Source organism: Elephas maximus, chromosome 7, assembly GCF_024166365.1.
Source record: "Elephas maximus indicus isolate mEleMax1 chromosome 7, mEleMax1 primary haplotype, whole genome shotgun sequence".
Classification (NCBI taxonomy): Eukaryota; Metazoa; Chordata; class Mammalia; order Proboscidea; family Elephantidae; genus Elephas; species Elephas maximus.
Window position 1 is genome coordinate 62,676,371 of NC_064825.1, and position 68,362 is coordinate 62,744,732.

Here is a 68,362-nt window from a genome sequence, read left to right on the forward strand (position 1 = left end):
TTGTGGATTATGTGACTAGGGAGATGATGGTAGAAGCTAGTATCTTCCACCCAAAGACTCAAGTAATTCTCTTGCTAATCCTCAATTTATGAAGTCCTCCGGGTGCTCCCCTTGGTGGAAGTGGGAAAATGGCTGTTAAGAAAAATACTGGTCCAGCACACCATCCTACACAAATACCAGTAAGCAATTGGACAGCAACTAACAACAGCAACGACTAATGATGTCGAGCATCTCTTCATGTGTTTTTAAGCCATCTGAATGTCCTCTTCAGTGATCCTTTTGCTGTCATAGCTGATAATCCATCATTAAGAAGTACATCTCATAACTATGCCCCTGTATTTTCTTGTAAGAATTTTATGGTTTCATATTATGGTTCTTTATCTATTTTATTTTATTTTTTGTATAGTTTCAGTCATGGACTCTGATTCATTTGTCTGCACATGAAAATCCAATTTTCCCAGCACAATTTATCGAACAGAGTTCTTTCCCTGCTAAATAGATGAGCACCCTTGTCAAAAATCTGTTGATCACAGATGTATGATTTTATTTCTGGAACCTCAATGCTATCCCACTGGTCTATATGTCCATTCTTATAGCAGTCTCAGATTGTTTTAATTACTGTGGCTTTATAGTATGTTTTGAAATCAGGAAGCCTGAGTCCTCCAACTTTGTTCTTCTTCAAGATTGCTTTTGCTATTTGGGGTTCCTTATCCTTCCATATAAATTTGAGAATTGATTTTCCATTTCTGCAAAAAAAGATTGTTGGAATTTTGATGGGGATTGCATTGAATTTGTAGATTGCTTTGGGTAGTATTGACATCTTAGCTATATTAAGCCTTCCAGTCGATGAACACAGGATGCCCTTTCATTTATTCAGGTCTTCTTTAATTTCTGTCAGTAACATCGTACAGTATTTTATGTACATGTCTTTCACCTTCTGAAACGCAGCAGCAATGGTGTCAGACCTTGTCCAACTTCAGGGAGAATGAGAATCAGCATCAGCACAAAGCCGACTTATATGAGGTTGAGGTCAGACACACTTCCACTCTTCAAAGTTTTTTCTAATTCTGGCACCAGCTGTCCTCCCCACTGCACTCTATTTCTCTGCTGCCTTTGATAATTTGTTGCAATAGCCACACAACTCACAGGCCATACTCACAGTGACATGGTTTCTTAAGAAATTAACATGGGATCAGGATTAACTTGGAAGTGTCACGGTAAAACACCAGATTTACACTCTGCTAGTTGGAATTGACTCGACAGCAATGCTTTTGGGTTTATTTGTGTTTTTTTTAAGGAATGAAAACAGAGTTTTCCTGAAGGATAAAACATTTCACGAAATGGGCAAACACACCAGCACCCAGGCAAGATTCTGTGGTGAGTTCCAAAGTGCAGGGAGAACGATGAGGTTTTATCAAGTGGAGGGAACAAATGACTGCAGATGGGGGTAGGGAGGTATTACCTGGGAAAAAATTACAAGGATTTTCTTAAACGTCAAGCTTTCCTAACATTAGTTTCTAACCTCTCTAACATGTTTGACCAAGACATTCTCCTTAACAACAGTAAGTCTATTTGTTACATTTTGAGATGTTACATCCTGATGTATGTTTAGCAAGGCATTCTGTGGGACTAATTTTAATTACAGCTGTATGCCTGCCTTTTCCCTCATTTTAAGGTAACTGGCTCATGACTTTACCTAGTTACAGGTTTACAAAGCATTAGCAGAAATGGAGCAGAAGATTCCAGTGAGTGAAAATGCAGAGTTGATTAAGACTTGGTTAATTGATGTTTACCTCATCCTGGTTACAGAGTTATAAGACAGTTACAGGCTTCATCTTAATATCATCCATTCTAATCCTATTTCCTAACCTCCGTGGACATGCTTCAGATAGGCATTCTTTTAAAAGACCAAGGTGAATAACATTCTTAATAAATACCTTCAACAAATAATTTCTCATCTGAGCCAGAAATCCTGCTATGCTCCCTTTGTGTTCCAAGCAGTTAAATTTTTTTAAGAAAGGCTGAATTTTCTCTTTAGAATGATAGAAATAAAGATTTTACTTTAACTCAGAATGGAGTTAAACTTTAGGCCTGAAGTCATCCATTTCAGTTATGCCAGTGCCTCAGTTTTAAGGTTTAAAGTCCACATACAGAGAAGTAACAGGAGTAACTCAGGATATAGTTCTTGAATCCGGGCAGCTTCTGCTTGGCTGCTGCTGTCAGGCCCTCACTCTCATGGATTGGGCCTGGCCTCTACCTCAGCACCTGCTGGCCTGGCCTCTGTTCCCGCTCTGGGCCTGACCTCTGACCCTGCTGAAGCCTGTCCCAGAGCTTATTAACTCCACCAACAAGTGCCTGGAGGCACCCCCCCTGCCCCGCCAGCTGCAAGCCTCCTAGCTGAAGGCCCTCATTTCTCTGGTTCCATGGGTCGGTGTGTGCACTGTAGCCGTCTCACTCCATGGTCAGGAGGCTCACCATGCCCTGTCATGCTGATCTTCAGTGTTACAGCTCTCTCTGTCTCCTGGGCCTAGAAAGTTCTCAGCACAGGGACCCTGGGTCCAAAAGACATACCCCACTTCAGGCTCTTCTTGATGGTAGTGAGGTATCCCCTCAACCTCTGTGGGATGGTTGCTCATATAGGCAAGTGGCTCAATCTTATTGGGCAGATTTTACACACCCTCTTTGCATAATAACTGACCAATCCCCTCACTGAACTGAACTGACCAATCCATTCTCAAATGGCTCTATCTATTTGCATAACTGATATTTTCTACTGGCAGGGACTGGTTTCTTCCCTGGGTAACTGTAACAAGGGAAACTATAACAACTCCTTAGTGCCCAGGAAAAAAATCTCCCAAGCTGATTTCTTCCTCTCTCGTACAGAAGTAAGGCGTAACAGTATACAATGAAACTCATTTCCCTTCTATTCCTATCTTGTTTGTATTTATCATGAAAACGTGTTATATTTTGTCAAATGCCTTTTCTATACTGATCAAGATGAACAAGTGGTCCTTTCCTTTGTTCTATTAGTTTGCTGTATTACATTGGTTGATTTTCTAGTGTTGAACCACCCTTGAATTCCTGGGATAAATCTCACTTGATCATGGTGTATAATCTTTTAATATGTTTTTTGATTTGGTTTGCTAGTATTTTGTTGAGTAGATTGTTTAATTTTTAAGTTTCTTTTAATTCTTTAAGCTTAGAAAAAGCAGTATTATATTCTCTGTCTGTTAATTCCCTTATCTTAGTCTTGGTGATTCTCTTTGTGTGGTCTGTTGTTCCTACTGGTTCCCCTGTTCAGTCTCTTGTTTCCTTTTGCATTGGACATTATTTTTCACTCTATGATGTTTGTAATTATTGGCATGAAAAATAAAGGCCTGAAATGAAGACTTTTCTCCAGATAGGATGTTCATGTATTTATTCAAGTCGCCTTGTCTTAGACCACCTTAACCCAAGTTGTAGGCTTGACTTTCCCTAGATTTCTAGATCTGCAAATCTGTAGAAAGGCTTGTTTCCTTCATGTTTCTCCCTGTGTATATGAGGTGTATGAATTAGACTTCTCACCTGGACATGCCCTAGGCTTTGACTTCTGCCTCTCTCAACTGCAAAAGAACACTAAATCCACAGCCCCAGTTCTTAGCTTTTCCTTCTACTTGTCAAATCTCCTCATTATAAAAGCATTTGTGAGTGCTGAGCTCACTTCTCTGGGTAATCACAGTTTATTTGGGTTCTCATTTTTTATCCTGTAAGCTCTAATGTGATTTTATGATGTCTTTAATATTTCATCAAGCTTATTTAGTTGTGTTCACCCTGAGCAAATGAGAGTTGATTAAAATTTCCAAGCCTCCCATTGCTGGAACAGAAGCCTCAGTGATCAATTTATGTGAGTACACAGGCAACACCACAGCTGGTACGAAGCGTCTTTACCTACTTCAGTCATTTGCTCAGATGTTACCTTCTTAGTGAGGTCTACACTGACATGTCAGTCTCCCTTACTCTGCTTTGCTTTTTCTTTCTCCGTAGCTCTCACCACCTTCTAACGGTCTATATCACGTACTTGTTACTCTTTTCATCTGTGTCCTCTGTGAGAATATTAATTCCAGGAGGGCAGACACCTTTATTTGTCACTTGTATTTCCAATAGCCCACACAGTACCAGATATATTAGAAGTACTCAGTATAATTTTGAATGAATGAAATGATTAATGCCCTGTGATGATTAATTTCATGTCAACATGAATAGCCCATGGTGCCCAGTTGTTTGGACAAACAGTAGTCTAGAGGTTGCTATAAAGGTATTTACATGTGATTAACATTTCATCGGATTACCTTAAACTAAGCAGATTACCCTCTACAATGTGAATGTACTTCACCCAGTCATTTGAAGGACTTAAGACCAAACTATAGTTTCCTGAAGAAGGATTCAGCTTCCACACTGTAAATAGACAACATTGCTGACAACATTGCTAGAATTTCTAGCCTTTTACCTCACATCCAGATTTTGAACTTCCTGTCCTGCCTAATTCTGTGAGCCAGGTTCTCAAAATCAATCTCTCTCTCTGTCTGTCTGGTGGCACAGCAGTTAAGCACTCAGCGACTAAAATGTTGGCAGTTCAAACCCACTAGCTGCTCTGTGGAAGAAAGGTGTGACAGTCTGCTTCCATAGTGATTACAGCATTGGAAACTCTGTGGGGCAGTTCTGTCAGAATCAACTCGTTGACAATGAAGTTATTTATATGTACTACAGAATATATATATGGCCCTGGGTGGTGCAAACACTTTGCTTTCAGCTAGTAACCTAAAGGTTGATGGTTCCAACCCACCCAACAGTGTTGTGGAGGAAAGACCTGGCAGTCTCCTTGCGTAAAGATTACAGCTAAGAAAACCATATAGAGCAGTTCTCGTCTATAACACATGGCATCACCATGATTCTCAATCCATCAAAAGCAACGAGTTTACCTCCTATAATCATGTGAACCAATTCAGCTAGATAAATCTCTCTCTCTTTAGCTCTGTTCACCATGAGAGTTGCTTAAAATTACCAATCCTGCAGCTGCTGGATTCAAAGTGCTCTTCTCTTTTTCTTTCTCTACTGGTTCTGTTTTTCTAGAGAACCCTGATGAAGGAATTCCCTGTGTTTCTATTTGCAAAAAGATGCAATATTTGTCTGAATCCTTAAGTGGGCACAGGAAACAAAAATAAATGTAGCAGTCATCAGCATATTGGGGCTAATTTAGCCTGTTCTGAGAGGCAGTCACTATTTTCGCTGGAAAAGAGTTCAATCCCCTGGAGTTTTAAGAGCAGGATGTGAGCCTGATCATAAACAAATTCCTCCATTAGTTTCTTCCTCACAGACTCAGTTTTATCCAGCTTGCCGGATTCTCCTAGAAATCCTTTTTTGCTTTTGCCCTGCTGAGTCCCTGATGAGTTTGGGAACCTGGTCATTCTCTCAGAGTAAGTCACGTCTTCTGATCTGATTGAACAACTCACACATTAGTCAGGGTGCTCTCTTTCTCTTAGACTCTACCACCACTCATTGCTGTCGAGTCAATTCTAACTTATATTGACCCTGTAGGACAGAGTTGGAAACCCTGGTGGTGTAGTGGCTAAGTGCTACAGCTGCTAACCAAAAGGTCGGCATTTCGAATCCCCCAGGCGCTCCTTGGAAACTCTATGGGGCAGTTCTACTCTGTCCTATAGGGTCGCTATGAGTTGGAATACACTCGATGGCAGTGGGTTGGTTTTAGTGGGTTAGGACAGAGTAGAACTGCCCCATGGGTTTTCCAAGGTGTGGCTGGTGGATTTGAACTCCCGACCTTTGGGTTAGCAGCTGAACTCTTAACCACGGTGCCACCAGGGCTCCAAACGCATTGCTGTGGAGTCGATTTTGACTCATAATGACCCAATTTATAGTGATCCTACAGGACAAAGTAGAACTGCCCCATAGGATTTCCAAGGAGCAACTGGTGGATTCGAACTGCTGACCTTTTGGTATGAAGCTGAGCTCTTAACCACTGCAACACCAGGGCTCCTCTTAAACTCTGGAGACCCCTTAAATCCAAGGCTAGAGTTAGAACTCAGAAAAACAGCTGGAATTTTATGAGTCTGCAAAGACCATCCCCAGCAGATAACCTTTCTATAAGCACAATGTCTTTAGCAATTTTACTGTGTGGTTCCACTTTGTTATTTCCCCTCAGAAGGTGCTCAGTCAAGGCAAAACTACGGTTATCAGGCTCATCTCAGCATAACCTGATGCTGAACATGAACACAGCTTTAAAGGTTTGGAAGTACAATAACCTTAACTTATGACATAGAATTGCTTTTGAAAAATCATGTATGAATAAATATTAAAAAAGATTGTCAGCAGATTAAGGTTTTTTTCATGTGAACCAATTCGTGTTTCTTAATTATAAATTTAATTTGATTTCATTAAAGTTAACTCATTATTTTCTCTGCTTTACTGTCTGAAGATCCACCCCCAGGTATACTATGAAGCCCCATAGTGGCTGATTATTTGCAGACATATTTTGCCCACAGGAAGCAAGTTTCTTTTAATATTACATTAATAGTATATTATTGCATCAAACCCTATAAAATAAGAGGTTTCGTTAAGGAAATATTTTTCTACCAAGCTGTCTCTTGAGAACACCCTTAATCTCATTATTCCTGAGACTGTAGATAAGGGGGTTCAACATGGGGATCACCACCATGTAGAACACAGATACCACCTTGTTCTGGTCAGTAGAGTAGCTGGACTTGGGCATCACATAAATGAATGTGGTGGTCCCATAGAACAGAGTGACTGCAGTGAGGTGGGAGGTGCAGGTAGAGAAGGCCTTGTGGCGGCCCTCAGTGGAGTGCATCTTCAGGATGGTGATGAGGATGTAGGTGTAGGAGATGGCTATGACAAACACTGTGACCACAATAATGGAGCCAGCAGAAAATGAGGGGACCACTGCAGGGATACTGACATCAGAACAGGAAAGTTCAACTAAAGGAGCAAAATCACAGAAAAAATGATTGACCTGATTTGGTCCACAGAAGTATAACGAATCAAAGCAAATAGTACAACAACAAGTATTGAGGAAAGCACATCCATAAGCCATAGAGAATAGCTGGACACAGACTTGCGTGGACATTTTAGTTAAATAAAGCAGTGGGTTGCAGATTGCTACAAAGCGATCATAGGCCATGGCAGCCAGAAGACAGCACTCAGCTGAACCAAAGAAAACAACTGAACCAAGCTGGGTGGCACATCCAAGATAGGAGATTGTATGTCTCTCCACCAGGAAGTTTATAAGCATATTGGGTGTGACAGAAGATGAATAGCCTATGTCAGAAAAAGCCAAGTGGCTCAGGAAAAAATACATAGGATGATGGAGCTGAGAAGAGATTCTGATAAGGATGATTGTGCTGAGATTGCCAGATATGGTCACCAGATAGATGCACAGGATGACCATAAACAGGGCGACCCGAAGGGTAGGATCTTCTGTTAAGCCCAATAAAATGAACTCTGTCACTGCAGTGTGGTTCCCATCCACCAGGGAATCCATGAGACAATGTAGCTGGTTCAAAAAGGGCCTGTGATGAAAATATTGCATTAAAGAAGCTATGAATTTCATGGTTTCATTTTCGTAAATACATACATGGAAGTCTTTATAAACAAATTTTTCAAGTTTTGTTTTAAAAAATTTAATGTTTACTTAAAGCCCCAGAAAAATGTATATATTTATATGCAGCGATGAGTCCCTCTCTAGGTTTAAATCACTTTTATTAAAAGCATCAGATAACTTGGTGGAAATAATGTAGTTTTTTCTGGCTAATATTATTGTTTACAATAGTGCATTCCAAGCGCCTCTAAATGTAAAAATTAGAAAACATAAGACTTATGCAAATAACGAAAGGATTGGTAAGTATAAAAAAAATGTATAAGTACAGGATTACATACTGAAAACTAGCATAATCGCTAATACTTATTTAATGCTTACTAAACAACAGACACAGGACTAAGCATTTTATATACATACTTCTGTTTTAATTTCCATGAAATAATATTAAGTATTTTGTTATTCTCATTTCACAGCTAAGGAAACTGATAGCAGAAAAATTAAGTAACTTACCTGAAGTTGTATACGAAGTGGTGAATCAGGATATGAGCCCCAACGTTTGAATCCAGTCCATTTCGTTAGTAACTACAACATAAATGACGTTGAATAATTATATCGATGAAGTTGAGTATACTTGGAAATTAGTTAATAAGAGATTAACCTTTTTGCTTTCTGATAGCTAACACATAAAAGAGATGTCTAGTTAGTTACATAGTTCAGAAAGTCTATCAGTAAGACGAGAACATTTTTTTAAAGGAGAAATACAGTTATTCTTGATATTAATACAACACATGAATTTCAAATTAGGGAATAGTCACCTTTTGAAAATTTATTAAATATTTGTAGGTAAAATATTATTGTTTTATGAGGGAGTGTGAAATATCAATCTAATCACCATACGAAACACTCCATGACTGATACTCAGGATGTAATTAAAATGCAATTATTCAAACAAATCAAATCATTTTCTACTGTAACAATGTTTTCTAATTGGAGTATTGTAGAATGAAATAATAAGGTATAGCCTCACAAGTTAAGAAGTTTAGCCAGGCTCACCCAGCTAGTGGCCAGGTTGACCCTCAACTGTAAATTTTCTGGCTTTTTATCCTGGGCTTTGTCCGTTGTGTCTTGTTGACTGTGATCCTAGAGCACTCAGACCCATAAATAAAGTAAAACTTTCTGCAAAGATGCTTAAAATAATAAATCTCCAAAGAATCTAGGAGGTCATGAATTCATTAGCATTGTGGCTGAGTGTGAAATGTAGGTAGAGTTTCTGGACTTATGGGTGGATAAATAAGGAGTCCTAGTAATTTGAATTAAGCTCATATTTTTACACTAACCTGACTGGAAACTTAAGTGAATTCAGAGTTACTTGCTAGCTGACTGCTTGATTACATCAGCCTGGTTACCACAACTATGCCTTGTGAGTACAGACACGATCTGAGAGAGCAAAGCGTTCTCAGTGGTGAATTATAATGAATACATCAGGTACTCACAGATGCTGAAATCCTACCTCTTGAAATAATCCGTTCATCTTTCAGTGATAAATCCAATGTCTTTGTATTTATACAGCAACCATGCTATCTTTCTGTTATGGTTTGCCTTTGGGGACAAACCTCTGAAGATTCAAATGTGAATTCAAAGCACCAAAGATCATCATCACATTCTCCAGTGGAAACTGAACAGTTCAAATCCCACGTAGACAACTAGTCTGAAGGGTTCTGTCAAGTCTCAAGTGGCCTATTTATTCATTTATTTTTGTTTCTGTGTAGGTGTTGGTGCACTTTCAGTTGACGATTATCGGGGTATAAGAAAATAAATTTCTTATAACTAAATATTAGTTTTTAATTTACTTTGATATTAAATCTTAAGGGATACTGAAGTTCATGTATAAAAGGTAATTTTATCTTCATACATTCAGCTTGTTCATTTTATAAGTATTTGGTAGTTAGTGTAAGAAATTCCATTTGACACTTTGGGGAATATGAGGTGGGATACCATACAAAGTTGAATTTTTAATAACAAAATTATTTAAGACATGTACATATTTTTCTAGCAAAAGTTATAAAATATCTTAAAAGTGGTATAGATTGAGAACTATCAAGTAAACAAATGATTTCCAAATAAGATAGCCTTTCATACTACATGCCTCAAAGGGATGACTACTGGTTTGTGGCTTATGTGACTCGGGGGATAGCAGTAGAAGCAAGTATCTTCAACCCAAAGTCTCAGTGAAATTCTCCTGCTAATCCTCAGTTTATAAAGTCCTCCTGATGCTCCCTGTGGTGGAAGTGGTGAAGTGGCTCATACGAAAAATGATGGCCCATCATCCCATCCTATACAAATACTAATAAGCCACTAGACAGCAACTAACAACAACGACTAATGATGTTGAACATCTTTTCATGTGTTTTTAAGCCATTTGAATGTCCTCTTCAGTGATCCTTTTGTTGTCATAGCTGATAATCCATGTTTAAGAAATACATCCCACAGCTGTGCCCCTACATTTTCTTGTGAGAATTTTATAGTTTCATATTTTGGTTCTACATCTATTTAAAATTTTTTGTTTGTTAAGATGAATAATGGATTCTGATTCATGTTTCCGCACATAGAAATCGAACTTTTCTAGCACAATTTTTTAAAGAGACTTCCTTTCCCCCAAATAAACTTAGCACCCTTGTCAAAAATTGGCTGATCATAGATGTATGATTTTATTTCTGGAATCTCGTTGCTATTCCATTGGTCTATATCTCTATTATTACACCGTCCCAGGTTGTTTTAATTCCTGTGGCTTTATAGTATGTTTTGAAATCAGGAAGCCTGAGCCTTCCAACTTCCTTCTTCTTCAAGATTGCTTTAGCTATTTGGGGTTCCTTCTCCTTCCATATAAATTTGAGAATTGGTTTTCCATTTCTGCAAAAAAAGGCTGTTGGAATTTTGATGCGGATTGCACTGAGTTTGTAGATTGCTTTGGGTAGTATTGACATCTTAGCTATATGAAGCCTTCCAATCCATTAACACAGACTGTTCTTTCATTTATTCAGGTCTTCTTTAATTTATTTCAGTACTGTCTTAAAGTATTCTATGTACAAGTCTTTCAGCTTCTACAATGAGGTAGCAACAGTGTCGGACCTTGTCTAACTTCAGGGAGAATGAGAATCAGCATCAGCACAAAGCTGATTCATATGAGGTTGAGGTCAGACACACTTCCACTCTTCAAAGGTTTTACTAATTCTAACACCAGCTGTCTTCCCCACTGCACTCTATTTCTCTGCTGGGTTTGATAATTTGTTGCAAGAGTCACACAACTCACAGGCCATACTCACAGCAACATGGTTTCTTAAGGAAGTGACATGGGATCAGGATTAACTTGGAAGTGTCATGGTAAAACACCAGATTTACACTCTGCTAGTTGGAATTGACTCAATAGCAATGGGTTTGATTTTCTGTTTTTTTGTTTTGAGAAACAAAAACCAAGAGCTTTACTGAAGGATAAAACATTTCATGAAATGGGCAAACACACAAGCATCTGGGCAAGATACTGCAGTGTGTTCCAAATTGCCTGGAGAACAGTGAGGTTTTATCAGGTGGAACAAACAAAGGAGTGCAGAGGGGGGGAAGGGGGAGTTCTAGGGCAAAAAATTACGAAGAGTTTCTTTTTTTTTTTCTTTATTTTAATTTTTATTGTGTTTTAAGTGAAAGTTTACAAATCAAGTCAGTCTCTCATACAAAAATTTATATAAAAAACCCAATGCAGTCAAGTCGATTGCGACTCATGACGGCCCTATAGGCCAGGGTAGAACTATCCCATGGTTCTACTCTGGAGTAGAACTGCCCCCTGGTGGATTTGAACTGCCAACCCTTTGGTTAGCAGCTATACCACTTAACCACTATGCCACCAGGGTTTTATATATATTATTTATATACACCCTGCTATATACTCCTAGTTGCTCTCCCTCTAATGAGACAGCACACTCCTTTCCTTCACTCTCTATTTCTGTGTCCATTCAGCCAACTTCTTTGCCCCTTGACTTGTCATCTCCCTTCCAGGCAGGAGCTGCCCACATAGTCTCATGTGTCTACTTGATCCAGAAAGCTCACTCCTCACCCGTATCATCTTCTATCTTATAATCCAGTGAAATCCCCATCTGAAGAGTTGCCTTTGGGAATGGTTCCAGTCTTGGGCTAACAGAAGCTCTGGGGACCATGACCTCCATGGTCCTTCTAGGCTCAGTCAGACCATTAAGTCTGGTCCTTTCATGAGGATTTGAGGCCTGCATCCCACTGGTCTCCTGCCCCATCAGGGTGAATGAACATTCTTTATTTATTATTGAACTTTAGACAAAGGTTTACAAAGAAACTAGTTTCTCATCAAACAGTTAGTACACACATTGTTGTATGACATTGGCTAACAACCCCACAACATGTCAACACTCTCCCTTCTCAACCCTGGGTCCCCTATTACCAGCATTCTCTTCCCTCCTACCTTCCAGTCCCTGTCCTAGGGCTGGTGTGCCACTTTAGTCTTGTTTTGTTCTATGGGACTGTTCAATCTTTGGCTGAAGGGTGAACCTCAGGAGTGGCCTTATTACTGCACTGAAACGGTGTCTGGGGGCCGTGCTCTCATGGTTTCTCCAACCTCTGTCAGGTCAGCAAGTTTGGTCTTTCTTTTTGAGTTAAAATTTGTTGTACAGTTTTCTCCAGCTCTGTCCAGGACTCTCTGTTGTGATCCCTGTCAAAGTAGTCAGTGGTGGTAGCCAGGCACCACCTAGTTGTATCGGACTCAGTCTGGTAGAGGCCGTGGTAGATGTGGTCCCTTAGTCCTTTGGACTAATCTTTCTCTTATGTCTTTTATTTTCTTCATTCTTCCTTGCTCCTGAAGGCATGAGACCAGTGGAGTATCATAGACGGTCTCTCACAGGCTTTTAAGACCCCAGACGCTACTCACCAAAGTAGAATGTAGAACATATTCTTTATAAACTCTGTTATGCTAAGTGAGCTAGATGTTCCCTGAGGCCATGGTTCCCACAGCCCTCAGCCCAGCAATTCAGACCCTCAGGGAGATTGGATGTGTCTATGGAGCTACTATGGCTTTGCCTTGTACAGGTTGTGCTGGCTTCCCCAGTATTGTGTACTGTCTTACCCTTTACCAGAGATACTGCTTATCTATTGTCTATTAGGTGTTTTTCCATCCCCACCCCTCCCCTCCCTTGTAACCATCAAATATTGTTTCTTTTGTATGTAAACGTTTTCATGAGTTTTTACAGTAGTCGTCTCATACAATATTTGTCCTTATGTGACTGACTTTTTTCAGTCAGCATAATGTCCTCCAGATGCATCCAAGTTATGAGATACTTCACAGATTCATCGTTGTTCTTTAGCATTGCATAATACTCCATTGTACCACAGTCTGTTCATCCATTCTTCTGTTGATGGGCATCTAGGTTCTTCCCATCTTTTTGATATTGTGAAGAATGTTGCAATGAACATGGGTTAACATATATCTATTCGTGTGACTGGCTTCTTCCCTGGGTAACTATAAGAAGGGAAACTTTAAGAACTCCTTAGGACCCAGGAAAAAAATCTCCCAAGCTGCTTTCTTCCTCTCTCTCTTTCTTTTATGCAGAAGCAAGGCATAAGGCTACACAAAGAAACTCATTTCCCTTATAATTCTATCTTGTTTGGAGTTTTTATTATGAAACAGTGTTGAATTTTGTCAAATGCCTTTTCTGTATTGATTGAGACAAACAAGTGGTCCTTTCCTTTGTTCTATTAGTTTGCTGTATTACATTGGTTGATTTTCTAGCATTGAACCATCCTTGCATTCCTGGGATAAATCTCACTTGATTATGATGTATAATCCTTCTATATGTTTTTTGATCTAGTTTGCTAGTATTTTGTTGAAATGATTTTGTTTATCTTTAAGGTTATTTCTCTTAGCAGTATTATAAAAAAAATATTAATAGTGTCTGCTAATTTCCTATCTTAATCTTATTGATACCGTTTCTGTAGTCTGCTGTTCCTACTGGTTCCCATGTTTAGTATCTTGTTTCCTTTTCTGTTGGACATTATTTTTCACTCTTTGATGGTTGTAATTATTGCCAGGAAAAAAAAAAATGCTTGGAATGAAGACCTTTCTCCAGATAGGATGTTCATGTATTTATTCAAGTCACCTTGTCTTAGACCACCTTAACCCAAGTTCCAGGCTTGACTTTCCCTAGATTTCCAGGGATGCAAATCTGTACAAAGGCTTGTTTACTTCATGTTTCTCCCGATCATCATGGTCTATATGAGGTGTATGAATTAGACTTCTTACCTGGACATGCCCTAGGCTTTGACTTCTGCCCCTCTCATTCTAAAAGAACACTAAATCCACAGCCCCAGTTCTTGGCTTTTTCTTCTATTTGTCAAATCCCATTATAAAAGCATTTGTGAGTTCTGAGCTCACTTCTCTGGGTAATCAGTGTATTTGGGTTCTCACTTGTTATCTTGTAAGCTCTAGTGTGATTTTATGAAGTATTTAATATTTCATCAAACGTATTGAGTTTTGTTCATCATGAGAGTTGATTAAAATTACCAAGCCTCCCACTGCTGGAACAGAAGCCTCAAAGGTCAATTGTATGTGTGTACTTTTTTTTTTTTTTACACAGGCAGCAGCTAGCATGAAGTATCTTCACCTACTTCGATCCTTTGTTCAGATGTTACCTTCTCAGCAAGGTCTACACTGATATGTCAGTCTCCTTCACTCTGCTCTGCTTTTTCTTTCTCTTTTGAACTCACTAACTTCTAATAGTCTATATCACATACATGTTAGTTTTGTTGTCTGTCTCCTCTGCTAGAATATTAATATCAGGAAGGCAGACACCTTTGTTTATCACTTATATTTCCAATAGCCTACACTGTACCAGAGATATTAGGAGCACTGAGTATAATTTTTGACTGAATGAAATGAATAATGCTCTGTGATGATTAATTTTATGTCAACATGAATAGGCTATGGTGCCCAATTGTTTGGACAAACACTAGTCTAGATGTTGCTATAAAGATATTTACATGTGATTAACATTTAATCGATTGACCTTAAACTAAGCAGATTACTCTCCATAATGTGGATGTGCTTCATCCAATCTGTTGAAGGCCTTATGAGCAGACTGTGGTTTCCTGAAGAAAGATTCAGTTTCAACACTATAAGTAGACGTTGCTGGAATTACCAGCCTTTTAACTGACGTATGGATTGTGGACTTCCTAGCCTGCCTAATCCTACAAGCCAGTTTCTCAAAATCTCTCTCTCTCTCTCTCTCTGGTGGCACAATGGTTAAGCACTCAGGTACTTAACAAATGGTTGGCAGTTTGAACTCACTGGCAACTCAGCAGGAAAAAGATGTGGCAGTCCATTACATAAAAATGACAGCATTGGAAACTCTATGGGGCAGTCTAGTCGAAATTAACTCGACCACAACGAGGTTCTTTACATATATTCCAGAATATATATATGGTCTGGGTGGTGCAAACAGTTTGCTTTTGGCTACTAACCTAAACGTTGACAATTCTAAACCACCCAACAGTGCTCTGGAAGAACGACCTAGCAATTGGCTTCCACAATGTTTACACCTAAGAAAACCATAAGGAACAGTTCTAGTGTATAACACACGGTGTCACCATGAGTGTCAATGGATTGACAGCAAAAGGGTTAGCTCCCATAATCATGTGAGCCAATTCCTCTAGATAAATCCCTATCTCCTTTTAGCTGCGCTCACCATGAGAGTTGCTTAAAATGACCAAACCTGCAGTTGCTGGAACAGAAGGCTCAAAAGTCTGTTCTCTCTTTTTCTCTTTCTGCCAGTTCAGTTTCACTAGAGAAACCTGAATAAAGATATGCCATGTGTTTCTGTTTGTAGAAAGATGCAATTTCTGCCTGAATCCTTACGTGGGGACAGGAAACAGAAGTAAACGTAGCAGTCATCAGCATATAGAGGTGAATTTAGCCTGTCCAGAGGGGCAGTCACTATTTCTGCTGAGGAACAGTCTAGTCACCTGGAGCTTTATGAGCAGGATGTGGACCTGATCATAAATTCCTCCAAGACGTTCTTCCTCACAGACTCAATGTCATCCAGCTTGCTGGATTCTCCTGGAAATCCTTTTTTGCTTTTACTCTGCTCTGTCCCTGATGAGTCTGGGAAATTTATTAATTCCCTCAGAGGAAGTCACCTCTTCTGATCTGATTGAGCAATTCACGGGTTAGTCAGGGTGGTCTCATTCTCTTAGACTAAGGGGACCTCTTATATCTAAGGCCAGAGTCCGAATCGAGAAACAGAGCCTGGAATTTTAAAGAGTCCACAAAGACCAACCCCAGCAGATAAAAGTTCTCCAAACACCATGTCTTTAGCAATTGTACTGACTAATTCCACTTTGTTATTTCCCCTCAGAAGGTATTCAGTCAAGGCAAAACTAGGATTATCAGACTCATATCAGCGTAATCTGCTGTTGAAAATGAAGATAGCCTTAAAGGTTTGGAATTACAATAACCCTAACTTACAACATAGAATTTCTTTGAAAAATAATATATGAATAAAACATAGAAAGGATTTTCAGCAAATTAAGATTTTTTTCATGTGATCCAATTTGTGTTTCTTAATTCTAAATTTAATTTAATTTATTGAAGTTAACTCACTAGTGTCTCTGATTTACTATCTGAAGATCCACGCCCACATATACTGTAAGCCCCACACTGGCTAATTATATGCAGATATATCTTGCCCACAGGAACCAAATTTCTTTTAACATTACATTCATGACATACTATTGCATCAAACCCTACAAACTCAGAGGTTTTGTTAAGAAAATATTTTTCTACCAAGCTGCCTCTTGAGAGCAGCCTTAATCTCATTATTCCTGAGACTATAGATGAGGGGGTTCAACATGGGGATCACCAACCATATAGAACACAGACACCACCTTGTTCTGGTCAGTAGAGTAGCTGGACTTGGGCATCACATAAATGAATGTAATGGTCCCGTAGAACAGAGTGACTGCAGTGAGGTGGGAGGTGCAGGTGGAGAAGGCCTTGTGGCAGCCCTCAGTGGAGCGCATCTTCAGGATGGTGAAGAGGATGTAGACATAGGAGATAGCTATGACAGTCACTGTGACCACAATGAGGGAGCCAGCAGAAAATGAGGGGACCACTGCAGGGATACTGACATCAGAACAGGAAAGTTCAACTAAAGGAGCAAAGTCACAGAAAAAATGATTGACCTGATTTGGTCCACAGAAGAATAAAGAAAAGAAAGAAATCATAAAGGAGGAAGCATTGACAAAACTACCTACATAAGCCACAGAGAATAACTGATCACACACTCGCATGGACATTTTAGTTGAATAAAGCCGTGGGCTGCAGATTGCTACAAAGCGATCATAGGCCATGGCAGCCAGAAGAAAACACTCAAGTGGTCCAAAGAAAGCAGCTGATCCAAGTTGGATTGCACACCCAAGATAGGAGATTGTATTTTTCTCCACCAGGAAGTTTACAAGCGTATTGGGTGTGACAGAGGATGAAAAGCCTATGTCAGTCAAAGCCAAGTGGCTCAGGAAAAAATACATAGGATGATGGAGCTGAGGAGAGATTCTGGTAAGAATGATTGTGCTAAGATTGCCAGATATGGTCACCAAATAGATGCACAGAATGACCATGAAGAGGGTGACCCGAAGCGTAGGATCTTCTGTTAAGCCCAATAAAATGAACTCTGTCACTGCAGTGTGGTTCCCATCCACCAGGGAATCCATGAGACAATGTAGCTGGTGTCAAAAAAAATGTGTGATGAAAAAATTGCATTAAATAAGTTATAAATTTCATGACTCCATTTACATTAGTACACATATGTAAAGTCATAAACAAAAATATCATTCACGTGTCATTGCACATTAATTAATATGTAATGATAAATATATATTTGTTTTTTTTTTTGCATGTTATTATTCAATTATATATATATATACATTTATTGTTATTGGCAAAAACACCAGAAAATTTAAAATATGATGATTTTCCTTTTTATATTATATTTTTCCAAAAATGCTTTTAAGGTGGTTTTCAAGCTAAAGAATAAAAAACAGAAACTGATTAGAATTCTAAAAAGGAATGATGAATACAATACCAAGAAAAATACAGGTTTTGTAATGAAAACGTGAGGAAAAGCTCTTGGGTGAAAGCTGTTAGTGAACGAAATAGGGGGGGAGCCAGACAAAGATGTGAGGTCATCTGAAGTGTAACTTCATCCTGTGTTTGCATGGAGCCTTGAATCTTAAATGGCACCTCAGAGTTGTTGTATCTTGAGGGAAGGAGGTGGGTTTGTTTGTTTATTTGCTTGTTTTGTTTTGTGTCACTCAGTTATTGGGCATGGGCCACCCTAGTGTAAGGGCATGCACTTCCAAATAGTTCCAGGCAATTATATTGCTTTCAGCTGAAAGCATTTCTAAAAAGGGTACAGCTATAAGCTGGTAGCAGTAAGCTCTCAAAGAAACTGAGGAATGTGTCCACCAGCCTGGTAAAGAAGATCTAGAGAGGGTACAAAAATAATCCACCTACCTTCAAAAGCCCCAAATTATTGCTATATATAAGTTTTTAGCAGCACAAGTACGGTTAATCCCGTGACAGCCAGAACTCCATGGGTCTGCCTTGTTTTTTTGGATCTCACAAGTTTTCCTCCTCTGACAGGGTGCAGTCTTGCCACTTTTCTGTCACTCTCCGTTAGTGAAAAACATTTGAGTTTTCCTTCTCTCACGGGTTTCCACCTTACACAGGTTCTGACTTTTGCAGGTTTTACTCTACCTAGACTGCTCCAGTATATCTATTAGCATTGAGGTCTTGGTAGCCAGTGGAGACCATGCCAAGTAATTGCCTCTCTGTATGGAATTCCTTCTTCAAGGCTATAATTTCTGTCTGGGTTTGTTGTATATTATGCAAGCCAAGGGCATCTTGGATGAGGTGGTATTTGTGAATAGGCAACATTTTGGAGGGGGAGATCAGGGAAAGTGCATTTCAGATAGAAGGAACAGGCTACAGACCAAGGAAAGTACAAAACTTAATCAACAGACAGTGAGTTAACTGGTTTGCCTGAAGAACTGATGTTATAAGAGCAGATTTTGGAGATCAGACTTGATAATACATTAAGTTTAGGTTTAGTTGGTAGAAGAATTTGGCTGCCAAGCTGAGGAGAGAGGCAGTTAGGAGCCATTTGTGGATGTCACCAATGGCAGTGCGGTAACTGGGGATTTCAGTGAAAGTGGTTTTTCTTTCTCAGCGAGGTCTTCTACAGGAGAGTTGCCTGCTTGGGGAGCAATGATAGTGATCAAACTATGGGTTCATTTTCTTCCCACCCACTTGCTTCTGACTGATTCCCCAGGTGATGTCTTCTCATGACATGCCATCTTCTTGCCCTGTGAATAGGGCAGAACAGACCTGAGGGACGTGGCAAATTTTCAGAATTATAAAATTAGAAACAATGTACAGGAAGTAAAATATGCCAGGGAGAATCATCTACATTCCAAGATATGTTTCTAACAAGTTGAATTTCAATTATTTTCATTGTTATTGAGAAAAATAAGAACAAATATCACTGAAGAGTCTCTATACTATGTCAGGATTTAGAAAGGAATTTTTTTTTTTTTTTTTGGCATCACATTGTGTGGCAGATCCACAGAGCACAAGACTCATGGCATTTAAAAGAATGATCTCAAGATAATGGTCTCCAGTGGTCTTAGGACTCTCATTAAAGTCTTCCTGGAACTGAGCTCCATCCCTAAGGAATGGAGAGAACACCGCCTTTTCTATAATAGAAGACTGTAATTTCAGATACAGAAAGTGAACTTAGCACAGAATTTTAAGAGGCAAATTGGTCTCAAACTTATTGTTGAATTATAGACATATGAAATCACAGGAAGAACTCCAGAAAGCCATACATGAGTTGTAGGACTGCTAAGTTATCTCTATAGCCTAATTACCTACCTCATGATTTTAAGAGAATGGAAAATGATTCTCATTCTGAAGAAGGTGGGAATTTTAGCTTCCTATTTTTTTTTTATTGCTCTTTACACCAAACAACAACAACAACATTCCTCTTTATAAAAAACATTGTTGTATGTCTTTAATAACCACCCTGGTGGCATAATGGTTAACAGCTGCGACTGCTAAAAGGTTAGCAGTTTGAATCCACCAGGTGCTCCTTGGAAACTCTATGGGAGTTCTGCTCTGTCCTTTAGGGTCTTTATGAGTTGGAATCTACTTGATGGCAACAGGTTTGATTTTGGTATAGATGTTAAGAGCTTGTTAGAGTGTGCTGAAGAAATGATGAGTTAAATTAAGAATGTTGTCTATTCTCTATTCGTGGAAGAGCCAGAACACAGAAAACTACTTGAGGGTAGGTTTGAAGAGCTGAAAGGAGAACAGTGTGGCAAACTCAAGGAAAAATTCAGGTGTGGAAAGAGGTTAGATTGTCCAAAACAGAAAGACTTACACAGGGTTATAGGCATCTTGCTCTCTAGTGACTTCAAGGGTCATTGGGAAGAATATAAATCAAATCATATTGGCATACCCTCTATCGTTCCTGCACTGAGTAGTATAAGGAAAGCACTAAGAATGATTTTGCAAAGTACAAAAAAAAAAAAAGACTAACCCACTGCTGTTGACTTAATTCTGACTCTAGGACAGAGTAAAACTGCCTCACAGGGTCTCCAAAGCTATAAATTTTTATGGAAGCAGACTGCCACATCTTTCTCCCTCAGAGTGGCTGCTAGGTTCAAAAACACGGACTTTCGGGTTAGCAGCCAGGAGCTTAACAACTGCACCACCAGGGTTCCTTTGCAAACTACACATACCCTGATATCCTGGAGATTCTGAAGCTTGCCAAAACTTACGGTTGGTGTGGGTGAGTACATAATATTTTGATAAATTTCCTCTAGCAATTCTGATATGCCCCTCGGAAATTGGCCACTTAAATAAGTCAAGTGTGATTTGTCAAGGGTTCTGTCTTGGGTGAGAAATTTATAATCTCTTACTCCTATAAGCAAACCACTGGTGGAGTTTTGAGAAGTATTGTTTTCGTGGTTCACTATTTTTAAATTTACTTAAGCAAACATGTAGTATCTATATGTGTGTTCACATTGCTAGGTGACATGGTCTTGCCCTCATGATTCTTATAACCTATTTAGAAAGCAGCCAACTATCTTCAGTACATTTCCAAATGAAATAAATGTTAAATAGAGCAAATCATGAACTGAGAAGGAATTAGTAAATATACCTAAGAAATTATCATGGAAGGCTTCCTGAAGAAGATGGGGTTCCATTCATTCCTATAGTCAGTAAACTAACCTTACTCAAAGACCTATGTTTATGAGCTTAGGCTGCAAGTTGGGGGATAAAAATTTTAAACTAAGTCTCTTGCCTGTCTAGTGTAGGTGTCAAGCTTTTAGAAGGCTTCATCACGATAAAATAGGGTACATATCTAGAAGAAATGACTGAAAAAGATGGGGAGGTTAAGGGAGCCTTCCTTGAAGAGGTGAAATTTAAATTATCTTTTCAAGAAAGGTAGGTTTTAGGAGGTAGAGAAGGGCAGGAAAGACATTACAAGTTAGAGAAAACAACGTGTATAAACTAGAGGAGCCATGAAAGGACATGCCATGTTTGGGAAACAGTGGTGTTCAACCTTTTAATATGTTTTTTTAATTTGGTTTGCTAATATTTTGTTTGGTTGATTGTATTTATTTCTAAGTTTCTTTTCTTTTTCAGTATTATAGTCTCAGTCTGTTAATTCCCTTATCTTAGTCTTAGTGATTGTGTTTTTGTGATCTGTTGTTCCCTCTGGTTCCCATGTTTAGTATCTTGATTTCTTTTGTGCTGGGCATTATTTTTCACTCTTTGATGGTCATAATTATTTACAGGAAAAAAAAGGCTTGGAATTAAGACCTCTCTCCAGCTAGGATGTTCATGTATTTATTCAAGTCACCTTGTCTTAGACCACCTTAACCCAAGTTCCAGGCTTGACTTTTCCTAGATTTCCAGGGATACAAATCTGTAGAAAGGCTTGTTTACTTCATGTTCCCCCCCTACCATCATGGTGTATATGAGGTGTATGAATTAGACTTCTCACCTGGTCATGCCCTAGGCTTTGACTTCTGCATCTTTCATCGCCAAAAGAACACTAAATCCACAGCCCCAGTTCTTAGCATTTTCTCCTACCTGTCAAATCTCTTCATTGTAAAAGCATTTTTGAGTGGTGAGCTTACCTCTCTGGGTAACCACGCTTTATCTGGGTTCTCACTTATTATCCTGTAAGCTCTAATGTGATTTTATGATGTATTTAATATTTCATCAAGTTTTATTTCGTGTTCATCATGAGAATTGATTTAATTATCAAGCTTCCCATTGCTTGAACAGAAGCCTAAAAGCTCAATTGTATGTGTGTACAGAGGCAGCACCACAGCTGGCAAGAAGTATCCTCACCTACTTTGGTCCTTTGTTCAGATGTTACCTACTCAGCAAGGTCTACACTGACATGTCAGTCTCCCTTACTCTGCTTTGCTTTTTCTTTCTCCATAGCACTCACCAACTTCTAATAGTCTATATCACGTACTTGTTAGTTTTCTTGTCTGTCTCCTCTGCTAGAAGATTAATTCCAGGAAGGCAGACACCTTTGTCTGTCACTTACATTTCCAATAGCCTACACAGTAACAGAGATATTAGAAGCACTCAGTATAAATTTTTAATGAATGAAATGATTAATGCCCTTTGATGATTACTTTTATGTCAATATGAACACGCTGTGGTGCCCAGTTGTTTGGACAAACACTAGTCTAGATGTTGCTATAAAGGTATTCACATGTGATTAACGTTAAATCAGTTAACCTTGAACTAAGCAGATTTCCTTCCATAATGTGGATGTGCTTCATCCAAACTGTTGAAGGCCTTACAAGAAAATGATGGTTTCCCGAAGCAGAAGGATTCAGCTTCAACACTGTAAATAGACGTTGCTAGAATTTCTAGCCTTTTACCTGACAAATGGATTTTGGACTTCCTAGCCTGCCTGTTCTTGTGAGCCAATTTCTCAAAATCAATCTCTCTCTCTCTGGTTGTGCACTTGGCTACTAACCAAAATGTTGGCAGCAGGAGCTCAGCAGCCATGAAGCAGGACAAAGGTGTGGCAGTCCACTTCCATAAAGATTACAGCCCTTGGAATCTCTATGGGTCTCTTCAGCTGAAATCAGCTAGACCGCAAAAATGTTATTTACATATATTCCTGGCCCTAGCTGGTGCAAACAGTTTGCTTTCAGCTACTAACCTAAGGGTTGACAATTCCAACCCAGCCACAGTGCTGTGGATGAAAGACCTGGCAATCTGCTTCCATAAATATTACAGCCAAGAAACCCATATGGAGCACTTCTAGTCTATAACACATACATTACCATGAGTCTCAATCAACTGACAGCACCAGGTTTAGCTCCCATAATCACATCAGCCAATTCCTCTAGAAAAATCCTTCTCTCTCTTTAGCTGTGTTTGTCATGAGAGTTGCTTAAAATGAATGACCAAACCTGCAATTGCTAGAACAGAAGGCTCAAAGGTCTGTTCTCTCTTTTTCTCCCTACAGGTTCTGTTTCTCTAGAGAACACTGAATAAGACATGCTGTGTGTTTCTTTTACAAAAACATGCAATTTGTGTCTGAATCCTTAAGCGGGGACAGGAAACAGAAATAAATGTAGCAGTCATAAGCATATAGGGGTTAATTTAGCCTGTCCAGAGGGGCAGGCACTATTTTAGCTGAGAAACAGTCCAGGCCCCTGGACTTTTATGAGCAGGATGTGGGCCTGATCATAAATTCCTCCAAGAGTTTCTACCTCAGATTCAATGTCACCAGTTTGCCGGATTCTCCTGGAAATCCTTTATTGCTTTTGCTCTGCTTGGTCCCTGGTGAGTTTGGGAACCGTATTTATTCCCCCAGAGGAAGTCATCTCTTCTGATCTGATTGAGCAATTCACAGGTTACTCGGGGTGGTCTCATCCTCTTAGACTCTGGGGACCCCTTATATCCAAGGCAGGAGTCAGAACCCAGAAACACAGGCTGGGATTTTAAGAGTCCATAAAGACCGCCCCCAGCAGATAAGCTTTCTCCAAGCACCATGTCTATAGAAATTTTACTGTCTGGCTCCACTCTGTTATTTCCCCTCAGAAAGTACTCAGTCAAGGCAAAGGTAGTATTATCAGGCTCATCTCAGCATAATCTGCAGTTGAAAATGAAGATAGCCTTAAAGGTTTGGAGGTACAATAATCGGGACTTAGGACATGGAATTGCTTTTGAAAAGTAATATATGAATAAAATGTAAAAAGGATTTTAGGTACATTAAGATTTTCCTCATGTGGACCTATTTGTGATTCTTAATTTTTAATTTAGCTTATTAAAGTTAACTCACTATTTTCTCTGATTTACTGTCTGCAGATCCATACCTATCTATACTATGAAGCCTCATACTGGCTAATTATGTACAGATATATTTTGCTCACAAGAACCAAATTTCTTTTAATATTACATTAATAGAATATTATTGATTCAAACCCTACAAAATAATAGGTTTTGTCAAGAAAATATTTTTCTGCCAAGCTGCCTCTTGAGAGCAGCTTTAATCTCATTATTCCTGAGACTGTAGATGAGGGGGTTCAACATGGGGATCACCACTGTGTAGAACACAGACACCACCTTGTTCTGGTCAGTAGAGTAGCTGGACTTGGGCATCATATAAATGAATGTAGTCGTCCCGTAGAACAGAGTGACTGCAGTGAGGTGGGAGGTACAGGTGGAGAAGGCCTTGTGGCGACCCTCAGTGGAGCGCATCTTCAGGATGGTGATGAGGATTTGGATGTAGGAGACAGCTATGACAATCACTGTGACCACAATGATGGAGCCAGCAAAAAATGAGGGGGCCACTGCAGGGATACTGAAATTAGAACAGCAAAGTTCAACTAAAGGAGCAAAATCACAGAAAAAATGATTGACTCCATTAGGTCCACAAAAGAATAAAGAAAAGAAGGAAATGGTAAAGGAGGAAGCATTGAGAAAACTACCTACATAAGCCACAGAGAATAACTGATCACAGACTTGCATGGACATTTTAGTTGAATAAAGCAGTGGATTGCAGATTGCTACAAAGCGATCATAGGCCATGGCAGCCAGAAGACAGCAATCAACTGTCCCAAAGAAAGCAACTGATCCAAGTTGGGTCGCACATCCAATGTAGGAGATTGTATTTGTCTCCACCAGGAAGTTTACAAGCATATTGGGTGTGACAGACGATGAAAAGCCTATGTCAGCCAAAGCCAAGTGACTCAGAAAAACATACATAGGATGATGGAGCTGAGAAGAGATTCTGATCAGAATGATTGTGCTGAGATTGCCAGATATGGTCACCAAATAGATGCATAGGATGACTGTGAAGAGGGCGACCCGAAGGGTAGGATCTTTTGTTAAGCCCAATAAAATGAACTCTGTCACTGCAGTGTGGTTCCCATGCACCAGGGAATCCATGAGACAATGTAGCTGGAATGAGAAAAGATGTGTGATGAAAAAATTGCATTAAAGAAGTTATAAATTTCATGGGTTCATTTTCATTAATACACATATGGAAAGTCATCATAAATAAAGATATCATTCAAGTGTCATTGCATATTAATTAATATGTAATCACATATATTTTTCTTTACATGTCAATACGCACTTATATATGTGTGTATATATAGATACGTATTGACAAAAACACCAGAAAATTTAACATATGATTTTCCTTTTTATATTATATTTTTCCAAAAATACATTTGAAGTGGGTTTAAAGCTAAAGAATAAAAAAAAAGAAACTGATTAAAATAACAAAAAGGAATGGTAAGTGTAATACCAAGAAAAATATAGGTTTTTTAATGAAAACTTGATAAAAGCTATCGTTTATTACAAGCTTAGTAAATGATAAGAATATGGCTGAGAATTATATACATATAATATATATAATATCTGAAACCAAAGCAAACCTGTTGCTACTGAGTTGATTCTGACTTATAGTGACCGCATACGACAGAGTAGAACTGCTCCATAGGGTTTTCAAGGAGCAAGTGGTGGATTTGAACTGTCAGCCTCTTGGGTAGCAGCTGTAGCTCTTAACCACTACACCACTCTACCTAGTTCCATTTTATTTTTTATACAATAATTGTAAGTGCTCTCATTATTTTGTTGATGAGGAAACCAGGTAAAAGAGATTATGTAGCTTGCACAAAGTTGCATAGCAAGTGTGGAGTCAAAATGTGAATGCCAGAAGTCTGACATTTCTTTAGTAACTATCCCATAAATGCAGTTAAATAATAATAATACCTCAATGTTCAAAACACTTGCCAATCAGTGGATATTAGATTATCCTTTAAGTTTTTGACAGCTAATATATGAGAGAGGAGACTAGTTAGTTATATATTTTACAATGTCTGTGGGTCACTATGGAGCCCTGGTGGTACAGTGGTTGAGAGTTAGGCTGCTAACCAAAACGTTGGCAGTTCAAATCCACCAGCTGCTTCTTGATAAGCATATGGGGCAGTTCTGCTCTGCCCTGTAGGGTCACTATGAGTCAGGATTGACTCGATGACAGTGGGTTTGGTTTTTAGTTTATTGGTTAAATAAGATCATCTAAAAAGAACAGAAGTGCAATTGCTTTTGATAATAGTACCAGAAGAAAATTTCAAATTAGGGATGAATGGAGTCAACTTTGTAAATTTATTCAATTTGCAGACATTTGTAATTAAAATATTATTGTTTAGTCAAGTACAGGTAGCCCTTTGACTGGTTTCCATTCTGAGAACCCTGTGTAAATCGGCTCTGACGCAAGTCATCTACCTCTTTTTTTTTTAGTTTTCCTAACCTGTTATAGAGCAGTGTTTTGAACAGTAAATCATAACATTGACCCATCTTTGAGTGAACATTTGAGAATGATGACATCAGCCTATTATGCACTGCAATATTGCACGTAGGACATATTACTAACAGTAAGATAAAGAAAAAAAAAAAAAGAGGGTCCTCAGTGTGGATCATCTGTAACTCATGAGCCAGGGGACTACCTCAAATTTGAAATGTCAGTCTGATTACTATGCAGAACACTATATGAGTGATAATCAGGATTCAAGCAAAGAAAATCATTTCCTGCTATAACAATGATTTCTAATTAGAGCATTGTAGAATAAAATTATATTGTTTTTAACATAATACAGATATGCATTGGTCCATAATATGTGATTTGGATGTTATTCTAACACCATATTTTAAAAAATTATGGGAGCCAGCTTCCAGTTGTCCTTGTCACTGCTATTGCCACTAATGCTACTGCTGGGGCAGCAGGCAGAGGACAGTGGAACAGGTGGTGGTAGGAGCTGAGTCAGAGGAACTGAGGAAGTCAGGCAGCAGGGGGCAGAGAGCCCCCAGCCAGACCTGATGGTCTGCCAGCCTGAACTGCAGGAGCAGCCAGGGACCCCGCAGCCCCAACCGCAGCCACCACCTGACAAAACCCAAGAGCCCATGTCCAGAGTCATGTCCTCTGACTCACCTGCCTGTATCCAACTTGTTGTCCAGTGCTGCAAGAGTCTGAGTTTGGGGTCTTTAAAACCATTTAAAAAAAAAAACTTCATGGGACCATGGACTATATGGTACCCAATGTTTTAAGCCACACATGCCTGTGTACAGCTGAAGAAAGTGTAACCTAAAAATTTGAAAAGTTTACCCAGGATCACCCAGCTGGTGGATATGTTTGCTCACATCTCCAAATTTTCTGGCTTTATATTCTAAGCTTTGTCCACTATTAAAAACACTCAGACCCATAAGTAAAGTTTTTCTGCCAAGCTATTTACTAACAATAAATATCCAGTGCATCTCAGAATCCACTCCATGGCAGTGGTTTTTTTTTTTTTTTTTTTTTAAATGGCTAAATACCTTGTTTAGATAGTGTTGAACGATCCTATGACTTTCTGGTCATATGGAATCCTGGTAACTTGGATTATACCTTTTTAGTGACATGAAACTTGTTGTGGAAACAGAGTAATTCAACCAAAGATTCTTACTAGCTAGTTGATTGCTGGATTACGTGTGCCCTCTTTCCCACCCTTGGTTTGTGAGTACAGACTGCCTTAGAGAGTAATGTGTTCTCAGATGGTAAATGAAAATCAATACTTCAGATTCATTCACACACACACACACACACACACACAAAAACTTTTGGGAAAAAACTCACTTATCTTTAGTAATAATTCTAAAGTAACTGTGGTTACATAGATTATCATTTATTATTGTTTGCCTTTGGGAATAAATCTCTGAAGATTCTAGAGAATCAAATGTGAATTTAAAAGCACCATTGAGCATTACCACGTCCTGGAGCGCATATTCAGTAGCTGCAGTCCACACAGGATTCTGTAAATTCTCACACGGTCAGTTTATTCTTTTGTTTCTCCGTAGATGTTCATGCATAGGTCATTGATAATTTTTTTCTTTTTACTAATATTTATAATCCAAGTCATTAAATACCTTGAGGTGGAACTTTATGCAAAGTTAAATTTTAAATAAGAATTATAAAGACATGTACATTGATTAGTATAGCAAAAGTTAGAAGACACACATATGGCGAATTATATAGATAGCTAACTTATAAAACGAGTCTTAGAGAAATTCCGGATAAGAAATAGTCTTTCACTCACTGTCAGTGCCTCAAAGGGTTGCCTCCTGAGGAGTAGTTTACAGTATAGGGAGGACGGATAGCGGAGGTAAACAGGTATGGTCAGTCTAAAGACAGAAATCTTATCCTAATTCTCTTACTAATTCTAATTTTAGAAACTCTATCTCCCTCCCTGAAGAATGAGTGAAGTAGGGTTTTCCTCCAACAAAATAAGAACCAACATTCATTCAGACCTTATTTTGTGGTAGGAACTATGCTTATCATTTTACATAAGTTCAAATTCTTACAAGTACAAGAATTTCATGAGGTTACCTACTTCTATTATCCTTATTTTTCACATAAGAAGACTGAGAATGAGGTGTTTAAGCAACTTGTGCTAGTGGGTGAAATACAATTATTCCTGATATTAATACAACACAGGAATTTCAAATTAGGAAATAGTCACCTTTTATAAATATATTAAATATTCATAGTTAAAATATTGTTTTATGAAGGAATGTGAAATATCAATCTAATCACCTTACAAAACAGTATATGACTGATACCCAGGATGTAATTAAAGTACAATTATCCAAAAAAATCAAATCATTTTCTACTATAAGAATGTTTCTAATTGGAGTATTGTAGAATGAAATATTATTTTTGAGATAGTATACAGCCGAATAAAGTATAGCCTCGCAAGTTAAGAAGTTTAGCCAGGATCACCCAGCTAGTGGCCAGGTTGACCCGCATCTGGAAATTTTCTGGCTTTTTATCCTAGACTTCATCCGTTGTGTCTTGTTGACTGTGATCCTAGAGCACTCAGACCCATAAATAAAGTAAGACTTTCTGGAAAGATGTATAAAATAATAAATCCCCAAAGAATCTAGAGGCTAATGAATTAGCATTGTGGTGGATGTCATGTGTAGATAGTGTTAAAGATTATATGAGTTCCTGGACTTAAAGAAAAAAACTTAGGGGTAGATAAATAAGGAGTCTTGGTAATTTGAATTGAGCTCATTTTTTCAAACTAACCTGACTGGAAACAAGTGAATTCAAAGTTACTTGTTCGTTGACTGCTTGATTACGTCTGCCAGGTTACCCGACTATGGCTTGTGAGTACAAACACAGTGTTAGAGAGCAAAGTGTTCTCAATGCTGAATTATAATCAATATGTCAATTTCACTCACAGAAGCTGAAATCTTACCTTTTGAAATAATTCATTCATCTTTTGGTAATAAATCCAAAGTCATTGTATTTATATAGCAGCAATGCTATCATCCTATTATTGTTCGCCTTTGGGGATAAAGCTCTTTGAAGATTCAAATGTGAATTCAAAGCACCAAAGATCATTATCACGTTCTCCAGTGGAAACCGAACAGTTCAAATCACACATACACGACTAGTCCTAAGGGTTCTGTCAATTCTCAAGTGGCCTATTTATTTTTTTATTTTTGTTTCTATGTAGGTGTTCGTGCATTTTCATTTGACAGTTATTGGGGTATAATAAAATAAATTTCTCATAATTAATAGTTTTGAATTTACTTTGATACTTCATCTTAAGGCATACTAAAGTTCATATATAAAAGGTAATGTTACCATAGTTTATTCAGCTTGTTCATTTTGTAAGTATTTGGTAGTGAGAGTAAGAAAGTCTGTTCGATTCCTTGGGGAATATGAAGTATACAACCATGTAAAGCTGAATTTTTACTAACAAAATTATTTAAGACATTCGTATATTTTTTCTAGCAAAAGTTTTAAAATAACTACCTTAAAAGTTGTATAGATTGAGAACTATGAAGTAAAAAAATGATTTTCAAATAAGACAGTCTTTCATACTACATGCCTCAAAGGAATGACTACTGGTTTGTGGCTTATGTGACTAGGGGGATGAAGGTAGAAGCAAGTATCTTCAACCCAAAGACTCAATGTAATTCTCTTGCTAATCCTCAATTTATAAAGTGCACTGGATGCTCCCCATGGCAGAAGCGGGGAAGTGGCTCATAAGAAAAAAATGGCCCAGCACCCCGCCCTACACAAATACTAATAAACAAGTAGACAGAAACTAAGAACAACAAGGACTAATGATTTTGAGCACCTTTTCTCATATTTTTAAGCCATTTGAATGACCTCTTCAGTGATCCTTTTGCTGTCACGTCTGATAATCCATCATTAAGAAGTACATCTTATAGCTGTGCCCCTATAGTTTCTTGTAAGAATTTTATGGTTTCATATTTTGGTTCTTCATCTATTTTATTTTATTTTTTGTGTAGTATGAGGCATGAACTCTGACTCATTTTTCTGCACATGGAAATCCAATTTTTCCAGCACAATTTATTGAAGAGACTTCTTTCCCTGCTAAATAGGTTAGCACTGTTGTCAAAATCACTTGATCACAGATGTATGATTTTATTTCTGTACTCTCAATGCTATTCCATTGCTCTATATGTCTATTATTATACCAGTATCAAGTTGTTTTAATTACTGTGGCTTTATACTATGTTTTGAAATCAGGAAGCCTGAATCCTCCAACTTTGTTCTTCTTCAAGATTGCTTTAGCTATTTGGGGTTCCTTCTCCTTCCATATAAATTTGAGAATTGATTTTCCACTTCTGCAAAAAAAGGCTGTTGGAATTTTTATGGGGATTGTGTTGAATTTGCAGATCGCTTTGGGTAGGATTGACATCTTAGCTATGTTTAGCCTCCAATCCATGAACACAGAATGCCCTTTCATTTATTCAGATCTTCTTTAATTTCTTTTAGTAATGTCTTACAGTATTTTATGTACATGTCTTTCACCTTCTGAAATGCAGTAGCAACAGTATCGGACCTTGCCGAACTTCAGGGAGAATGAGATCAGCATCAGCACAAAGCTGACTCATATGAGGTTGAGGTAAGACACACTTCCACTCTTCAAACTTTTTACTAATTCTGACACCAGCTGTCCTCCCCACTGCACTCTCTACTTCTCTGCTGGGTTTGATAATTTGTTGCAAGGTCCACACACAACTCACAGGCCATACTCACGGTTACGTGGTTTATAAGGAAGTGACATGGGATCAGGATTAACTTGGAAATGTCGTGGTAAAAAACCAGACTTATACTCTACTAGTTGGAATTGACTTGACAGAAATGGGTTTGAGTTTGTTTTTTTTCTTTTTTAAGAAATAGAAACAGAGTTTTATTGAAGGGTGAATCATTTCACGAAATGGGCAAACACACAAGCACCCAGGAAAGATTTTGTGGTGTGTTCCAAACTGCACAGAGAACGCTGAGGCTTTATCAGGCCAATTGAACAAATGACTGCAAATGGTGGAGATAGGGTATTACATGGCAAGAAATTACAAGGATTTTCTTAAACTACAAGCATTCATAACATTAATTTCTAATCTTCCTAACATGTTTGACCAAGACATTCTTCTTAACATCAGTAAGTCTATTTGTTACATTCTGTGATTGTTACATCCTGAGGTTTGTCTAACAAGGCATTCTGTGGGAATAATTTTAATTCTGGCTGTATGTCTGCCTTTTCCCTCATTTTAAGGTAACGGGCTTATGATTTTACCTAGTTATGGGTTTACAAAGTATTAGCAGAAATGGAGCAGAAGATTCCAGTGAGTGAAAGTGTAGTTTGATTAAGACTTGGTTAATTGACGTTTACCTGATCTTGGTTACAGTTATAAGACAGTTACTGGCTTCATCTTAACATTATCAATTCTGATCCTATTTTATAACCTCTGTGGACATGCTTGAGATAGGCATTCTTTTAAGACCAAGCTGAATAACATTCTTAATAAACACCTTCAACAAATAGTTCCTCATCCATGCCAGAAATAGTGCTATGCCTCCTTCGTGTTACAAGCAGTTAAATTTTGACAAAAAGGCTGAATATTCTCTTTAGAACAATAGGAGTCAAGATATGAGTTTAATTCAAAATGGAGTTTAACTTTAGGCTCAAAGTCACCCATTTCAGTTATGCCAGTACCTCAGTTTTAAGATTTAAAGTCCACATACAGAGAAGTAACAGGAATAACTCAGGATACAGTCCTTGAATCAGGACAGCTTCTGCTTGGCCTCTGCTTCCAGGCCCTCACTCTCAGGGCTTGGGCCTAGCCTCTACCTCTGCCCCTTCTGGCCTGGTCTCTGTCCCCCCTCTGGGCCTGGCCTCTGCCCCTGCTCATGCCTGTGCTGGAGCTTATTAACTCCACAAACAAGTGCCTGTAGGCACGCCACTGCAGCAGCAAGCCTGCTACCTGAAGGCCCTCATTTCTCTGGTTCCATGGGTCTGTGCTTGCACTGTAGCCACCTCAATCCGTGGGCCAGGAAGCCCACCATACCATCTCATGCTGGTCTTCAGTGTTACAGCTCTGTCTCCTGGGTCTAGAGTGTTCTCAGCACAAGGACCCCTGGTCCAAAAGACACATTCCACTTCTGGCTCTTCTTAATGGTAGTGAGGTATCCCCTCAAACTCTGTGGAATAGTTGCTTATGTAGGCAAGTGGCTCATTCTTATTAGGCAGATTTTACACACCGTCTTTGCATAATAACTGACCAATCCCCTCTCAAGCAGCTCTATCTGTTAGTTAGCAAATAGCATAACTGATATTTTCTACTGGCAGGGACTAGCTTCTTCCCTGGGTAACTGTAGCAAGGGAAACAATGACAACTCCTTAGTGCCCAGGAAAAAAATCTCCCAGGCTGATTTCTTCCTCTGTTTCTCTTGCAAAGAATCAAGGATATAAGGCTACACAAAGAAACTCATTTTGCTATCTTGTTTGTATTTATCATGAAAGGGTGGTAAATTTTGTCAAATGCCTTTCCTATACTGATTGAGATGAACAAGTGGTCCTTTCCTTTTTTCTATTAGTTTGTGGTATGACACTGGTTGATTTTCTAGTGTTGAAACATCCTTGCATTCCTGGGATAAATCTCATTTGATTATGGTGTATAATCCTTTAATATGTTTTTGATTTGGTTTGCTAGTATTTTGTTGAGTTGATTGTATTTATTTTTAAGTTTCTTTTAATTCTTTAAGCTTAGCACTGTAGTCTCTGTCTATTAATTCCCTTATTTTAGTTTTGTTATTCTGTTTCTGTGGTCTATTGTTCCCACTGGCTCCTGTGTTTAGTCTCTTGGGTCCTTTTGTGTTGGACATTATTTTTTACTCTTTGGTGGTTGTAATTATTGGCAGGAAAAAAAAAAAAAGGCTTGGAATTAAGACCTTTCTCCAGATAGGATGTTCATGCATTTATTCAAGTCACCTCGTCTTAGACCACCTTAACCCAAGTTCCAGGCTTGACTTGCCCTAGATTTCCAGGCCTGCAAGTCTGTAGAAAGGCTTGTTTACTTCATGTTTCTCCCGACCATCGTGATGTATATGAGGTGTATGAATTAGACTTCTCACCTGTACATGCCCTAGGCTTTGACTTCTGACTCTCTCACTCCAAAAGAACACTAAATGCACAGACCCAGTTCTTAGCGTTTTCTCCTCCCTGTCAAATCTCCTCATTGAAAAAGTATTTTTGAGTGGTGAGCTTACCTCTCTGGGTAATCACAGTTTATCTGGGTTCTCACTTATTATCCTGTAAGCTATAATGTGATTTTATGATGTATTTAACATTTCATCAAGCTTATTTAGTTGTGTTCATTCTGAGAGTTGATTAAAATTACCAAGCCTACCATTGCTGGAACAGAAGCCTCAAACGTCAGTTGTATGTGTGTACACAGGCAACATCATAGCTGGCATGAACTTTCTTCACCTATTTCAGTCCTTTGCTCAGATGTTACCTTCTCAGTGAGGTCTACACTGACATGTCAGTCTCTCTTACTCTACTTTGCTTTTTCTTTCTCCATAGCACTCACCCAGTAAAACCCCAGTGCCATCGAGCACTCACCAGCTTCTAATAATCTATATCATGTACTTGTTTCTCTTTTCATCTGCCTGCTCTGATAGAATATTAATTCCAGGTAGACAGACACTTTTGTTGTCAGTTGCATTTCCAATAGCCCACACAGTACTAGAAATATTAGAAGTACTCAGTATAATTTTTGAATGAATGAAATGATTAATGTCCTGTGATGACTCATTTTATGTCAACATGAATAACCTATGGTGCCCAGTTGTTGTTGCTATAAAGATATTTACATGGGATTAACATTTAATCAATTGACCTTAAACTAAGCGGATTACCCTCTACAATGTGAATGTGCTTCATCCAATCATTTGAAGGCCTTAAGACCAAACCATAGTTTCCTGAAGAAGACGGATACAGCTTCTTCACTGTAAACAGACAACATTGCTTGAATTTCTTTTTTTTTTTCTATCTGACATACAGATTTTGGACTTCCTGGCCCACCTAATTCTGTGAGCCAGTTTTTCAGAATCAATCTCTCTCTGTCTCTCTGGTGGCACAGTGGTTAAGCGCTCAGCAACTAACCAAAATGTTGGTGATTCAAACCTACCAGCTGCTCTGTGGGAGGAAGATGTGGCAGTGTGCTTCCGTAGAAATTACAGCATTCGAAACTCTATGGGGCAGTTCCATCAGAGTCAACTCGGTGGCAATGAAGTTATTTATATATACTACAGAATATTGATACAGCCCTGGGTGGTGCAAATGTTTTGCTTTCAGTTAGTAACCTAACGGTTGATGGTTGCAACCCACCCAATGGTGCTGTGGAGGAAAGACCTGGTAGTCTCCTTCCATAAAAATTACAGCTAAGAAAACCATATAGAGCAGTTCTAGTCTATAACACATGGCATCACCATGATTCTCAGTTGATCAAAGGAAACGAGTTTAGCTCCCATAATCATGTGAGCCAATTCAGCTAGATAAATCCCTCTCTTTTTAGCTCTGTTCACCATGAGAGTTGCTTAAAATTACCAAACCTGCAGTTACTGGAACAGAAGGTTCAAAGTCCTGTTCTGTTTTTCTTTCTCTTCTGGTTCTGTTTCTCTAGAGAACCCTGAATAAGACATTCCCTTGTTTCTGTTTGCAAAAAGATGTAATTTGCATCTGAATTCTTAAGTAGGGACCCACCCAGTCCGAGTCTGTTCCAACTCCTAGTAGGGACAGGAAACAAAAATAAATGTAGCAGTTATAGGGGTTTAGAGAGGCAGTCATTATTTTAGCTGGGAAAGAGTTCATTCCCCTGGAATTTTAAGAACAGGATGTGAGCCTGATCATAAATTCCTCCATTAGTTTCTTCCTCAGAGATTCAGTTTTATCCAGCTTGCCGGATTCTCCTAGAAATCCTTTTCTGCTTTTGCTCTGCTCAGTCCCTGATGAGTTTGGGAACCTGCTCATTCCCTCAGAGTAAATCAAATCTTCTGATCTGACTGAACAACTCACAGGTTAGTCAGGCTGCTCTCTTACGCTTAGTCTCTACCACCGCCCATTGCTGTCAAGTCAATTCCAACTTATAGTGACCCAATAGGACAGAGTAGAACTGCCCCACAGGTATTCCAAGCAGTGGCTTGTGGATTTGAACTGCCCAAACTTTGGATTACCAGCCGAGCTCTTAACCACTGTGCAACCAGGGCTTCAAACCCATACCTTGGAGTCAATTCTGACTCATAATGACCCAATTAATAATGAACCTATAGAACAAAGTAGAACTGCCCCATAGGATTTCCAAGGAGCAACTGGTGGATTCAGTCTGCTGACCTTTTGGTTAGCAGCTGAGCTCTTAACCACTGCACCACTAGGGCTCCTCTTAGACTCTGGGGACCCCTTAAATCCAAGACTAGAACTCAGAAAAACAGCTGGAATTATATGAGTCCACAAAGACCATCCCCAGCAGATAACCTTTCGATAAGTACAATGTCTTTAGCAGTTTTACTGTATGGTTCCACTTTGTTATTTCCCCTCAGATGGTGCTCAGTCAAGGCAAAACTATGGTTATCAGGCTCATCTCAGCATAACCTGATTTTGAAAATGAACACAGCCTTAAAGGTTTGGAAGTACAATAACCTTCACTTACGACACAAGTGCTTTTGAAAAATCATGTATGAATAAATATTAAAAAAGATTTTCAGCAGATTAAGATTTTTTCATGTGATCCAATTTGTTTCTTAATTATAAATTTAATTTAATTTCATTAAAGTTAACTCACTATTGTCTCCGATTACTGTCTGAAAATCCACCCCCATGTATACTATGAAGCCTCATACTGTCCTACTATATGTGGATATATTTTGGCCCCAGGAACCAAGTTTCTTTTAATATTACTTTAACGGTATTTTATTGCATCAAACCTTACAAAAGAGGTTTCGTTAAGAAAATATTTTTCTACCAAGCTGTCTCTTGAAAGCAGCCTTAATCTCATTATTCCTGAGACTGTAGATGAGGGAGTTCAACATGGGGATCACCACCTTGTAGAACACAAACACCACCTTGTTCTGGTTAGTAGAGTAGCTGGACTTGGGCATCACATAAATGAATGTAATGGTCCCATAGAACAGAGTGACTGCAGTGAGGTGGGAGGTGCAGGTGGAGGAGGCCTTGTGGTGGCCCTCAGTGGAGCACATCTTCAGGATGGTGATGAGGATCTAGACATAGGAAGTGGCTATGACAAACAATGTGACCACAATAATGAAAAATGAGGCGACTGCTGCAGGGATACTGGCATCAGAACAGGAAAGTTCAACTAAAGGAACAAAATCGCAGAAAAAATGATTGACCCAATTTGGTCCACAGAAGTATAAAGAATCAAAGCAAATAGTACAACAACAAGTATTGAGAAAACCACATACATAAGCCACAGAGAATAGGTGGACATTTTAGTTAAATAAAGCGGTGGGTTGCAGATTGCTACAAAGCGATCATAGGCCATGGCAGCCAGAAGACAGCACTCAGCTGACCCAAAGAAAACAACTGAACCAAGCTGGATGGCACCTCCAAGATAGGAGATTTTGTATGTCTCCACCAGGAAGTTTACAAGCATATTGGGTGTGACAGAAGATGAACAGCCTATGTCAGAAAAAGCCAAGTGGCTCAGGAGACCATACACAGGACGATGGAGCTGCGAAGAGATTCTGATCAGGATGATTGTGCTGAGATTGCCAGATATGGTCACCAGATAGATGCACAGGATGACCATGAAGAGGATGACCCGAAGGGTAGGATCTTCTTTTAAACCCAATAAAATGAACTCTGTCACTGCAGTGTGGTTCCCGTCCACCAGGGAATCCATGAAACTATGTAGCTGCTTTATATACAAAGTTTTCATTCAAGCAAGTTTTGTTTTAAAAATTTAGTGTTTACTTAAAGCCAGAAAAATGTATATATTTCTATGCAGTAATGAGTCCCTCTCTATGTTTAGATCACTTTTATTAAAAGCATCATTAAACTTGGTTGAAATAATGTATTGTTTTCTTTCTAATATTATTTTTTACAATAGTGCATTCAAAGTGCCTTTAAATGTAAAGATTAAAAAACATAAGACTTATGCAAATAACAAAAGGATTGGTAAGTATAAAAAAGAATTTATAAATATAGTGTTACATACTGAAAATTAGCATAATCACTAATATTTATTTAATGCTTAAAACAAAAAAATTTTTTTTAAACAACATACATGGGACCATATATACATATTTCTATTTTAACTTCCATGAAATAATATTAAGTATTTTATTATTCCCATTTTACAGATAACTAAACTGATAGCAGAAAAGTTGAGTAACTTACCTGAAGTTGCATAGGAAGTGGTAGAATCAGGATATGAGCCCCAGAGTATGAATCCAGTCCAGTTCTTTAGTAACTATAACATAAATGACATTGAATAATTATATCGATGAAGTTGAGTATACTTGGAAAGTAGTTTATAAGAGATTAGCCTTTCTGCTTTCTGATGGCTAATTTTAATATATAAAGAGATATCTAGTTAGTTACATAGTTCACAAAGGCTATCAAACAAGAACATTTTTTAAAGGAGAAATACAATATTTCTTGATATTAATACAACATAGGAATTTCAAATTAGGGAATAGTCACCTTTTGTAAATGCATTAAATATTTGTAGTTAAATATTATTGCTTTATGAAGGAGTGTGAAATATCAATCTAATCACCATACAAAGTACTATATGACTGATACTCATGGTGTAATTAAAGTGCAATTATCCAAACAAATCAAATCATTTTCTACTGTAACAGTGTTTTCTAAGTGGAGTATTGTAGAAAGAAATAATATTATTATTGACATAATATACAGCTGAATAAAGTATAGCCTCACAAGTTAAGAAGTTTAGCCAGGATCACCCAGCTAGTGGCCATGTTGACCCTCATCTGCAAATTTTCTGGCTTTTTATCCTGGGCTTTGTCCATTGTGTCTTGTTGACTGTGATCCTGGAGCACTCGGACCCATAAATAAAGTAACTCTTTCTTCAAAGATGTTTAAAATAATAAATCTCCAAAGAATCTAGAAGGTAATGGATTTATTAGCATTGTGGCTGCATGTCACGTATAGATAGAGTTTCCGGACTTATGAGTGGATAAGTAAGGAGTCCTAGTAATTTGAATTAAGCTCATGGTTTTACACTAACCTGACTGGAACCTTAAGTGAATTCAAAGCTCCCTGTTAGCTGACTGCTTGATTACATCTGCCTGGTTCCCCAACTATGACTTGTGAGTACAGACACGATCTGAGAGAGCAAAGTGTTCTCAGTGGTAAATTATGAATCAGTAGGTCAGGTTCACTCACAGATGCTGAAATCTTACCTCTTGAAATAATTCGTTCATCTTTCGGTGATAAATCCAAAGTCTTTGTATTTATATAGCAGCCGTGCTATCTTTCTGCTACGGTTTGCCTTTGGGGACAAACCTCTGAAGATTCAAATGTGAATTCAAAAACACCAAAGATCATCATCACATTCTCCAGTGGAAACTGAACAGTTCAAATCCCACATACACAACTAGTCTTAGGGGTTCTGTCAGTTCTCAAGCAGCCTATTTATTTATTAATTTTTATTTCTATGTAGGTGTTGGTGCACTTTCATTTGACTATTATTAGAGTATAATAAAATAAATTTCTCATAACTAAATATTAGTTTTTAATTTACTTTGATATTTCATCTTAAGGAATACTAAAGTTCATATATAAAAGGTAATTTTATGTTCATTCATTCAGCGTATTCATTTTATAAGTATTTGGTAGTTACTGGAAACCCTGGTGCCATAGTGGTTAAGTGCTATGACTGCTAATCAAGAGGTCAGCAGTTCAAATCCGCCAGGCTCTCATTGGAAACTCTGTCGGGCAGTTCTACTCTATCCTGTACGGTCGCTATGAGTCGGAAACGACTTGACAGCAGTGGGTTTGGTTTGGTCTGGATTTTGGTAGTTACTGAAAGAAACTCCATTCAATACCTTGGGTGATGTGAGCTGGATACCATACGATGTTGAGTTTTTAATAACAAAATTATTTAAGACATGTACATATTTTTCTAGCAAAAGGTATAAAATATCTTAAAAGTGGTATATTTTGCAAACTATGAAGTAAAAAAAATGATTTCCAAATAAGATAGTCTTTCATACTACATGCCTCAAAGGAATGACTACTGGTTTGTGGCTTATGTGGCTAGGGGGATGATGGTAGAAGCAAGTATCTTCAACCCAAAGAATATAATTCTCTTGCTAATCCTCAGTTTATAATGTCCTCCCGATGCTCCCTTTGGTGGAAGTGGAGGAAGGGCTTCTAAGACAAATGATGGCCCATCACCCCATCCTATACAGATACTAATAAGCAACTAGACAACAACTAATAGCAACAATGACTAATGATGTTGAACATCTTATCATGTGGTTTTAAGCCATTTGAATGACCTCTTCCGTGATCCTTTTGTTCCCATAGCTGATAATCCATCATTAAGAAGTACATCGTACAGCTCTGCCCCTATATTTTCTTGTGAGAATTTTATAGTTTCATATTTTGGTTCTACATTTATTTAAATTTTTTTGAATACTATGAGGCATGGATTCTGATTCATGTTTCTACACATGGAAATCCAGTTTTTCTAGCACAATTTATTGAAGAGACTTCCTTCCCCCCTAAATAGACTTAGCACCCTTGTCAAAAGTCAGTTGAACATAGATGTATGATTTTATTTCTGGACTCTCAATGCTGTTCCATTGGTCTATATGTCTATTATTATACCAATCCCAGTCTGTTTTAATTACTGTGGCTTTATAGTATGTTTTGAAGCCAGGAAGCCTGAGCCCTCCAACTTCGTTCTTCTTCAAGAGTGCTTTAGCTATTTGGGGTTCCTTCTCCTTCCATATAAATTTGAGAATTGGTTTTCCATTTCTGCAAAAAAAGTCTGCTGGAATTTTTATGGGGATTGCATTGAATTTGAGATTGCTTTGGGTAGTATTGACATGTTAGCTATGTTAAGCCTTCTAATCCATAAACACGGACTGTCCTTTCATTTATTTAGGTCTTTTTTTTAAGTTCTTTTAATAATGTCTTCCAGTATTTTATGTACAAGCCTTTCACCTTCTGCAAAGAGGTCACAATATGTCGACCCTTGTCTAACTTCAGGGAGAATAAGAATCAGCATCAGCACGAAGCTGATTCATATGAGGCTGAGGTCAGACATACTTCCATTCTTCAAACTTTTTACTAAGTCTAAAACCAGCTGTTCTCCCCACTGCACTCTCTACTTCTCTGCTGGGTTCTATGATTTGATGCAACAGCCACACAAAACTCATAGACCATACTCACTGTTACATGGTTCATTAAGGAAGTAACAGGGGATCAGGATTAACTTAGAAGTGTCTTGGTAAAACACCACATTTATACTCTGTTAGTTGGAATCGACTCGATGGCAAGGGTTTCTTTTTCTTTTCTTTTTTTTTTTTTTTTGAGAAATAAAAACAAAGAGCTTTACTGAAGGATAAAACGTTTCACGAAATGGGCAAACACACAAGCACCCAGGCAAGATGCTACAGTGTGTTCCAAACTGCAGGGACAACAGTGAGGTCTTATCAGGTGGAACAAACAAAGGACTGCAGAAGGTAGGGGAGGGGGAGTTACAGGGCAAAAAATTGCAAAGAGTTTCTTTTTGTTTTCTTTATTTTAATTTATATTGTGTTTTTAGTGCAAGTTTACCAATCAACTCAGTCTCTCATACAAAAATTTATATACACCTTGCTATATACTCCCACCCATGTGTCGGTCAGTTTGTCGTATTGTGGGGGCTTGTGTGTTGCTGTGATCCTGGAAGCTATGCCACCGGTATTCAGATACCAACAGGGTCGCCCAAGGAGGACAGGTTTCAGCTGAGCTTCCAGACTAAGACAGACTAGGAAGAAGGACCTGGCAGTCTACTTCTGAAAAGCATTAGCCAGTGAAAACCTTATGAATAGCAGTGGACCTGTCTGATATAGTGCTGGAAGATGAGTCCCCCAGGTTGGAAGGCACTCAAAAGATGACTGGGGAAGAGCTGCCTCTTCAAAATAGAGTCGACCTTAATGACATGGATGGAGTAAAGCTTTCGGGACCTTCATTTGCTGATGTGGCACGACTCAAAATGAGAAGAAACAGCTGCAAACATCCATTAATAATCGGAAACTGGAATGTGCGAAGTATGAATCTAGGAAAATTGGAAATCGTCAAAAATGAAATGGAATGCATAAACATCAATATCCTAGGCATTAGTAAAAAAAAAAAAAAAAATTTTTTTTTTAGTGAGCTGAAATGGACTGGTATTGGCTATTTTAAATCGGACAATCATATAGTCTGCTATGCTGGGAATGACAACTCGAAGAGGAATGGTGTTGCATTCATCGTCAAAAAGAATGTTTCAAGATCTATCCTGAAGTACAACGCTGTCAGTGATAGGATAATATCCATATGCCTACAAGGAAGACCAGTTAATATGACTATTATTCAAATTTACGCACCAACCACTAGGGCCAAAGATGAAGAAATAGAAGATTTTTATCAGCTGCTACAGTCTGAAATTAATCGAACATGCAGTCAGGATGCATTGATAATTACTGGTGATTGGAATGTGAAAGTTGGAAACAAAGAAGAGTGATCGGTAGTTGGAAAATATGGCCTTGGTGATAGAAACAATGCCAGAGATCGAATGATAGAATTTTGCAAGACCAATGACTTCTTCATTGCAAATACCTTCTTTCACCAACATAAATGGTGACTATACACATGGACCTCGCCAAATGGAACACACAGAAATCAAATTGACTACATCTGTGGAAAGAGATAATAGAAAAGCTCAATCTCTTCAGTCAGAACAAGGCCAGGGGCTGACTGTGGAACAGACCATCAATTGCTCATATGCAAGTTCAAGCTGAAACTGAAGAAAATCAGAGCTAGTCCGCAAGGGCCAAAATACGACCTTGACTATATCCCACCTGAATTTAGAGACAATCTCAAGAATAGACATGATTCATTGAACACTAGTGACCGAAGACCAGACGAGCTGTGGAATGACATCAAGGACATCATCCATGAAGAAAGCAAGAGGTCACTGAAAAGACAGGAAAGAAAAAAAAGACCAAGATGGATGTCAGAGGAGACTCTGAAACTTGCTCTTCAATATCAAGCAGCTAAAGCAAAAGGAAGAATTGATGAAGTAAAAGAACTGAACAGAAAATTTCAAAAGGCCTCTCGAGAAGACAAAGTATTATAATGACATGTGCAAAGAGCTGGAAATGGAAAATCAAAAAGGAAGAATACACTCGACATTTCTCAAGCTGAAAGAACTGAAGAAAAAATTCAAGCCTCAAGTTGCAATAGTGAAGGATTCCATGGGGAAAATATTAAACGACGCAGGAAGCATCAAAAGAAGATGTAAGGATTACAGAGAGTCATTATGCCAAAAAGAATTAGTCGATATTCAACCATTTGAAGAGGTGGCACATGATTAGGAACTGATGGTACTGAAGGAAAAAATCCAAGCTGCTCTGAAGGCATTGGTGAAAAACAAGGCTCCAGGAATAGACGGAATATCAATTGAGATGTTTCAAAAAAGAGATGCAGTTCTCACTCGTCTATGCCAAGAAATATGGAATACAGCTTCCTGGCCAACTGACAGGAAGAGACCCATATTTATGCCTATTCCCAAGAAAGGTGATCCAGCCGAATGTGAAAATTATAGAACAATATCATTAATATCACACGCAAGCAAAATTTTGCTGAAGATCATTCAAAAATGGCTACAGCAGTATATCGACAGGGAACTGCCAGAAATTCAGCTCAGTTTCAGAAGAGGACGTGGAACCAGGGATATCATTGCTGATGTCAGATGGGTCCTGGCTGAAAGCAGAGAATACCAGAAGGATGTTTACCTGTGTTTTATTGACTATGCAAAGGCATTCGACTGTGTGGATCATAACAAACTATGGATAACACTGCGAAGAATGGGAATTCCAGAACACTTAATTGTGCTCATGAGGAACCTTTACATAGATCAAGAGACAGTTGTTCAGACAGAACAAGGGGATACTGATTGGTTTAAAGTCCAGAAAGGTGTGCGTCAGGGTTGTATTCTTTCACCATTCCTATTTAATCTGTATGCTGAGCAAATAATACGAGAAGCTGGACTATATGAACAAGAATGAGGCATCAGGATTGGAGGAAAACTCATTAACAACCTGCGTTATGCAGATGACACAATCTTGCTTGGTGAAAGTGAAGAGGACTTGAAGCACTTACTAATGAAGATCAAAGACCACAGCCTTCAGTATGGATTAGAACTCAACATAAAGAAAACAAAAATCCTCACAACTGGACCAATGAGTAACATCATGATAAATGGAGAAAAGATTGAAGTTGTCAAGGATTTCATTTTACTTGGATCCACAATCAACAGCCATGGAAGCAGCCGTCAAGAAATCAAAAGATGCATTGCATTGGGCAAATCTGCTACAAAGGACCTCTTCAAAGTGTTGAAGAGCAAAGATGTCACCCTGAAGACTAAGGTGCGCCTGACCCAAGCCATGGTATTCTCAATCACATCATATGCATATGAAAGCTGGACAATGAATAAGGAAGACCGAAGAAGAGTTGATGCCTTTGAATTGTGGTGTTGGAGAAGAATATTGAATATACCATGGACTGCCAAAAGAACGAACAAATCTGTCTTGGAGGAAGTGCGGCCAGAATGCTCCTTAGAGGCAAGGATGGTGAGACTGCATCTTAAATAATTTGGACATGTTGTCAGGAGTGATCAGCCCCTGGAGAAGGACATCATGCTTGGCAGAGTACAGGGTCAGTGGAAAAGAGGAAGACTCTCAACGAGGTGGATTGACACAGTGGCTGCAACAATGAGCTCAAGCATAACAACGATTGTAAGGATGGCACAGGACCGGGCAGTGTTTCGTTCTGTTGTGCATAGGGTGGCTATGAGTCGGAACCAACTCGACAGCACCTAACAACAACAACAACATATACTCCTATTTGTTCTCCCCCTGATGAGACAGCACACTCCTTCCCTCCACTCTCTATTTCTGTGTCCATTCAGCCAGCTTTTGTCCCCCTTGCCTTGTCATCTCCCGTCGAGACAGGAGCTGCCCATGTAGTCTCCTGTGTCTCCTTGGTCCAAGAAGCTCACTCCTCACCAGTATCATTTTCTGTCTTATATAGTCAAGTCCAATCCCTGTCTGAAGAATTGGCTTTGGGGATGGTTCCCTTCTTGGGCTAACAGAAACTCTGGGGACCATGACCTCCGGGGTCCTTCTAGTCTCAATCAGACCATTAAGTCTGGTCCTTTTACGAGAATTGAGGCCTGCATCCCACTGGTATCCTCCCCCATCAGGGTAAATAAAAATTCTTTCTTTTTTTTTTTTTGAACTTTAGATGAAGGCTTACAGAACAAACTAGCTTCTCATCAAATAGTACACACGTTGTTGTATGACATTGGTTAACGACCCCATGACATGTCAACACTCTCCCTCCTCAGCCCTGGGTTCCCTATTACCAGTGCTCATGTTTTCTCCTACCTTCTAGTCCCTGTCCCAGGGCTGGTGCACCACTTTAGTCTTGTTTTGTGCCATGGGACCGTTCAATCTTTGGCTGAAGTGTGAACCTCAGGAGTGGCCTCGTTACTAAGCAAAAATGGTGTCTGGGGGCCATGCTCTCTTGGTTTCTTCAGTCTCTGTCAGGCCAGCAAGACTGGTCTTTCTTTTTGTGTTAGAACTTTGTTCCACATTTTTCTCCAGCTCTGTCCAGGACTCTCTATTGTGATCCCTGTCAGAGCAGTCAGTGGTGGTAGCCAGGCACCATCTAGTTGTATTGGACTCAGTCTGGTGGAGGCCTTCGGACTAATCTTTCCCTTATATTTTTAGTTTTCTTCATTGCTCCCAAAGGGGTGAGACCAGTGGAGTATTGTAGATGGCCGCTCACAGACTTTTAAGACCACAGACACTACTCACCAAGTAGAATGTAGAACATATTCTTTATAAACTCTGTTATGCTAAGTGAGCTAGATGTTCCCTGAGGCCATGGTTACCACAGCCCTCAGCCCAGCAATTCAGTCCCTCAAGGAGATTGGATGTGTCTGTTTGTATGGAGCTACCATGGCTTTGTCTTGTACAGGTTGTGCTGGCTTCCCCAGTATCGTGTACTGTCTTACCCTTTACCAGAGTTACCACTTCTCTATTGTCCGTTAAGTGTTTTTCCATCCCCACCCCTCCCCTCTCTCATAACCATCAAATATTGTTTCTTTTTGTATGTAAACGTTTTCATGAGTTTTTACAGTAGTGGTCTCATACAATATTTTTCCTTTTGTGATTGACTTATTTCACTCAGCATAATGTCCTCCAGATGCATCCAAGTTATGAGATGCTTCACAGATTCATCGTTGTTCTTTAGCGTTGCATAATACTCCATCGTGTGTACGTATCACAGTTTGTTCATCCATTCATCTGTTGATGGGCATCTAGGTTGTTTCCATGTTTTTGTTATTGTGAACAATGCTGCAATGAACATGGGTGTACATATATCTATTCGTGTGATGACTCTTATTTCTCTAGGATATGTTCCTAGGAGTGGGATTGCTGGATCCTATGGCCTTTCTATTTCTAGCTTTCTAAGGAAGCGCCGTATCATTTTCTAAAAAGGTTGTATCCTTTTGCATTCCCACCAGCAGTGCATAAGAGTCCCGATCTCCCTGTCACCTCTCCAACATTTGTTATTTTCTGTTTTATTGATTCATGCCAGTAATGCCAGGGTGAGATTGTATCTCATCGTGATTTTGATTTGCATTTCCCTGATGGCTAGAGATCTTGAGCATTCCTCATGTGCCTGTTGGCCACTAGAATGTCTTCTTTGGTGAAGTGTCTGTTCATTTCCTTTGCCCGCTTTTTAATTGGATTCTTTGTCTTTTTGTTGTGGAGGTGTTGGATTTTCTTGTAGGTTTTAGAGATTAGACCTTTGTCTGATTTGTAATATCCAAAATTTTTTTCCCAGTGTGTAGGTTCTCTTTTTACTCTTTTGGTGAAGTCTTTTGATGAGTTTAAGTTTTAGAAGATCCCAGTTATCTAGGTTATCCTCTGGAGCTTGTGTGTTGTTGGTTGTTTTTTATATCCTATTAATGCCCGTATTAGGGCCTCTAGCATTGATCCTATTTTTTCTTCTATGAACGTCATAGTTTTTGTCTTTATATTTAGGTCTTTGATCCATTTTGACTTAGTTTTGTATATGGTGTGAGAAATGGGCCCTGTTTCATTTTTTTGCAGATGGACATCCAGTTTTGCCAGCACCGTTTGTTAAAAAGACTGTCTTTTCCCCATTTGATGGACTTTGGGCCATCAAATGGAGAAAATTGGTCTGTAATTTTCTTTTCTTGTGGTGTCTTAGCCTGTTTTGGTGTCAGGGTTATGCTGGCTTCATGAAATGAATTTGGAAGTTCTGCTTCCTTTTCTAGGTTCTGAAATAGTTTGAGTTGTACTGGTATAAGGTCTTCTCTGAATGCTTCGTAGAATTCTCCAGTAAAGCCATCTGGGCCAGGGCTTTTTTTTGGTGGGTTTTTTTTTTTTTTTAATTGCCTTTTCAATCTCTTCTCTTTTTATAGGACTGTTCAGATTTTCAACATCATTTTGTGTTAGTTTGTGTTTTGAGAAATTTGTTTATTTCCTCTAGGTTTTCAAATTGTTGGAGTATAGTTTTTCACAATACTCTGTTATGATCCTTTTTTATTTCAGTTGTATCTGTTGTAATGCCCCCCCCCCATTTCATTCCTTATTTGGGTTATTTGCATTCTCTCCTGTTTTTCTTTTGTCAATTTCTCCAGTGGTTTGTCAATTTTGTTGATACTTTTAAGGAACCAACTTCTGGTTGTGTTGTTTCTTTTTTATTTTTCTATTCTCTGTTTATTTCTGCTCTGATCTTTATTATTTCCTTTCTTCTGGTGGCTATGGGCTTCTTATGTTGTTCTCTTTCTATTTGTTCAGGTTGTATAACTAATGTTTGATTTTGTCTCTTTCTTCTTTTTTGATGTGTGCCTCTAGTGCTATAAATTGACCTCTGATGACTGCCTTCGCTGTGTCCGTAAGGTTTTGGTATGATGTGTTTGTATTCTTGTTTGATTCTAGGAACTTTTTGATTCCGCCTTTGATTTCTTCTATTACCCAGTGGTTTTTAAGCATGGTGTTATTCAGTTTCCATGTATTTGATTTTTTTTTCCTTAGCCTTCCTGTTGTTAATTTGTAATTTGATGGCATTGTGGTCAGAGAAGTTACTTTATATTATCTCTGTTTTGGATTTTGTTGAGGGTTGCTCTGTGGCCTAAGACGTGGTCTATTCTGGAGAATGTTCCATGTGCGTTGGAAAAGAATGTGTACTTTGCAGCTGTGGGGTGGAGTGTTCTATATATGACTATGAGATCGAGTTGGCTGATTGTGCTCTTTAGCTCTTCTGTATCTTTGTTGAGTTTCTTTCTAGATGTTCTCCTTTAGCAAGAGTGGTGTGTTGAAGTCTCCTACTAGTATTATGGAACCATCTATTTCTGTTTTCATTGCTGTTAGAGCTTGTTTTATGTATTTTGGAGCCCTGACATTGGGTGTGTAGATGTTTATTTTGGTTAAGTCTTCATGGTGTATTGTCTGTTTAATCATTATATAGTGCCCTTCTTTGTCTTTTGCGGTGTATTTTGTTTTAAAGTCTATTTTATCTGAGATTAGTACTGCCACTCCTGCTGTTTTTTCGCAGGTATTTGCTTTGGTAGGTATTTTTCCATCCTTTGATTTTTTTAATAAATTTACGTGCTTTGTTTCTAAAGTGTGTCATGTAGATAGTGTATTGATAGATCCTGTTTTTTTTTTTATCCATTCTGTCACTCTTTCTGTCTTTATGGGTGTATTTAGGCTATTTGCATTCAGCGTAATTATTGATAGGTGTGAATTTATTGCTGTCATTTTGCAGTGCTTTTTTTGTGGTGCTAACATTTTCTTTGTTCCTCTTAGTCCCCTGTGCTGATGTCCTTTCATTTCAGGATTACTTTTCAATTTCTTTTGTTTTTGTAGATTTTTTTATTGAGACTTTATGTTTTTCTTCTTCATTTTGATGAGTAGTTTCCCAACTTTCTTTGTGGTTTCCTTGAAATTTACCCTTATCTTCCTAAATTTGGACCAGTCTATTATTAGTTGTTATTGACTTTCCATTGATTAGAAAGTTCTATACCTATACCATTTATTCCCTCTTTTATTGTTCTGACATTGTCTTCATTTACAGATTAACCTCTCTGGTTCCCTATTGCAATTGTTTTGATTTGGATAGTCCTTGAGAGTTCATTTCCTAGGTTGGTATCTGGCTGGTACAATCTTGCATCCTAGATTCATGCTGTGGTCTGATGTCATTTGTTTTCAAACCAAAGGACTCCCTTTAATAATTCTTTTAAGCTTGGTTTGGTTTTTACATAATCCCTTAATTTCTTTTTTTCTGGAAATGTCCGAATTTCACCATCATATTTGAATGAATGTTTTGCAGGATATATTATTCTTAGTTGGCAATCTTTTTTCTTTCAAGGTTTTAGATATGACATTTCATTGCCTTCTTGGCAATGACTGCATGGTTTATGCCAGATAATCAGAGCTGAGCCTTAGTGTTTCTCCTCTGTATGTGACTTTTTGATTTTCTTGAGCTGCTCTCAAGATTTTTCTTTGTCTTTGTTTTTAGTTGGATTATGATATACATTGGTGTTTTTCTTTTGGAGGTCTATTCTATATGGGGTTGTTGAGCTTCTGGGATGGTCAGCTTTTCATCATTCATGATATGAGGGATGTTTTCTGTCAGCAATTCTTCAATGATCCTCTCTGTGTTTTCCATTTTCTTTCCATGTTCTGGAACTCCGATTACTCACAAATTTTTGCCTTTGATTGTATGCCATGTAATTTTTAGGGTTTCTTCATTTTTCTTCACTCTTTTTTCAGCTTTTTTCTGAAATAGAGCTGTATCCAAGTGTTTGTCTTCAATTTATCTGATTCTTTCTTCTGTCTTTTCAAACCTACTCCTCAGCCCTTCTATGATACTTCCATTTCTAAAATCTTGTTTATCTTTTGGATTTCTAATTGTTGGTTTTAAATGATTTCTAGTTGCAAATATATTTTTGCATCTTGTTCCTGTATTACTTTCCTGAATTGTTCCATTTTTTGGTCTGTATTTTCCACGAATTTCTCTGCATTTGCCATAAATTTGTCTATTTTTTCCTCGTTTTTTTCTGCTTTTTCCTTCAACTCTTGGCTTGCTCTGAATATGAGAGATTTGATTTCCCTGTCAGGTAGTTCTAGTGTCCTTTCTTCTACTGGAAAGTCATGTGGTGTTTTAGTTTGGACACCTACTGGAACCATCCTGTCCTTTTTTGTTTTGTTATTGTCTGCTGTCTTTGGGACATTCAGTTGTGGATTTGTTTGTTTTTTCCTGCTTTTTTGTTTTATTTGGTTATGTCTAAACACATGGGCTGTATATTATTCTTTGTTGTTTGGTCGCCTGTAATCATGATAATTTTCACATCTTTTTCCAATAGGCAGGGCCAGTCATTCAGCTGTGGTGTAGCAGGACAGGTCCAGCTGAAGTTGAGGGGCTGGGATGGCTTTTTTGGCGCATGTACTAGGGCCAACAGGGTGGGCCAGGAATCAGGTCTGGGCAGGTTCCTGTAGGTTGTGCCTGTGCTGCTCAGGGGTGTGATGCTCAGTGCACAGTGCAGGTAGGCAGGAAAGAAGGGAAAGGTTGTGCTGTGTGGAGCTAATAGGGGCATAGGAAAGAGGAGAAACAGGAGCCAAAAAAAAAAAAAATGTGCTAAGTGAGTTTATCATTGGAGTGGTTAGATGAGAAACCGAGAAATGGAGAAAAACAAAAAGAAAAAGGGAAAAAGAAAGAAAAAATAGCTACGTAAAATTTTGGAAAAGAAAAAAAAAGGAAAAGTCCCCAGGATTCCCTGAGTCCCCCCAGTGGGAATGCTAAGACTGTGGAAGTAGTCCCAGGCTGTGCAGTATAGCCTGGCTAGAAGGGGTATACATGTCATACAGCACCAGGTATTCAGGAGACAGGGAAAGAAGATAAGTATATAGAGATGAGAACTGACAAATGAAGAAAGACAGGAAGGAAAAAAGAAAGAGAAAAGGAGAAAAAAAAAGAAAGAAACACCCCCAGGCATCCCTCTTATGCGGCTGCACATACTGGGGGAGTGACTCCTATGCTGTACAGTGCAGCCTGGCTAGAAGGGACTCCCAAGCTGTGTAAAGAAAAAGAAAACAAACAGAGCAAAACAAAATGAGGAAAAAAAAAAAGCCCCAGGAATCCCACCAGCATGGTGTCGTGGGCCAAGGGTGTGGTTTGCCAGTCGAGCATGGCTTCACAGCCTTTCAAGAAGAAGCAAAGATGGCACATGGATCCAGGTGCTCCAGACAAAGGAGGGGGAGGTGATAGGAGGCACAGTAGAAATCAAAAGAGATGGAAGGAACCAACACCAGCTCAGGGAACCAGCCAGTGTGGGCAGGGCGAATCCAAGCAGTTTAGGGCCAAAGCAGTTGCCTCCTGGCCAAGAGACTGGCTGGTGGGAAGCAGATGAGGCTGAAGGGAGGATGAGGAGGGGGAGGGCTAGAAAAGTGTGTTTTACTCATTACTGGGTGTTCTGTCTGCTGCTGGGAACTTCATGAGGCTGCTTTCTCCTACTCTCTGTCAACCACGTCCAGCGTGGGTGGGGCAGATCCAAGTGACTCAGATGCTGCACTTCCGGGCCAATTTAGCCACCGCAGCCAGCCAGGAAGTTCAGAGGTAGAGCAGTGAGCGGAGAATGAGGGTGGGAAAGTGTGTATCGCTGCTTACCAGGTGTTCTGTCTCCTGCTGGGAGTTCCCTGAAGCTGCTTTCCTGTGCTCCCTGTCTGCCGATCCCCAGCGGAAGTCTAAGATGCCAGATCTGGGCTGTGTTAGCTGATGGGGACATCCGCAACTATCTTTGCTCGCTTTCTGTCCTCTGTCAGTTTCTTATTCCATTAAGTGCTTGGCTGAGTTGTATACATCTTCGTTTGACACTTCAGGTTCCAGGAATGACCTTTGTCTCTGTTTTACTTAGTTTTTGGGGTATTTGCTGTGAAGGGACAGCATGGTGCTTCTGTGTATGGCACCATGTTGGCCAGAAGTCTAAATAAACATTCTTAATAAACACCTTCAACAAACAATTCCTCATCCATGCCAGAAATTCTGACTCTTGCTCCCTTTGTGTCCCAAGCAGTTAAATTTTGACAAAAAGGCTGAATTTTCTATTTAGAACAGTAGAAGTGAAGATTACAGTCTAATTCAGAATGGAGTTTTAATTTAGGCCTGAAGTCATCCATTTCAGTTATGCCAGTACCTCAGTTTTAAGGTTTAAAGTCCACATAGAGAGAAGAAACAGGAATAACTCAGGATATAGTTCTTCAATCAGGACACCTTCTGCTTGGCCGGTGCTACCACCTCCTCACTCTCAGAGCCAGGGCCTAGCCTCTACCTCTGCCCCTGTTGGCCTGGCCTCTGTCCCCACCTGGTCCTGGCCTCTGCCCCTGCTCGTGCCTGTCCTGGAGTTTATTAGCTCCACCAACAAGTGCCTAGAGGCACCCCACTACAGCAGCAAGCTTCCTACCTGAAGGCCCTCAGTTCTTTTTTTCCATGGGCTGGTAAGTGCACTGTAGCTACCTCACTCCATGGGCCAGGAAGCCGACCATGCATTCTCACACTGCTCTTCAGTGTTAAAGCTCTCTCTGTCTCCTAGGTCTATGAGGTCCTCAGCACAGGAACCCCGGGCCCAAAACACACACTCCACTTCAGGCTCTTCTTGATGGTAGTGAGGTAACCCCTCAACTTCTGTGGGATGGGCGCTTATATAAGTAAGTGGCTCAATCTTATTGGGCAGATTTACACACCCTGTTTGCATAACTGACCAATTCCCTCGCTGGAATAAACTGACTAATCCCCTCTCAAGTGGCTTAATCTATTTGCATAACTAACATTTCTACTGGAAGGACTAGCTTCTTCCCTGGATAACTGTGATAAGGGAAACTGTAACAATTCCTTAGGGCTCAGGAAAAAAATCTCTCAAGCTGATTTCTTCCTCTCTCTCTTTCTTTTATGCAGAAGCAAGGCACAAGGCTACACAAAGAAACTCATTTCCCTTAAAATTCTAACACAAAGAAACTCATTTCCCTTAAAATTCTATCTTGTTTGCTGTTTTTATCATGAAACAGTGTTGAATTTTGTCAAATACCTTTTCTGTATTGATTGAGATGGACACGTTGTCCTTTCCTTTGTTCTATTAGTTTGCTGTATTACATTGATTGATTTTCTAATGTTGAACCACCCTTGCATTCCCTGGATAAATCTCACTTGATCGTAGAGTATAATCTTTTAATGTTTTTTATTGGATTTGCTAGTATTTCGTTGGCTTGAATGTGTTTATTTTTGTCTCTTTTAATTCTTTATGCTTAGCGGTATTATAGTCTCTGTCTGTTAATTCCCGTATCTTAGTCTTAGAGATTCTGTTTCTGTGGTCTGTTGTTCCTACTGGTTCCCATGTTTAGTCTCTTGTTTCCTTTTGCATTGGACATTATTTTTCACTCTTTGATGGTCATAATTCTTGGCAGGAAAAATAAAGGCTTAGAATGAAGACCTTTCTCCAGATAGCATGTTCATGTATGTATTCAAGTCACCTTGTCTTAGACCACCTTAACCCAAGTTCCAGGCTCAACTTTCCCTAGATTTCCAGGGCTTCAAATCTGTACAAAAGCTTCTTTCCTTCATTTTTCTCCCGACCACCATGGTGTATACAAGGTGTATGAATTAGACTTCTCACCTGGGCATGCCCTAGGCTTTGAGTTCTGCCGCTGTCACTGCAAAAGAGCACTAAATCCACAGCCCCAGTTCTTAGCTTTTTCTTCTACTTGTCAAATCTCCTCATTGTAAACACCTTTGTGAGTGCTGAGCTCACTTCTCTGGGTAATCAAAGTTTATTTGGGTTCTCACTTATCCTGTAATCTCTAGTGTGATTTTATGGAGTATTTAATATTTCGTCAAGCTTATTTAGTTGTGTTCATCATGAGAGTTGATTAAAATTCCAAGCCTACCATTGCTGGAACAGAATCCTCAAAGGTCAATTGTTTGTGTGTACACAGGCAACAGCACCTACTTCACCTCCTTCAATCCTTTGCTCAGATATTACCTTCTCAGCAAGGTCTACACTGATGTCAGTCTTCTTTACTCTGCTTTGCTTTTTCTTTCTCTTTTGTACTCACTAAGTTCTAGCAGTCTATATCACGTACATGTTAGTTTTGTGGTCTGTCTCCTCTGCTAGAATATTAATTCCAGGTAGGCTGACACCTTTGTTTATCACTTATACTTCCAAGAGCCTACACTACCAGAGATATTAAAAGCACTGAGTATAATTTTTGAATGAATGAAATGAATAATGCTCTGTGATGATTAATTTTATGTCAACATGAATAGGCTATGGTGCCCAGTTGTTTGGAGAAACACTGGTCTAGATGTTGCTATAAAGATATTTACATGTGATTAACATTCAATCAATTGACCTTCAACTAAACAAATTACCCTCCATAATACGGATGTACTTCATCCAATCCGTTGAAGGCCTTATAAGCAAACTCTGGTTTCCTGAAGAAGAATTCAGCTTCAACACTGTAAATAGATGTTGCTGGAGTTTCCAGCCTTTTAACTGACCTATGGATCGTGGACTTCCTAGCCTGCCTAATCCTACCAGCCAGTTTCTCAAAATCAATCTCTCTCTCTCTCCCACTAGAGGCACAGTGGTTAAGCACTCAGCTACTAACCAAATGGTTGGCAGTTTGAACTCACCAGCAACTCAGCAGGATAAAAATGTGGTAGTCCATTCTGTAAAGATTACAGTGTCGGAAACTGTATGCGGCAGTCTAGTTGAAATCAACTCGACTACAATGAGGTTATTTACATATGTGCAAGAATATATACATATATGGCCCTGGGTGATACAAACAGTTTCCTTTCGGCTACTAACCTAAAGGCCGATAACTCTAACCCACCCAACAGTGCTGTGGAAGAAACACCTGACAATCAGCTTCCATAAAGATTACATCCAAGAAAACCATATGGAGCAGTTCTAGTCTATAACACATGGTGTCACCATGAGTCTGAATCGATTGATGGCAAAAGGTTTAGCTCCCATAACCGTGTGGGCCAATTCCCTCTCTCCCTTTAGCTGTGTTCACCATGAGAGTTGCTTAAAATGACCAAACCTGCAGTTGCTGGAACAAAAGGCTCAAAAGTCTGTTCTCTCTTTTTTTTTTTTTTCCTCTTTCTACAGGTTCAGTATCCCTAGACAAACTTGAATAAGACATGCCGTGTGATTCTGTTTACAAAAAGATGCAATTTGTGTCTGAATCCTTAAATGGGGACAGGAAACAGAAATAAATGTAGCAGTCATCAGCATATAGAGGTGAATTTAGCCTGCCCAGAGAGGGAGGCACTATTTCTGCTGAGAAACAGTCAGTCCCCTGGAGTTTTATGAGCAGGATGTGGGCCTGATCATAAATCCCTCTAAGAGGTTCTTCCTCACAGACTCAATGTCATCCAGCTTGCTGGATTCTCCTGGAAATCCTTTTTTGGTTTTACTCTGCTCTGTCCCTGATGAGTTTGGGAACCTTGTTAATTCCCTCAGAGGAAGTCATCTCTTCTGATCTGATTGAGCAATTCACAGATTAGTTAGGGTGTTCTCATCCTCTTAGATTGGGGACCCCTTATATCCAAAGCCAGAGTCAGAATCCAGAAACACAGGCTGGAATTTTAAGAGTCCACAAAGATCAACCCCAGCAGATAAGATTTCTCCAAGCACCATGTGTTTAGCAGTTTTCCTGTGTGGTTCCACTTTGTTATTTTCCCTCAGAAGGTACTTAGTCAAGGAAAAACTAGGATTATCAGGTTTCTCTCAGCATAACCTGCTGTTGAAAATGAACATATCTTTAAAGGTTTGGCAGTACAATAACCCTAACTTACCACATAGAATTTCTTTGAAAAATAATATATGAATAAAACATAAGAAGGATTTTCAGCAGATTAAGTTTTTTTCACGTGAACCAATTTGTGATTCTTAATTCTAAATACAATTTAATTTATTAAAACTAACTCACTATTGTCTCTGATTTACTATCTGAAGACCCACGCCCGCATATACTATAAGCCCCATACTGGCTATTTATATGCAGGTATATTTTGCCCACAGGAACCAAATTTCTTTTAATATTATATTAATGGTATATTATTGCATCAAACCCTACAAAATCACAGGTTTTGTTAAGAAAATAATTTTCTACCAAGCTGCCTCTTGAGAGCACCCTTAATCTCATTATTCCTGAGACTGTAGATGAGGGGGTTCAACATGGGGATCACCACCATGTAGAACACAGACACCACCTTGTTCTGGTCAGTTGAGTAGCTGGACTTGGGCATCACATAAATGAATGTAGTGGTCCCATAGTACAGAGTTACTGCAGTGAGGTGGGAGGTGCAGGTGGAGAAGGCCTTCTGGCGGCCCTCAGTGGAGCGCATCTTCAGGATGGCGATGAGGATGCAAACGTAGGAGACAGCTAGGACAAGCACTGTGAGCACAATGATGGAGCCAACAGAAAATGAGGGGACCATTGTAGGGATACTGGCATCAGAACAGGAAAGCTTAACTAAAGGAGCAAAATCACAGAAAAAATGATTGACCTGATTTGGTCCACAGAAGAATAAAGAAAAGAAGGAAATCGTAAGGGAGGACGCATTGAGAAAACCACCTACATAAACCACAGAGAATAACTGATCACACACTTGCATGGACATTTTAGTTGAATAAAGCAGTGGGCTACGGATTGCTACAAAGCGATCATAGGCCATGGCAGCCAGAAGAAAACACTCAACCGTCCCAAAGAAAGCAGCTGATCCAAGTTGGATGGCACATCCAAGATAGGAGATTGTATTTGTCTCCACCAGGAAGTTTACAAGCATATTGGGTGTGACAGAGGTTGAAAGTGCTATGTCAGTCAAAGCCAAGTGGCTCAGGAAAACATACATAGGGTGATGGAGCTGAGGAGAGATTCTGATCAGAATGATTGTGCTGAGATTGCCAGATATGGTCACCAGATAGATGCATAGGATGACAATGAAGAGGACGACCCGAAGGGTAGGATCTTCTGTTAAGCCCAGTAAAATGAACTCTGTCACTGCAGTGTGGTTCCCGTCCACCAAGGAATCCATGAGACAATGTTGCTGGTATCAAAAAAGATCTGTGGTAAAAAATTGCATTAAATAAGTTATAAATGTCTTGGCTCCATTTTCATTAACACGTGTATGGAAAGTCATTATAAATAAAGATATCGTTCAAGTGTCATTGCATATTAACATTAATGATAAATATATATTTGTCTTCACATGTTGGTATGCAATTATATATATATACATTTATTGTTATTGGCAAAAACACCAAAAAATTCAACATATGATGATTTTCCTTTTTATATTTTTCCAAAAATGCATTTAAGGTGGTTTTAAAGCTAAAGAAGAATAAAAAGAAACTGATTAGAATAACAAAAGGAATGCTGAGCATAATACCAAGCAAAATACAGGTTTTGTAATGAAACCTTCAGAAAAAGCTATCATTTTTTATAAGATTCTAAAATGATAAGAATAGGGCTTAGAATTATATATACATATCCAAAACCAAAACAACCCCTTTGCTGTTGAGTCAACTCTGACTCATAGTGACCCTATACGACAGAGTAGGACTGCCCCATAGGGTTTCCAAGAAGCGGGTGGTGGATTTGAACTGCTAACCTTTAGGTTATGGGTAAGCTATTAACCACTGCACCTCAAGACATAGTTCCTTTTTATTTTCTATAAAATTATAGTAAGTGCTGTCATTATTTTGTAAATGAGGAAACTGAGTTAAAGAGATTAGGTAGCTTGCAAGAGGTTACATAGCAACATGTAATTGCCAGCAAGTCTGACATTTCTTTAGTAACTATGCTATAAATGAAGTTAAATAATACTTACCTTAATGTCCAATGCACTTGCCAATAGGTGGATATTAGATTATCCTTAAAGTTTCTTGACAGCTAATATATGAGATAGGAGACTAGTTAGCTATAGATTTTACAAGGTCTACGGCTCCACTATAGAGCCCTGGTAGTGCAGTGGTTAAGAGCTAGGCTGCTGACCAAAAGGCTGGCAGTTCTAATTCACCAAGTGCTTCTCGGTAATCTTATGGGGCAGTTCTACCCATCCTATAGGGTGGCTATGAGTTAGAAGTGACTTGACAGCAATGGGTTTGATTTTTGATTTATTGGTTAAATAAGATCATCTAAAAAGAATAGAAATGCAATTGCTTTTGAAAATAGTACCAAATTCGGGGTGAATGGAGTCACCTTTTGTAAATTTATTCAATTTGTAAATATTTGTAATTAATATGCTATTGTTTTATCAAGTACAGGTAGGCCCCTGGCTTTGACTCACTTCCATTCTGAGAATCTCAGTGTTAGTAAGTTCTAATGCAAGTCAAATGCTTCCTCTTTTTTTTGTAGTTTTCATAGCTTTCTATACAGCAGTGTTTTGAACAGTAAATCATATCATTGAATGTCTTTGAGTGACCATTTGAGCATGATAACATCAGCTAATTATGCGCTGCATCATTGTATGTCGTACATATCACTAGTGGTAAGGTACAAAAAAAGTTAGAAACAGAAACAGGTGGTTCTAAGCGTGGTTCATCCATAACTCAACTCGTGGACTACCTCTAGTTTGAAATATCAGTCTAATTACTGTGCAAAACACTCTATGATTGATAATCAGGACATTAGTCAAGTGCATTTATTCAAGCAAATGAAATAATTTCCTATTCTAATAATGTTTTCTAATTGGAGCATTGTAGAATAAGATTATACTATTCTTAACATAATACAGATATGCATTGGACCATGATACGTTCTGTGAAATAGGATGTTAGGTGATTTGTTCATTAGCATAATTAGCATAACGCCATGTTAAAAACCTTTTGGGAGCCAGCTTCCAGTCGTCCTTGTCGCTGGTATTGCCACTGCTTCTAGTGCTGGAGCTGCAGGCAGAGGCCAGTGGAACAGGTGGTGGTAGGAGCAGAGTCAGAGGAAGTCAGGAAGTCAGGCGGCAGAGGGCAGAGTGGGCCCAGCCGGATGGTCTGCCAGCCTGAACTGCCGGAGTACCCACGGCCCCCGCAGCCCCAGCCTCAGCCACTGCCTGAGAAAACCCAAGAGCCCGTGCCCAGAGCCGAGTCCTCTGACTGACCTGCCTATACCCCACTGGTTGTCCAGTGCTGCAAGAGTCTGGGTTTAGGATCTTTAAAATGATTTAAAACAAACAAACAAACTTGTTGCAGGCAAGTCAATTCCAACTCACAGTGACCTACAGGGCAGAGTAGAACTGCCCTATAGGGTTTCCAAGGAGCAAGTAGTGGATTTGAACTACCGATGTTTTGGTTAGCAGCCAGCTCTTAACCACTAAGACACCAGAGCTTCACTAAAACCATTAGGGGGGAATACACAAAAGGAGAGCTGCATTCCATTAAAAAAAAAAAAAAAAAATTCATGAGACCGTGGACTATATGATGTGCAATGTTTTAAGCCACACATGACTGTGTACAGCTGAAAAAGTGTAACCTAAAAATTTTTAAAGTTTATTGAGGATCACCCCCCTAGTGACTATGTTGGCTCACAACTTCAAATATTCCAGCTTTACATTCTGAACTTGTCCACTGTTAAAAGCATTCAGACCCATAAGTAAAGTAAGTTTTTCTGCCAAGCTATTTACTAACCGTAAATACCCAACGCCATCTCGGAATCCACTCCATGGCAGTGGTTTTTTTGTTTTTGTTTTTTAACTGGATAAATACCTTGTTTAGATGGTGTTGAATGATCGTATAAATCTCTGGTCATATGGAATCCTGGTAACTTGGATTATCCCTTTTTATTCACATGAAACTGATTGTGGAAACAGAGTAAATCAGCCAGAGATTCTTACTAGCTAATTGGTTGGTTGATTACGTGTGCCGTTTGCCGTCCTTGACCTGTGAGTACAGACAGCCTTAGAGAGTAATGTCTCTCAGATGGTAAATGAAAATCAATTTTCAGATTTATTTACAAAAAAAGAAATTCTTACCTCTTGGAATAAAAACTCACTCGTCTTTGGTAACAACTCTAAAGGCACCGTGGTTACATGGATCATCATTTACTATCGTTTGCCTTTGGGGATAAATCTCTGAAGACTCTGGAGACCCAGATGTGAATTCCGAAGCCCCACGGAGCGTTGTCACAGTCTGGGGGGCACACTGAGCAGCTGCCGGCCACACAGAACCAGAACTAAACCCACTGCCGCCCAGGGTTTTCTGACTCATAACGACCCTGTAAGACAGGGCGGAACTTCCCCACAGAGTTTCCAAGGAGCACCTGGCGAGTTCAAACTGCTGACCCTTTGGTTAGCAGCCATAGCGCTTAACAACTGCGCCACCAGGCTTTCCGCCCAGGATTCTGTAAATTCTCAAGTGCTCAGTTTATTCTTTTGTTTCTCCATAGATGTTCATGCACAGGTCTATAACCTTCATTTAATAATTATTGGGGAATACAGTGTAAATTGTCTTAGGGTCTCTGTGAGTCAGAGTCGAATCCATGGCAACTGGTTTGGTTTTGGTTTCCTACCTAAATGTTGGTTCCAAGTTTACTTTGATATTTCTGATTAAGTGATACTCAGTACTGAACTACAGATATAAAAAGGTAGTCTTAGCTTTATCCATTCTGTATTGTTCACTGATAAATATTTTTTACTGATATTTACAAGAGAAGTCATTAAGTTTCTCGGGGAGTATAAGATGGAAATTTATGTAAAGTTGAATTTTAAACAACAAGAATTATTAAGACATGTACAGTAATTATTATAGCAAAAGTTAGAAAATACGCATCTTGGAAATTGTATAAGTTAGAGAGCTAAAGTATAAAAAGAGGCTTGGAGGAATTCCAGACAAGAAATATTCTTTCACCTACTGTCAATGCCTCCGTGGGTTCCCTCCTGAGGAGTAATTTACAATATAGAGAGGATAGTCGTGGTAAACATGTGCTGTCAATCTGAAGACAAAAATCTTATCCTAATTCTCTTACTAATTCTAATTTTAGAAACTCTTATCCCTCTCTCTCTGAAGAATGAGGGAAGTAGGGTTTTCCTCCAACAAAATAAGAACAAGCATTCATTCAGAGTTTATTTTGTGCCAAGAATTGTGCTTAATGTTTTACATAAATTTAATACTCACAATTACAATAATTTTGTGAACTTACCTGCTTTTATTATGCTTATTTTTCACATGAGAAAATGGAGAATGAGGAGTTTAAGCAACTTGTGCTAGTGGGTGAAATACAATTATTCTCGATGTTAGTACAATACAGGAATTTCAAATTAGGGAATAGTCACCTTTTGTAAATGTATTCAATATTTGTAATTAAAATATTTTTATATCAAGGAGTGTGTAATATCAATCAAATCCCCATACAAAACACCATATGACTAATACTCAAGATGTAATTAAAGTGCAATTATCCAAATAAATCAAATCATTTTCTACTGTAACAATGTTTTCTAATTGGAGTATTGTAGAATGAAATAATATTATTTTTGACACAGTGTAGACCTGAATAAAGTATAGCCTCACAAGTTAAGAAATTTAGCCAGGATCACCCAGCTAGTGGCCAGGTTGACCCTCATCTGCACATTTTCTTGATTTTTATCCTGGACTTTGTCCATTGTGTCTTGTCGATTGTGATCCTAGAGCACTCAGGCCCATAAATAAAGTAAATCTTTCTGCAAAGATGCTTAGAATAATAAATCCCCAAAGAATCTAGATGCTAATGAATTAATTAGCACTGCGGTGAATGTCGTGTATAGATAGTTTTAAAGATTATATGAATTTCTGAACTGATGGGTGGATAAATAAGGAGTCCTGGTATTTTGAATGAAGCTCATTTTTTCACACTACTCTGACTAGAATCTTAAAGAATTCAATCAAAGTTACTTGCTAGTTGATGGCCTGATTACATCTGCCTGGTTCCCCAGCTATGGCTTGCGCGTACAGACACAATCTTAGAGAGCAAAGTGTTCTCAATGGTGAATTATAGTCAATACTTCCGATTCACTCATAAATGCTGAAATCTTACCTCTTGAAATAATTCGCTCATCTTTCAGTGAAAAATCCAAAGTCATTGTATTTATATAGCAGCCATTGTATCATTCTGTTGCTGTTCGCCTTTGGGGATAAAGCTCTTTGAAGATTCAAATGTGAATTCAAAGCACCAAAGATCATTATCACATTCTCCAGTGGAAACTGAACAGTTCAAATCACACACACACAACTAGTCTTAAGGGTTCTGTCAATTCCCAAGTGGCCTGTTTATTAATTTATTTTTGTTTCTATATAGGTGTTGGTGCACTTTCATTTAACAATTATTGGGATATAATAAAATAAATTTCTCATAACTAAATGTTAGTTTTTAATTTACTTTGATATTTCATCTTAAGGAATACTTAAGTTCATACATAAAAGGTAACATTATCTTCATTCATTCACTCAACTTGTTCATTTTGTAAGTATTTGGTAGCGAGAATAAGAAAGTCTGTTCGATACCTTGGGAAACATAAGGTAGAACAGCATGTAAAGTGGAATGTTTAATAACAAAATTATTTAAGATATGTACATATTTTTTCTAGCAAAAGTTATAAAATAAGTACCTTAAAAGTTGTATAGATTGAGAACTATGAAATAAAAAAGTTATCCATGATTTAATAAGACAGTATTCTTACTGCATTGCCACAAAGGGGTGACTAGTGGTTTGTGGCTTATGTGACTAGAGAGATGATGGTAGAAGCAAGTATCTTCAACCCGAAGACTCAATATAATTCTCTTCCTAATCCTCAATTTATAAAGTCCTACCAATGCCCCCTTGGTGGAAGTGGGAAAGTGGCTCACAAAAATAGTGACCCAGCACTCCATCCTATACAAATACTAATAAGCCACTAGACAGCAACTGCAACAACAACTAATGCTGTTGAGCATCTTTCCATGTGTTTTTAAGCCATCTGAATGTCCTCTTCAGTGATCCTTTGGCTGTCATATCTGATAATCCATCATTAAGAAGTACATCCTATAGCTGTGTTCCCATATTTTGTTGTAAGAATCTTCTGGTTTTGTATTTCGGTTCTTCAACTATTTAAAAAAATTTTAAACAGTATTAGGTATGGACTCAAAGTAGAGTGGACCTTAATGATGTGGATGGAGTAAAACTTTCGCGACCTTCATTCACTGATGTGACACGACTCAAAATGAGAAGAAACAGCTGCAAACATCAATTAATAATCGGAACCTGGAATGTACAAAGTATGAATCTAGGAAAATTGGAAATCATTCAGAAATGAACTTGAGTGCACAAACATAGATATCCTAGGTATTAGTGAGCTGAAATGGACTGGTATTGGCCCTTTTGAATCAGACAATCATATAGTCTCCTATGCTGAGAATGATAGCTTGAAGAAGAATGGTGTTGCATTCATCGTCAAAAAGAACGTTTCAAGATCTGTTCTGAAGTACAACGCTGTCAGTGATAGGATAATATCCATACGCCTACAGGGAAGACCAATTAATATGACTATTATTGAAATTTACACACCAACCACTAGGGCCAAAGATGAAGAAATAGAAGATTTTTATCAGCTGCTACAGTCTGAAATTGATCAAACATGCAGTCAAGATGCATTGATAATTACTGGCGATTGGAATGTGAAAGTTAGAAACAAAGAAGAAGGATCAGTAATTGGAAAATATGGTCTTGGTGATAGGAACAATGCCAGAGATCGAATGATAGAATTTTGCAAGCCCAACGACTTCTTCATTGCAAATACCTTCTTTCACCAACATAAACGGCGACTATACACATGGACCTCGCCAGATGGAACACACAGAAATCAAATTGACTACATCTGCGGAAAGAGATAATAGAAAAGCTCGATATCATCAGTTTGTACAAGGCCAGGGGCCGACTGTGGAACAGACCATCAATTGCTCATATGCAAGTTCAAACAGAAACTGAAGAAAATCAGAGCTAGTCCACAAGGGCCAAAATATGACCTTGAGTACATCCCACCTGAATTTAGAGACCATCTGAAGAATATATTTGAAACATTGAACACTGGTGACCCAAGACCAGGTCAGTTGTAGAATGACATCAAGGACATTATACATGAAGAGAGCCAGAGGTCATTGAAAAGAAAGAAAAGACCAAGATGGATGTCAGAGGAGACTCTGGAACTTGCTCTTGAGTGTCCAGCAGCTAAAACAAAGCAAGAATTGATGAAGTAAAAGAACTGGACAGAAGATTTCAAAGGGCATCTCAAGAAGACAAAGTAAAATAATGACAGGTGCAAAGAGCTGGAGATGGAAAGCCAAAAGGCAAGAACATGCTCGGTGTTTCTCAAGCTGAAAGAACTGAAGAAAAAATTCAAGCCTCAACTCGTGATACTGAAGGATTCTATAGGGAAAATATTAATCGACGCAGGAAGCATCAAAAGAAGATGGAAGGAACACACAGAGTCATTATACCAAAAAGAATTAGTCGATGTGCAATCATTTCAAGAGGTGCCATATGAACACGAACTGATGGTACTGAAGGAAGAAGTCCAAACTGCTCTGAAGGCATTGGCAAAAAACAAGGCTCCAGGAACTGATGGAATATCAATTCAGATGATTCAACAAACATGCAGCGCTAGAGGTGCTCACTCGTCTATGCCAAGAAATATGGAAGATAGCTTCCTGGCCAACTGACAGGAAGAGATCCATATTTATGCCTATTTACAAGAAAGGTGATCCAACCAAATGTGGAAATTACAGAACAATACCATTAATATCACACACAAGCAAAATTTTGCTGAATATTACTCAAAAAATGGCTGCAGCAGTATCGACAGGCAGCTGCCAGAAATTCAGGCCAGTTTCAGAAGAGAACGTGGAACCAGGGATATCATTGCTGATATCATTCCTTTGTTCTATTAGTTTGCTGTATTACATTGATTGATTTTCTAGTGTTGAACCACCCTTTCATTCTTGGGATAAATCTCACTTGATTGTGGTGTATAATCTTTTAATATGTTTTTTGATTTGTTTTACTAGTGTTTTGTTGAGTTGATTGTATTTTTTTCTTTCTTTTTTTTTAATAATTTTTATTGTGCTTTAAGTGAAAGTTTACAAGTCAGTCTGTCACGTATAAGCTTATATACACCTTACTACATACTCCCATTTACTCTCCCCTTAATGAGTCAGCCCACTCCCTCCTTCCAGTCTCTCCGTTCCTGACCGTTTTGTCAGTTTCTAACCCTCTCTACCCTTCCCTCTCCCCTTCAGACAGGCGATGCCAACACAGTCTCAAGTGTCCACCTGATACAAGTAGCTCACTCTTCATCAGCATCTCTCTCCAACCCATTGTCCAGTCCCTTCCATGTCTGATGAGTTGTCCTCAGGAATGGTTTCTGTCCTGGGCCAACAGAAGGTTTGGGGACCATGGCCGCCGGGATTCTTCTAGTCTCAGTCAGACCATTAATTCTGGTCTTATGAGAATTTGGGGTCTGCACCCCACTGTTCTCCTGCTCCCTCAGGGGTTCTCTGTTGTGTTCCCTGTCAGGGCAGTCATTGGTTGTGGCTGGGCACCATCTAGTTCTTCTGGTCTCAGGATGATGTAAGTCTCTAGCTCATGTGGCCCTTTCTGTCTCTTGGGCTCATAGTTATCTTGTAACCTTGGTGTTCTTCATTTTCCTTTGATCCAGGTAGGTTGAGACCAATTGATGCATCTTAGATGGCCACTTGTTAGCATTTAAGACCCCAGACACCACATTTCAAAGTGAGATGCAGATTGTTTTCATAATAGAATTTATTTTGCCAATTGACTTAGAAGTCCCCTTAAGCCATAGTCCCCAAACCCCCACCCTTGCTCCACTGACCTTCGAAGCATTCAGTTTATCCTGGATACCTCTTTGCTTTTGGTCCACTCCAGTTGGGCTGACCTTCCCTGTATTGAGTATTGTCCTTCTCGTCACCTAAAGTAGTTCTTATCTACTAACTAATCAGTAAATAAACCTCTCCCACCCTCCCTCCCTCCCCCCTCTCTTAACCACAAAAGAATGTGTTCTCAGTTTATACTATTTCTCAAGATCTTATAATACTGGTCTTATACAATATTTGTCCTCTTGCATCTGACTAATTTCACTCAGCATAATGCCTTCCGGGTTCCTCCATGTTATGAAATGTTTCACAGATTCGTCGCTGTTCTTTATCGATGCGTAGTATTCCATTGTGTGAACATACCATAATTTATTTAACCACTCATCCATTGATGGACACCTTGGTTGCTTCCAGCTCTTTGCTATTGTAAACAGTGCTGCAATAAACCTGGGTGTGCATATATCTGTTCGTGTAAAGGCTCTTATTTCTCTAGGGTGTATTCCAAGGAGTAGGATTTCTCGGTTGTATGGTAGTTCTATTTCTAACTTTTTAAGAAAACACCAGATAGATTTCCAAAGCGCTTGTACCATTTTACATTCCCACCAGCAGTGTATAAGAGTTCCAATCTCTCCGCAGCCTCTCCAACATTTATTATTTTGTGTTTTTTGGATTAATGCCAGCCTTGTTCGAGTGAGATGGAATCTCATCGTGGTTTTAATTTCCATTTCTCTAATGGCTAATGATCGAGAGCATTTTCTCATGTATCTGTTAGCTGCCTGAATATCTTCTTTAGTGAAATGCGTGTTCATATCCTTTGCCTACTTTTTGATTGGGTTGTTTGTCTTTTTGTGGTTGAGTTTTAACAGAATCATATAGATTTTAGAGATCAGGCGCTGGTCGGAGATGTCGTAGCTGAAATTTTTTTCCCAATCTGTAGGTGGTCTTTTTACTCTTTTGGTGAAGTCTTTAGATGAGCATAGGTGTTTGATTTTTAGGAGCTCCCAGTTATCTGGTTTCTCTTTGTTATTTTTGGTAATGTTTTGTATTCTGTTTATGCCTTGTATTAGGGCTTCTAACATTGTCCTTATTTTTTCTTCCATATCTTTATCATTTTAGTCTTTATGTTAAGTCTTTGATCCACTTGGAGTTAGTTTTTGTGCGTGGTGTGAGGTATGGGTCCTGTTTCATTTTTTTGCAAATGGATATATAGTTATGCTAGCACCATTTGTTAAAAAGACTATCTTTTCCCCAATTAACTGACCTTTGTCAAATATCGGCTGCTCCTATGTGGATGGATTTATATCTGGGCTCTCAATTCTGTTCCATTGGTCTATGAGCCTGTTGTACCAGTACCAGGCTGTTTTGACTATTGTGGGTGTATAATAGGTTCTAAAATCAGGTAGAGTGAGGCCTCCCACTTTCTTCTTCTTTTTCAATAATGCTTTACTTATCCGGGGCTTCTTTCTCTTCCATATGAAGCTGGTGATTTGTTTCTCCACCACATTAAAAAATGTCATTGGAATTTGGATCAGAAGTGCATTGTATGTATAGATGGCTTTTGGTAGAATAGACATTTTTGCTGTGTTAAGTCTTCCTATCCATGAGCAAGGTATGTTTTTCCACTTATGTAGGTCCCTTTTAGTTTCTTGCACTAGTACTTTGTACTTTTCTTTCCATAGGTCTTTTATATCTTTATATCTTTATTTTATCTTCTTGGGGGATACTGTGAATGGTATTGATTTGGTGATTTCCTCTTCATTGTGTTTTTTTTGATGTAGAGGAATCCAAGTGATTTTTGTATGTTTATCTTATAACCTGAGACTCTGCCGAACTCTTCTATTAGTTTCAGTAGTTTTTCTGGAGGATTTCTTAGGGTTTTCTGTGTATAAGATCATGTCATCTGTAAACAGAGATAATTTTACTTCTTCCTTGCCAATCCGAATACCCTTTATTTCTTTGTCTAGCCTAATTGCCCTGGCTAGGACTTCTAGCACAATGTTGAATAAGAGCGGTGATAAAGGGCATCCTTGTCTGCTTCCCGCTCTCAAGGGAAATGCTTTCAGGCTCTCTCCATTTAGAATGATGCTGGCTGTTGGCTTTGTATAGATGCCCTTTATTATGTTGAGGAATTTTCCTTCAATTCCTATTTTGCTGAGAGTTTTTATCATGAATGGGTGTTGGACTTTGTCAAATGCCTTTTCTGCATCAATTGATAAGATCATGTGGTTTTTGTCTTTTGTTTTATTTATATGGTAGATTACATTAATGGTTTTTCTAATATTAAACCAGCCTTACATAATTACATACCTGGTATAAATCCCACTTGGTCATGGTGGATTATTTTTTTGATATGTTGTTGTATTCTATTGGCTAGAATTTCGTTAAGGATTTTTGCATCTATGTTCATGAGGGATATAGGTCTGTAATTTTCTTTTTTTGTGATGTCTTTACCTGGTTTTGGTATCAGGGATATGGTGGCTTCACAGAATGAGTTAGGTAGTATTCCATCATTTTCTATGCTTTGAAATACCTTT

General features: G+C 38.8%; 3 protein-coding genes and 2 pseudogenes across 3 annotated transcripts; all 5 read right to left on the reverse strand.

Annotated features, from left to right (window-relative positions):
• Positions 1-6,607: 6,607 nt before the first annotated feature.
• LOC126078951 (olfactory receptor 478-like) lies at positions 6,608-7,552 on the reverse strand. Its single transcript, XM_049889791.1, has one exon. It carries the CDS (start codon positions 7,550-7,552, stop codon positions 6,608-6,610), a length of 945 nt encoding a protein of 314 aa, XP_049745748.1.
• Positions 7,553-16,440: 8,888 nt separating this feature from the next.
• On the reverse strand, positions 16,441-17,386 carry LOC126079175 (olfactory receptor 502-like; annotated as a pseudogene).
• Positions 17,387-24,227: 6,841 nt separating this feature from the next.
• LOC126079561 (olfactory receptor 478-like) lies at positions 24,228-25,172 on the reverse strand. The gene has a single exon (XM_049890654.1). The coding sequence runs from the start codon at positions 25,170-25,172 to the stop codon at positions 24,228-24,230; it is 945 nt and encodes a 314-aa protein (XP_049746611.1).
• Positions 25,173-36,564: 11,392 nt separating this feature from the next.
• Positions 36,565-37,508, reverse strand: LOC126080102 (olfactory receptor 478-like; annotated as a pseudogene).
• An 18,581-nt stretch (positions 37,509-56,089) lies between these two features.
• Positions 56,090-57,034, reverse strand: LOC126079563 (olfactory receptor 502-like). The gene has a single exon (XM_049890656.1). It carries the CDS (start codon positions 57,032-57,034, stop codon positions 56,090-56,092), a length of 945 nt encoding a protein of 314 aa, XP_049746613.1.
• Positions 57,035-68,362: the final 11,328 nt, after the last annotated feature.

Excerpts from the sequence above, each read along its gene's own strand:
- LOC126079561 (XM_049890654.1), bottom strand. The coding sequence starts at position 25,172 with ATGGATTCCCTGGTGCATGGGAACCACACTGCAGTGACAGAGTTCATT.
- LOC126079563 (XM_049890656.1), bottom strand. The coding sequence starts at position 57,034 with ATGGATTCCTTGGTGGACGGGAACCACACTGCAGTGACAGAGTTCATT.
- LOC126078951 (XM_049889791.1), bottom strand. The coding sequence starts at position 7,552 with ATGGATTCCCTGGTGGATGGGAACCACACTGCAGTGACAGAGTTCATT.